The sequence below is a fragment of the Telopea speciosissima genome, chromosome 11 (genome assembly GCF_018873765.1).
Source record: "Telopea speciosissima isolate NSW1024214 ecotype Mountain lineage chromosome 11, Tspe_v1, whole genome shotgun sequence".
Classification (NCBI taxonomy): domain Eukaryota; kingdom Viridiplantae; phylum Streptophyta; class Magnoliopsida; order Proteales; family Proteaceae; genus Telopea; species Telopea speciosissima.
This window is the reverse complement of record NC_057926.1, coordinates 1550407-1622495: the sequence shown is the minus strand read 5'-3', so window position 1 is coordinate 1622495 and position 72089 is coordinate 1550407. Positions and strand designations below refer to the sequence as shown.

Sequence of the window (72089 nt, the reverse complement as noted above, 5' to 3'; positions counted from 1 at the left end):
TATAGGGTTTGGAAATTAAATGGATATTCGGTTCGGTTTCGGTTCAAACCGACGGTTTTGGACATGAAATCGAAACCGAACAGAATTAATTCGTTTCGGCTCGGTTCGATTAATTCGGCTCGATTTTGGGTTCGGTTTTCGGCTTCGGTTTGATTTTGACACCCTTAAAACCAACACATTTATCGGTATAAACCAACACTAGCTAACTTTTTTTCTTTTTTTTTTGGTGCTGCATTGGTTTTTGGATGAAACGACGGAGTGTTATATCTGGTTGTTTGAAACATTTTTAAAAGCTATATCAAGGCGGGCACTAAAGATAATTCTTATAGACTAGCATGCTGCTATAGAAAAAGCTATTGTTATTGCAATGCCAAAGACATATCACCATCTTTGTTTATGGCATATATACCTTAATACCGTTAAAAACCTGACTGCTGCTTATACAGTGCACTTCAAGCAAAGGTTCAAGAATGTTATGTATGGTACTGAAACTGAAGAACTTTTTTTTTCTTTCAAATAGGAATGGATTGCTAAAGGAATTTAATCTTGCAGGAAACAAATAAAAGGGATTCTTTTTGTGCAGACATGACAACAACTCAACGAAGTGAGAGTACCAATAGCTTCCTAAAGAGATGCTTGACAAGAAAATAAAATCTTTGGAGATAAGCGATTCGAGCAAGCAATGGAACGGCGGCACTTAAAATAATTAACTGAAGATTATAACACCAATCATCCCTCTATTATGGGCCGATATGGAGATGCTAAAGGAAGCAGACATGGCGACAATGTATGCCATGTTTGAAGAAGAGTACAAAAGGTGGATTGCCTGTGATTGCGATATTTTTAAGGAGCTAAGATCAACTTGCATTGATAAAATTACCGGAGAAAGGAAAAATGGCGAAAGATTGGTCACATTTGACTCTTCTAAATTCGATATCATGCCAATTACCTTCTAGTGGTCCTATGCAATTTGGGCATTCCCTCGCATCTCTTGATTCCCATTATAGCACTCATTTTGCGCTTACTATTAAGGTAGCACTACACAACACTGCCAGATTAGAGAATTGGAGAGGATTTTTATCCCAGTAACTATGGTCCATGTGCTTGAACCTGATCTGAACTTGGGCAGAATCAAGATGTGCTTGGAATAATATATGATTGAATTTGACATTACATTTTTGTACGAGACTAATCCATTGAGATTAAAATCCTTTCCAAAGCTAAAAGCTCGAAAGCACTAAAGTAAGCTATGGGTGGAGATAAAAGCCATAAATCATACGAGCTAAGCGAGACAATCACACAAGGAAAGCGGACAAAGCAAGTGAGATCAGAACCATATTTAATCAATTGATCGATCAAGAGGCATTAATCTCTTTTGTTTGGGCCAGTAGCTAAAGGAAAGTCCTCGCTTTCTCTTGAACAAGGGCATAGCATTAGCTTTAATTGAACAAGCTCAACCCTGAAAAAGAAAGGTGGTAGACCCACTTCAAGAATGCAAAATCGACCTAGAATGTATTCCAAGAATGCATACCAAATGCAGCCTAAATTGTGGAATACTTGGACTGATTGGAGACAATTGGTTCTCAAATTTTTTTTTTTAATTTTTTTTCATATTAAAGTTTTGCAGTTTCACGAGAACAATTTAAAGGGATACACATAAGCTAAACTCCAGTAAGAAACCATAATATATAAAGAATGACAAACACATCAAGCAGCTTTGGTCATTGTTTTAGCTCTGTAGGTGTTGTAGCCACTATGGGCTTGCATGATAACACTTTTGTTTCTGGGACATGATTCTATTCTAGAAATGACTTTTTGTACTTCTATTACTGGGCCATATTTCTGGGCCAAAAAACATGTTTGGTAATGTATAATAATTTCTATTTCTTGGTCAGAAAAGAACAGAAACGCGTTTGTTATGCATAATCATTTCTGTTTTTAGAATTTCTATAAAATTTCAAAAATGTCATTAAATACCCAAAAAGTTTGGTGGAGGTTGACGTGGTGGCGGAGAAGGAGGAGGAGGTGGTAGTGGAGGTGGTGGTGGCGGTGGCGATGGTGGAGGTGGTGGAGGTGATGGCGATGGAGGTGGCGACAGTGGTGGAGGTGGTGGCGGGGGTGGTAGTGGTGGCGGTAGAGGAGGAGGCAGTGGTGGAGGTGGAGGTGGTAGAGATGGCAGTAGTAGTGGAGGTGGTGATGACGTCAATGGTGGTGGTGGTAGTGGTGGCGGTGGCAGAGGGGTTGGTGGCGGTGGCAAAGGTGCGATGGCGGTGGAGGTGGTGGCAGAGGTGGAGGAGGTGGCGGCGGTGGAGGTAGTGGTGGTGGTGGCAAAGGTGGTAGCGAGGGTGGTGGCAGTGGTGGAGGTGGAGGTGGAGGTGGCAGTAGTGGTGGAGGTTGTGGCAGCATCGATGGTGGTGGTGGTGGTTGAAGTTGCATTGATGGGGGTATTTTATTTTGAACATGAAATTACTGCTTTGCCCATCAAATTAAGCATGTGCTCATTAAAGAGCAACTCCCCCCCCCCCTTATTTCTACCTTTTATTCTTGGGATAGAGAAGCTTCAAATTGGAGCTTCTTTTTTTCTATTTCTCAACAACTTTTTTGTCCCGGTTCATTTGCAGGAACAAAAAAATGAACCGGTGTTAACAAACGGATTTCTCTTATTTTTTTGTTCCCAAGAACAAAAAAATAGAGAAATAGAGAAACATAAGTGTTATCATGCATGCCCTATATTGTCAGTTTCCATGTTCTTTCACATAGCCTTACGTCTCATGATTTATCACTCTGATAGACAACCTGCCATAACCTACCAAATTCACATAAGAAGAGAAGTTCATAAGAATAGAATACATTGAATTGGAAGCATTTTTGGTGAGGCATCTCCTCATAATATAAAACAATGAAAAGAATGAATCTTTCAGGAACAAATTTTCATGAATAGCATCTTCCCATCTTGATAGTGGGGGAGCCTTGGCGCAACGATTAAGTTGCCATATTGCAATCTGTTGGTTGCGGGTTCAAAACTTGGAAACAGCCTCTCCTGCAAAGCAGCGGGTAAGGCTGCGTACATTTGCCCCTCCCAAACCCTGCCATATCAGGAGCCTTGTGCACTGGGACATTCTTTTAGCATCTTCCCATCTGGGTGTCACTCTAAGCCAAATAAGAAATGAATCTTTCCATCGACAAAAACAGGGTGTTTTTCTTCAGAAAGATGTTATAACGATATTTGTTTCTGTTAGTCTTCTAGTATAGAAGTATCACACTTCCAAGCTCATGAGTGTATACAAGGGACTCAGCATAGCTCGAGTCCCCCCCCCCCTCTTTTGGGTGGTTGGGGGGAGGGGGGTTGGGATGCTCTACTCTATCTCCGCCAAACCTTTTTACCTTTTATCTTTATTAATATAAGGGAGAATGAGGAGAGGGTACCTCAGAAGAGTGTGCAACAACTTATTTAAACTTTCAAGAGAGCTATAGAATCATAACTATAAGCAAAATTTTCAAGCAACTCAAAAAGATACATAAACTAGATGACAAAAGTTAGTAGTATTCAACAGGTCTTGCCCAAAATCATTATGTTATAACCTGAAGCACTATGGATAAAAGAAGCATTCATGTTAAAATTATAGGGGCTGACAATAGGGGAATTGAGTATGCATGGTTCACAAGATACTAAAAAACTAAACATAGATTCATCTGAGGCAATTGAACCCAGATACAGCCCATAAAAAATATGGAAATGCAACAACTGAACTCAAATATTTTCTGCAGAATTTATCCCTCCCCAACCCCCCCCCCCCCCCCACAAAAAAAGAATCTCAAACAAGCCCTAGTGATCTTTTTCCAAATCTGCAGCAGCCCCTTGAACATGCATATCTCAAGCTTTAAAGTCACAAAGAGAGACCACCAAGACCTGAATCAACCCCAAAAGAAGAAACTGACTATCTCCTCATTATCCACCCTGGAACTCTCTTTTCACCTTAGCCCACCCATAAATGAATGCCTAAATAGCTTAAACAGCTGCTTCTAATATCCCTACTTTCTCCAGAAACTCTCATTCTTCCATGATATAGCAAGAGCATCTCATTCTTCAACGTAGATGGTTGAGGCTTCTACTTGGACCTTATAGATATTATAAGATTGCAAATCGCAAGAAGAGAGAGAGAGAGAAGCATTTGATTTATAACAGGTTAGGCATGGAAGCAAAAAAAGAGAATCTGTTTTTAAAAAAATTTATCTTAAATCTATACTCTTGATCAAAATCCTATGTTCAATAACAAACCTAATCAGATAAGCAATGGATTTCCTCTCCTGAGTTAGGGTTTGAAACCTAGACGCACCTTGGAGAGCTTCAATTGGCATAAAACAAAGCTATAATGGCATGAAATTGATGAACCTCAAAAGGCATAAAAAAGCATGACTGTAGGCTTAAAATGACAACCAGAATAAGAAGAGGAAGGAGTTGAAGGAGAAGACAAAAACAAGAGAGGACTGTACCTGCTCCATTCCAGCAGAAGCAAGTGATTTCGCAGCAGTGATTACGAGCTCTGTGAGAGGCATGTCATTGGTCTTGCAGCTAAATTGCAGAGATTGGAGACTCGTGACAGAATCTGGTTGATGTCATCACAGTCAAGCAAGGTATCAAGGACTCAAGTCACTATAGGTACTCCCTCCGAAATTTTCCTTGACTTTTGATCTCAGAATTTGGAGAATGGTTTTTTCTTGTGCCCAAAAATTCAGATGAACTCTTCCCAATACATTATTTATACCAAGAACATGGCAGTGCCGGGAACATGTTCCCAATACATTGCCCATCATCCCCATAGTGACTGAAATTCTCTTTTGATAATTTTATTAACAAAGAGAAAGGAAGGCCTACTATACTGTATAGGCCACACAAATGAACAAACTACCCAGACCACCTGGGAAAAATACTGAACAAAAGGAGAGCAATACTCAGGCATGCCGATCCCTACGACTTCAGGAAAAAAACCCACAAAAAAACAATAAGTTTTCTCTTTAACTGTTCTCAAGACCACAAGAAAATGGATAGCATAGTATGCCAAGAGCAGTTCAGTTTTTTATTATTAAATTAGTCCCATCCAAGCAGCCTCCTGGGTTGGGCAACTACTGAGGATTGAGCATGTGTCGGTATGTATCCACAAGCCTAATCAATTTGAAGTTATTCTTGTGGACTTTGTCATTATCAAACAAACCTGTTCAGTTTTAAGAAGTTAGGCCTCAATATGGCATGCTATCAACTTAAATCAACTTGTTCTAAGAGCAATGGCAATTGGTAGGGTTTAGGTCAGGTCTCCTACAAGTTTTGTCTGACCTAGTCCCAAACCTACCCCTGCTGTGAACACAAACTAGCTCAAACACCCTTAACAAGGGACTTGTTTGAGCATAATCCAGAGAAAATATCATGAAACAGAGGTTATTAGGACCCTTAATAAAAGTCATATTTTAGGCTCTCTCTCTCTCTCTCATTTCTCTGCAACATCGCCCCATCCCCTTCACTAAAACCGCCTTTGCCAGCTTGCACCACAAGAGCATTGGCCTTGAAGGTCGCAGAACAAGAATCCATTATCACAGTAGCTTCTTTGTTACTATGACCCTGGGAAACAAGAAGCATGGAGGAGGGAATCTAAGTGCTAAGAATAAAAGGCAAGAACAGAGAACCTTAAACACAGGCCACGAAGAAGTCAAAATGAAACACCAAAGTTGGATTTCGATTTCTACCCCCACCCCCTTCAATCCCAACCCAACAAAGTAGAATCCTTAAACACAGGCCATGGTGAAGTTTCAAAATGAAAAAACCAGAGTTCCAGCTATCACTTGGAATGATAAAGAAAACAAAACAGAAACCTGAAAATAGAAAAGGTGCAATAAAGGAAAAAAAAAACTGAAACTAAGTTCCAAACTATAGAGAGAAGGGGGGGGGGGGGGGGAAGCAATCCTTAAAAACCAAAATAGACTCAGGTAACACTCCTCAACTGCTGCAACCCTGCCCCACCACCCCCACCCCACCCCCTTCTTTTCGCAATCCCCGCCCCATCTTCTCTCCTTCCTTCTCCATGGCTAGAATGGTAGGCGTCATTCTACTGTTCTCCCTGCTTGGAAGAGCTATAACTGTTCTATCAAATATGAGAAAGATGCAACCAAACAATTTCATCTTGTTTGACCTAAAAACTTTTCGTTGACTTATTTTAAGAAATCAATCTGAAACCGAAATTGAAATCCAATCAAAGAGAGCTTTAGTGTAACCTGAACACCTTAGGTACTCCAAATGAAAACTGATACCTTTGTTTTCCTTTTTTTAAATGAAAACCTGAGACCTGGTGAAGCCTTAGTAAACCAACCCCTCATTGTCCTTTTCTAGGAGAGCAACCATGGCACAAATGGACATAAAATCCCAAACATCGATCTAGGATGAGGTGTTTTGTTTTGTTCATCTAGTGCTCTAGACAAGCTAAAACCCAAGATAGTTCGCAAAAATGTCATATGTCCTGCCAATAGCATCTCTCGTCACATAAGCTTAGCTACATTAAACCATCTATTATTTTCTTGCACTATGCTAGCCAGATTCAGATGCTATTCTCAATTGTCACCAGTAAATGGGCAACCTTGTGCTTGAAACAATGAACTTACCTAGATTTAGGATTAATTCCTATACCAACATTTGATTGGTGATATCAAAAGTATTATGACTAGTTGATTAGATAACAATATATTCCATCCCTTTAAGCTTTCAATTCAAGCATTTTCCTGAAACCCAGAATCAAAGCTGCCTCTCCTTGACCACTACAACAATTAAGTTTTAGTACTGAGTGATGCTAGAGATCATGAGATTCAACTACCACACATTGGTTACCAGAGGAGACACAACAGGCTACTAAAGATGAAGACCACTTCTATGGAATTCAAACTATAACACGATGCCAAATCAACAAGAAAATCAGTCGTGCACAGGACTGATACCTATGATTGGAGGTTAGGAATCCAATAGTCAGCAACTCAGAGATGGCTCAAGTACAACACTGCTATATCAACTAGGCCAGTGGCCCAGAATCAGATGGCAGAGATGGATAAGACCAGAAAATTCTGTAGGATAGTTATCTAATTTGTTCTCTCATATGTCTTCAAGGTTCATAACTCCAATGATCAGCAGCTCCTACAAGCCCTTAGGCAAGCAATCCCACCATGCATACAGCTAGGAACAACGGATCATTCGAAAATACGAGTTTTTTAAGGTCCAAAATCTCAACTGGTTTTGGATTCGAACTTTTACCAATGAAGGAATGATAACAAGCTATAAGGTACATATTTTATTTCAGTAGTAAGTCCCATCATCAGAATTAATAATTCATTAATCAGTAGTCAAAGCTGGTATTATGTAATGGGTAGTCTGCTTGTATAGTGTGAGAGAGAACTAAGAACAAGCACAAGCAGTAGGAGAAGGCATCACTTGCTTTCAACTTTCTTGCAGGTAATGAGGATGTTTATGCCTAGTTAAGACTCTACCTTTAAGAGAGCTATACAATAGGTCTTATACTAAACTTGCACCAAAGTGCCTGCTTCAAATTACATTGATATCTGTAGCCTTCATAAATTACTAGATAAGTGTGGAAACTCATCCCATTCAGAAATACAAGATAGCAACTCCAGATTTAAAAATGTAAAAATATTTTTATAGGGACCATTAAATTACCAAATATCTCTTCTTCGCACTAATTTGGGATAGGTAGAGTAGAAAGGCCTGTTACTGCTTTAGTAGTACTGTTCCAATTTTTTTTTAAAATAAAAAAAAAGGTGTTCCAAAGATAATGTGAAGGGGTCTCTACTGACATATGGGAGCAAAAGGGTTTTCTTTTAATTAATTATTTTTTGGAGGAATTAACAACTGAGCTTTCATTAATAAGTAAAAGGATCAGTTACATAAGAAAATTCACTCAGCAGGACATTAGAAATACAATCAGGAGGATCATCCAACCTAATAAAAGAAGTCGGAGTTCAAACTGCAAATTTGTATAACTAGGAAATTTATACCAACAAGGGATGAAGGAGGCTAGGTTAGCCAAAAGATGGTTATCAGTTCAAGGACGCAACGTGACCTTGCTTTTTCAGGGTAAGAAGGGGTAGAGAAAATGGCTCAAGCCAATGCCCCGGTAATACGCGCTACGGCGCTGAAATAACCCATGCCATACTTCCAGGAAAAGCTCAAACGACCTTCAACAAAGGGTACCTGTACCCGAAACCGACACCGGTGGGTTAGTAGAGAATACCTAGGGGCGTGAGATAACTCTCTCTAAGGAACTAGGCAAAATAGCCCCATAACTTCGGGAGAAGGGGTGTCTCCTCACAAAGGGGGTCACAGTGACCAGGCCCGGGCGACTGTTTACCAAAAACACAAGTCTCTGCAAAGTCGTAAGACCATGTATGGGGGCTGAGGCCTGCCCAGTGCCAGAAGGTCAAGGAAGTTGGTGACCTGATGACAGGGGAGCCAGCGAAGTTCAGTCTACGGAACGTAGACTTCATTCACACCGGAACTTTCTTATAGAATAAATATAGGATAAAGAAGGATTATAGAATAGGAATGTAAAGTTTAATTATAAAAATAGAGGAGAAGAGCTCCGTATTCAGTATTCTCATTTCTGAGTTGCCAAGGAAGATAAAAAACCGTTAACAGATGTTAGATCACATTCTATACATCTCCTTCAACTGAACTCATGACAAGACAAAAAGCCAAAAGATTCATTGCAGTTAGTTCTTTCTTCAATTCTTATCATCACCAAGGTTTTAAATTTTGGCAAAATTTTGCCCAAATATTTCGGTTTCAACAGAAATGATAGTAAATAGAATATAAAGTTTTGCCGAAATTTCTCCATATGTCATCGAAATTTTGCCCTCCCCCTTTCGCCTATATGAGAAGAGGAAGAGGAACAACATAATTTTATGTGTGGTACTTTTATGGTTCTTCCTTCCTAAAGCATGTTTCTATGTTATGTATTATACCACCTAAATTATGTGTAAAATAGGTTATGTTGAGGAAAAGGGTTGTTCAGTAAACATTCCACGAATTTAAAGGAAATAATCCATGAACTTAATGGTTTATATGTTTTGGTGATTACAATGTATTTTGTGTGTGAAAAAGATTTTTACTCATCCAAGTGCTATAATGAGTAAACAGGTTCCAAGCAATGAGAAGCATGTCCTTGAGCCCTAGGGTCAAACTGGAGATATAATGCTACTCAAGAGACTTTTTATCATGGAGTGGTGGAGCACAACTTGAAGATCAAGCTGAGCCGTCCATGAGATTCAAGCAACTCGAACCAAATCGAGACATCTGGAAGACGTTCCAAGTTTGCTTGAATGTGTCCCTAGGATAAAGTGTCGATATCGTGATTATATAGATGATCCTAGGATATAAAAACCCCTTGTGCTCAAATCTCATTTAATCACCTAAAGACCTAAATTGGAATACCTAAAATAGGTGGTGATTAATGTAGACTGACTAAGTCAAAATGGACCTAACGGTTGACATTCATCATGAACCATGACTTAGCCCTTGGGTAACCTTTATGGAACTTATTTTGGTTCACTTGGCAAAATTTTTTAATTAACTAGAAGATTTATCCAAGTGATTTGAGCAAATACTGGTAAAAGGCTATAATTTGCACCGATAGTCGATGGAGCTGCCGACCAGTCTGAATGAGTGTGAGCTACTAGTAAGCATATAGCAACCGACCGGGACAAGCACCGTTGGTTACCGAGAGCACCATTATGCAGACAGTCGATGAAGTGGCCAATTGGACTATCGACCAGCAAAGTGTGTAAGGTGTTTCAAATTCGGTCTACATGATAGCAACTGACCAGCCATGTTTAGCGGTCGACCGGTGTGTTTGAAAATAAAGCTGTTAAAGAGCTAAACGGCTAGAAATTTGACTATTGGAATCCTCCTCTATAAATAGGGGATAGCTGAGTTTTCAAAAAAAGGCTTTTAGGCAAAAAGTGGGGAAACTCTATTGGACTACAACTGGAATATTCCACAGTCAATCTGATCTGAAACCGAAAAATCATATGAGCTATTGAAAGGAGCTTTTGAGCCAAGGAAATCGATTGAGCTTCATCTTGTATATCTGCCAACAAAAGAGGTAATTTGTTTAGCCAATTAGGTTTATTACTTTTTAGTGATTGTGGTTAGATCACGGTGGTGATCATTGTGAGGTGTTTTCCCTACTTGGCAAGGAGAGTGTGGTTTGATCACGGTGGTGATCATTGTGAAGGTTTATAGATCCTGGATAACTATCATTGGTTGATCATAGGTTGATCACTGTGTGAGGGTGTTTCTCCTACCTTGATACGGAGAGAAGTTTAGTGGATTCCAAGCCAGGACTTGAAGAGTGGACATAGGACAGTATTGAGGCCGTACAGAACCACTATAAAGTTGGTGTGTGCACTCTCTCTCTCCTTCTCTATCGCCTCAGTTTGATTAAGCTTTGATCTTTTCAACAAATGATTCAAAAATGTGTATTTATGTTTAAATAGGCACATCCTAGATTTTCATGAAAATCTACTGAGTAGGGAACCAAAGGGCATTTATGTACTTTTCAGCAAAATTACCAGATTACGCCCCCATTTTCGGCCATTTCGCTATAATTTTGGTTTCGACAGAGGGCAAAATAGCCTTCCTCACTGAAATTTTGACCTGAATCATCATTTAAACTGGATTGATTCTTGGGACGTAAATTCTATATGCAATCCAAATCAATGTATGGACTAGTTACACTGCTATAACTGTAATTAGAACCTCTTGACTGCTACCACTACTAACCCATACAAGGTACTTGAGATTCCAACATAGAGCCACTTGGGCTTGAGCACATGAACATGAGGCTAAGATGACAGAACTTAGAAGCCAACACAGCAGCAGAGAAACAAACACAGTACACATGCAGGCTAACAATTTAGATTGAACCCTTAATTCGACCATAACTAAACTCAACAAAGTTTCTTCAGATGGATTCTAAAATCCCTAGCATTCTCAACATCTCATCCCTGAAGATCAAAGCAATTGATTTAGTGGGAAGCCAATTCTTTAGAGGTTAAAAAAATGTGTAGCATGCATAAAATGACAAACTTGCAGTTTCCAATAAAAAAAATTCAACAGGATAAAATCATCTAAATTGTATTTAACAGAGAGCATTCATGTCAATCAAATCATACATTCATATACAAATCAAAATTTCCAATGCTCATACCCAGATTCAAATGAGGGAGAGAGGTAGGACAAGAAATCTACAATCTTTGTAATTGATGTAGGTACAGCCCCTTATATGGACTTCATTATCTACTCTAAAGAATGATGCAAGTACAGTCCCTTATATGGACTTCATTATCCACTCTAAACCATGATGTAAGTACAGCCCCTTATGTGAACTTGTAAGTAAAATGGACTTCTACTGGAGCTATGATGCGACCACGGGTTTAGTAACCCGAAAGTTTGGTTCTCTATGGGCCCACCCCAAGGTTCATATAAATCAACTATAAAAGGCAGTGGCAAATCTGTAATTAAATTGAAGTGCAGAACCCAATTTTAAGAAGCGGTGGATTCTGCAAATATTGTGAACAGTGGAAGGTATTTTTGGAAGATAAACAAACTCCGGACTAAATTTGAAAGAAATGTTCAAGTCATAGTTGTCAAGGCATCACCTAGGCAGTGTTTAGGCGTCCAGGCTCTTTTTTGGGTCCAAGGCGACAGCTCGCCTTACTGACACTTCAGGAGTGTTCGTTAATTTATGTTTATTGCTTTGTTTTCTTGATGAATTTGCTTATATTATATCCTTTGCTTTGTTTATTATATTTTGGCAGTTTTCTCATATTAAGCCATTACTAGCATAGTTATATCATATTCCAATGATATGGTTTCTATGTTGTATATAAACATAATTATATAACACTGAATACTACATATAGTCATTAACACACAACTAGGGTGCCTAGGCGCAACTAAGTGCCCCTCCAACGTCTTGGGTCGCCTGTCGCTTTGACAACTATGGTTTAAGTAAGAGGGTAATAATGGGAATTAAAGCAAGAGGGGACAAAATAGAACCAACTTTAGAAGGTAGGGGCTTTTCTATAATTTCAGAGGTCTGTCCTGATTGAATGTCTTTATCTTCCACTCAATAAGAAAGAGGGAGGCCAAAAACAAGCAAGGTTTTAAAACTCGGAATCGGATACAGAATCGGTCAGGGAGGATTCCGATTCGAATCAGATCGAAATCGGACTGAATCAGTTCAGGAATCGGGAATCTAAGCTATTTTATGGTGAAAATCGAATCGGTTTAGGAATCAGGAATTGGCCCATGAATCGGTACGATTTGAGATGGTTTATAAAGAAAGCGACTAAGATTCGGCCAAAATTGTAGGGGAAGATTCTGCATTAAAAAATCTTTTAGGAACAATCAACAACAGGCCAGCAGATAAGAAAAAGAGAAAATGAAAAATTCTAGAGTAAACTTCTTATACACCCCTGAGGTTTGTCCCGTATACTTGTACACCCCCCTTGTTTTTAAAACCTTACTTATAGACCCCCTAGGACTTACTGTGTTAGTCAGGTGTTAGTTTTATAATGTAAAAGACCAAAATAGCCTTTGTACATCTTCTTCCAAAATAGCCAAACTAAAATGACCATTGTACTGTTATTCCATCTCCAACCTTGAAATAACAATTTAGGGCTTGAAATTAGAAAGGAACTTTGGAAAGAAGAACGCTGCAACTTAGTGGCGATGAAGCTCCTGCACCTCAATGGCGATTTTTCTCCCAAAGTGGTCTCATCTTCTCTCTATCACTAAATCTTCTTCACTCCATTTAAAACCTAATATTATTTGTAAATTAGCAGTTAGTAAGATCTAGGATTCTAGCACTCTGGGTAAATAATCAATAAACTTAAACAAGGGACAAGTAACAACAATACCATTGGTTTAACAGGATTCAACTCCAATTAGAATCAAGCAAAGTATGAGAGAGGGGGGGAATCTTCAGACTTTTTTTAAAAAAAAAGTAGGATTTTAAGCTTGAATAAAAGAAGCAGTAGAACAGGGAAAATGATTATTAACCTCTTGTTCCTTCACGAAGGGCCTTGGCAACACGAAGCGGAGTCTTCTTAAGACCTTCACTAATGGAATCCTCCCCCAGACCCTGCAACAGAACCTTCACAGCGTCTTTGATTTCGAAAGTAGACTCCGATTCGTCCTTCAAATCCACCTCCAAAGACCTAACTTCACTCCATTTTCTAGCTCTCCAGAAAAATGACCCTCATCCTGAGCGCCCATTGACAGAATACAAATTCCACCAATAGAATCGGACAAAGCCGGATTGGATAACAGTAAAGCCTCGTTGAATCGTAAGGCTCGAAACTCCACTATGAAACAAGAACAAGATTGAAAATTCAAGGTACCCGGATGAAAAAACGACAGCATAAACAATAGGGTTGGACGTAGGATACAGAAAAATCAATCAACCCAGAAGAAGAATGGAGTAACAGAAGGAGCAAACCATCTTCCACCCTCTTTTCCGGTGTCTCTGCAACCGTCCTCCAATAGATTCTAATTTATCCAAAAGGGTATTATGGTAAACTCCTATCGTCATAAGGGTATTTTGACCTTTTACGAATTTATAGCTTGCTGACATCATCACTTAACAGGTTCAACCTAACGGAATGGGTATTCCGTCAGTTCCAGGGGGTCTGAAAGTAAGGTTTTAAAAACAAGGAGGTGTACAAGTAAACGGGACAAACCTCAGGGGGTGTACAAGAAGTTTACCCAAAATTCTATAACTGAACCTGGCCGAAATTACAGGTAAGGTTTCAATTGAAGGTCAGTAACTCCCAGTAGAGGAGAAATATGGGAATGAAAATCCCAGGGATTGAATCACCCAAAGGCGTATAATCTTTGCTCCAAATTTCAGGAAGAACAGAAAAGGACTGTTAGAGCTTGGTTTAGATCTGGTTAGTTGCAGGTACCACCCAGAACAAAATGTCGGCGGTAACAAACAAGGAAAATAGGAAAATAGGAAAATGAAGAGCAATTAAAAAGAATGGACGAGAAGATTATTAAAGGAGAGATTAACCTGGAATAAGGGGGAGGAACTGAGAAGAGGAAGTACAGAACTTGCACAAGCAACTTTTGGCAGCAACACCAATGAACCCATAAGCCATGCTGCTCCTCCTGCTTACAATTAATTAAAGAACATCACAAATAAAAACTCCTAATAGGAAACAAATTATAATCAACCCGATGCGTAATTATTACCAGAAAGAAAAAACCTTGGAACCACAAGAAAAAATAGAAATTAAACTACTCACTAACTACTCTGAATCTTGACACAACCAATTCACCCACATTTTAATACCAAAGAAACACTGTGACATTAACACAACTACGGAAAGAACTCTGAAAATGTAATTTCACATTGAAGGGCTTAATTCAGGTGTAAGATAAACATTAGTTTCCACATAATTGCAAAACTTAGCCTAGTCAACTTACTGGGCTCCAAGCAGCTAGGATTGATCAGCACAGAAAGATCATGAATTCACAATAAGTTGGGTATCGATGTGAGAAGAATTTATTTCGATTTGAATCTTACGACAGAGAAGGGAAAATTTATTTCACTTTCATACTGCCAACAGCCCAATACAAATTTGTGGAATCAATGTCTACATTGTTATTAGGGTGGATCTTGGCGCAACGGTAAGGTTGTTCCATTGTGACATAGTGGTCGCAGATTCAAGTCAGGAAACAGCCTCTATGAAGCAGGGGTAAGGCTGCGTACATTATGACCCTCCCCAAACCCTGCAATGGCGGGAGCCTTGTGCACTGGGTATGCATAAAAAGCATTTTTTGTTTTTCCATTTCAAGCAGATACCAAAAAAAAAACATACAAAGATTAATATCCAGCTAGTAACAACCTGATACTGAAAGAAATACAAAAATTATTTAGAAAGGGGGTGGGGGGCCATTATCCATACCTGGTTCAGATTCTATTACACGGATAGGCAACCTGACTTCTACCTCTTTCCCACACACTAACACCATACCTGGTTCAGAGTCTATTACACAGATAGGCAACCTGACTTCTTCCTCTTCCCCTCCCCCCCAATACTCACACACCACAGAGAGAGAGCTCATCCTTGTGTGCACCAGTTAAGAAAATGCCAGAACATTGGAACATACACAGAGAACTCATCCCTGTGTGCACCAGTTAAGAAAATGTCAGAACATTGGAACACACACACACACAGAGAGCTCATCCTTGTGTGCACCAGTTAAGAAAATCGCAGAACATTAGAATTGGGGACAAAGCAGGAAGAGGCGGGAGTGAAGGAGAGTGAGTTCTGTTCTTACCAGGAGTGGCAAGTTTTTAATTTTTCCAATTTCAATTCCTTACAAATGGAAATAGTAACACCCCCCCCCCCCCCCCCAAAAAAAAAAAAAACCCCTCTTAATGGAAACGGGGGCAAGGAGGAGGCAGTCAGTCATCAATTTGCAAAGTTAGGGGGGAGGAAGACAGTCATCAATTTAGAAAGTTCCATATCGACTATTGAGATTGTCTGTAACATTTCTGTTATTTTTAATACTGGGAACTTAATTGCTGATTAAAAAAACATAACTTAGACAGTTCAGCAATTAATTTGTTGCGATCCTTAGGCCTCAGCCGTACTTTTCAAACTGAAACATTCACAGAAAGGTTGAAATAAATGCAAATTTGTCTCCAATTGTGGAAGCATAGAGTTATGACTATGCGTATCATATGTACCTGAACATACATTTAGTGAATGAAGGATTGAGTATTGTTCATCTCAGATCTTGGTGTTGATATAAAAGATAATCAAATTCAAAACTAGAGTTTACATTTGCTGTTAGATACTCCAAAATTGCATAGATCAAGTTACAATGCGGATGTGTTCTATCTTCAACCGAGAATACATGAACAGCATTATTCACTTCAATCCAACTACAACCAGGATCCTTCTTCATTTCCAGACCCCGCAATCTCTTCCTCACTTTCATCACCTCCTCCCACCGCCCCACCCCTGCATATATATTAGACATGATCACATAGGCAGATATTTGTCTATGGTCCAAACAATACATTCTCTCAGCCACCCTCTCACCCACTTCCATGTCCATCCAGAACCAGCAAGCACTGAGCAAAGCTCCCCACACAACTGCATCTGCTTCAATTGGCATTGCATTGACAAAATCCTCTGCTTCTTGTAGTTTCCCTGAGCGACCAAGAAGATCCACTACACAAGCGTAGTGTTCCAAGGTGGGGGTTACTCCATAGCATTTCTCCATTGAGTAAAAAAAGCCTATCCCTTCATCAACCAGACCTGCACAGGCACAGGCAGATAGAAGCCCAACGAAAGTAACTACATTTGGCCGTACTCCTTGTTCTAACATCTGATCAAACAGGAAAAGAGCCTCAGTTCCAAACCCATGATGTGCATATCCACTAATCAGAGCTGTCCAAGAAGTCACATTGGGTGAAGAAATGTTGAGAAATGCAGTTCTAGCATCAGTAATGCTACCACATTTTGCGTACATATCCAGAAGAGACGTCCCCACATAAACATTTGATTCAAATGGTGTTTTGATCACATGCGCATGAAGTAATTTTCCTTGTTTAAGAGATCCAAGACACGAACATGCACGAAAAAGAGTAGAGAATGTGGACCTATTGCGCTCTACTGATAACTTGTACATGACCACGTATAATTTTAATCCCTTTTCAGGTTGATCATTCTGAATATAACCTGAGATCATTGAGTTCCACGTCACAGTATTTTTTAATTCCTTTGTATCTTCAAAAAATTTCAAAGCCATGCTAATTTCACCATTCCGGAAATGAACTGAGATCATAGTATTGGACGATACTATAGTTTTAAGAGGCATTTCCTCAAACAACTTCTTTGAATCCTCAAGTCGATTACTCATTGAATACCCTTTAATCATCAGATTATATGAAACTGGATTCTTTTCAACCATCCAACTGAAAATCATCTCAGCATCTTCAATCCTGCCCATCGATATGAGACATCCAATTAGTGTATTTGAAGCATTTAAACTTGGGCTAGCCAATTGAACATAAACCCGCTTTGCGTCTTCAACAGCATCACAGTTGCAGTAAAAATCAATAAGAGCACCACCAATTGAGTGGTCAGATTCAAAGCCATATCCAATTGCAAGTCCATGAGCAACCTTACCACTATCCAGAACTCCCAATCTACCACAAGCTCTTATGATACTATCTAATGTAAACTCATTCGGGCTAGCTTCCCCACTCATTCTCATCAATAGAAACAACTCTAAAGCCTTCTCACATTCATTTTCGCTCCTCGAATAAACAGAAATCAATGTGGTCCAGACTGTGACATCTCGGATCGGCATTTTGTTAAAAATGTGCAAGGCATCCTCCATTAAATTACACTTAGCATAACCCACAAGCATTAAACTCCACAACAAGACATTCCCCTCTTGGAGCACATCAAACACCCGCCTCGCATCCTTTATTTCAAAACAATTAGCATAGAAATACAATAAAGAGCTCCCTACAAGGTCAAAATTCTCCGATCCAGATTTCAGAACCAGCCCATGAATCTGTTTCCCATCATGTAGTGACTTTAAACGAGCACAAGCACTTAGAACAGAAGAAAAAGTGGTCTCATTGAGATTCATCCCAGTTCTATGCATCTGTGAAACTAAATTCATAGCTTCTTCAAACCTTCCCCACTGTGAGTACCCAGAAATCATGGTATTCCAAGAGACGACTGTTCTTGTCGGCATTTCATCGAACATCTTTCTAGCAATCTCCAAATTGCCTTCTCTGGCAAACCCATTGATGGAAATGTTCAAAGAAATCACATGAGGGATGGGTTTCACAGGACTACACTGGAAGGTCGAGTAGAGCTTGAGATTCCCCCATTGCCTTCTGAGAAGTGAGGATCTTAAAAGCATTAGATTTGACAATGCCTAAGTTAAAGGGCGAAGAAAGGTGAGCGTAGTACACGGCATGCGCATGTTGGAAACTCAAAAATACCCCACGAGGACAGAGTGGATGGTTCTATATCACTTTTTCAGGGTAAAATGATCCCCTTCTGGACCTTTTGATGCATTTTTTGACCCAAAACTTCGCCAAACTAAATTTAAAGAGAGAGAAAATAAAAAAAAAGGATGAATTTGGAATTGGGATTTGGGACCCTTGGCTTTTATTTTCCAAGCATTCAAATTTCTAAACATTGTCTGGGGAACATCTTTAGTGGGCCTGTGCTTAAAATCTGGTCTTGTCACTTGTGTCTATGATTTCTTGCCCAATTGAGTTTCCAGATGTCTCTGAGCTTAATGGGCCATCATGTTAGACCTACTCGTCTAAACTCTAGGCCCAACTTGATGACCCACATGTCACACATACATATCTGATATATTACTTTTTAGGAAAAAGAACTCTGTTCGAGAGTGCGTCCAGACACAGAGAAGGGCAAAATGACTGCCCTGCTTCACCCACCCATCATGGAAGGCAGAATGCCGTCCCTGTTGATGCATCCTCACGTGATCCCATTGGCCCCCACACATACATAGGGACCACACTCCTATACAACAAACACTTCCCCTTACTTTTTATGGGATAAAGAAGGCTGTCGGGTTACGTGGTTGCATGAAGGATGAAATGATCACTCCAGCCCCCGTGAAATGAAAAATCCCACCCCTATTGAATACTCCCACGTGCATTCTCATTGACGCCTGCACTGGCATTGGGGCCATGCAACCTAGCAGCAATCCCCCTCCCTATTTTTTATTGATGAAACCTGATGTATAAGTTGGAGATATATAATATGAATAATGGAAGAAAAATTTCCATCTTAACATTTATGAGGATGGATAAGCAAAAATATCAGCCTCATATTTTGTCTGTCATGTGTTGGCTTATAAATATGGAGCATTGAAATTTTCATACTTTCGTACCTTATGCTAGCACGATCCATAACTCTCTAATCTAATAATGCAACAATTACGATTTACCAAAAAAAAAAAATGCAACAGTTACGATAATATTTTTAAAAAGGAAAATGTTCTCTACACCAGGGGCGCAAATTGCGTCCAGATATATGGGGGTGGGCGAAATGACCGCCACACCCTGTCCCTCCCATGTGTTTGGGTGCAGCCTGCGCTCCTGTGTGCTGAAGTGCAGAGAACATTGCCCCTTTTAAAAATATGTTAGATATTGAATCACTGAGGGGGTTGGTTAATGATTTGGTCTAATTCACCAAATAAATTTACTGATAATAAAGGATTTTCAATGGCACCTTCTCACTCCCACCCAATTCAAACCTGTTTGATCTGTTGATCTAGACCAGTTCTCAAAACCATGACTACAATGTTAGCTTATTAAAAGTAAATAATGGTATAAACATGTCACCTCCAAGAGAAAATCGTGAACCACCTTATGAATTTTTTTTTTTTTTCCCCATTTCGTAAGTGACCTGGTGGTGAAGAAACTTTTCTTAATGGAGAATAGAAAGAATTAAACAATTGAGTAATGCCAATATTTAATTGTGTAAGGTTTCTTGGCCTAAACTAGACAATTGCCTAAACCTATACGACTAAGTAATATTGACTTTTAACAAATACTTGGTGGGACTACTAAATTGGGATAGATAAGTCTATAGATTGTAGGTGATTATAGTTGGGGTAAAAAAAATAGGAAAGAATGTTCTCTGTGCTGCAGCGTAGCTTGCGTCCAAGCACATGGGCAGCCTGTGTATGGAGGTAGGGTGATCATTACGCTCACCCCCATGTGCCTGGGTGCAGCCTGCGCTGCAACACAGAGAACAGTGCCCCAAAACAAAAAGAGGAAAAGAAAAACCTTGCAAATCCTCTTATAATCAATATTTCACAAAACAAACAACATTGTATAGCTAATGACATTCTGAGTAACCATGTAGGTATTCAATTCATTACAATTAATCTATCTAATAATTTCCCACAATAAATAAAAATTTTCATATAGCATGACTAGTAGTGTTAAGAAGGCCCACTTATGATGAAATCACAAGCATTCCAAGAGTTCAACAAATTAGAAAATGGTAGATTACCAACTTATTTTGGTTCATCATACCTTATTGCCGTTTCTCCCAACTTTGAAAAATAATTTTCTGAATGTGTTAGGTTTTATGCTCGCAAGATTTGGGAGGGTTTTCTAGAAAATGTATTCACAAATTTACAAATATTGAACTTATTTGAGGTCAATTGCTAGCACAACTAGCTTGAGGCTAATGTAGTAGAGTCTAGCCCTCAAGAGGTTGAGTTTGAGACCTCTTTTTCCTCATTTAGTCTAGGACCTTCACCCCCACCCTACAAACAGATTAAAATAAAAACGAACTCATTTTGAGATATTTATTTGTTGAAAGTTATCCAACGAACAAATATCGACGACCCCTATGAAATCATTAATGTTGTAAGGGAGCATATATCAGCAAAAATGGTAGGAAACAACTTTTTCTTGGACAAACTATTATTATGGGTTTTCCTACTTGAAACCATATGATTGATCATCACCGCTAACAAAGTTGCTGGAGGCCTTGTGATCAAACCTTCGTCGTTGCATAATTTCTTGGGGCCACCCGCCTGAGGCTTACTAGGGTCCAGAAGCTCCCGGTTCGTGCGTGGCGCGGGGGTCATGTACGAGCCCAAGGGGGGATTTAGTTGGCCTAAAGTCGGATACCCCTCCTGTCTCCAAAAAAAAAAAAAAAAATGTTGTTGGAGGCAAGTTTTATTATTAACCCCTTTTTTCTTGGAAAACCTATTATTAGTTTGTCTAGGATACATTCGCCCTTTGTTTTTCCACTTTTTTTTGGAGGGGAGAAGGAAGCTATGGGGTGTCGTAGAAGTTAAGTGCTATTGATGATGAAATGCTTAATTTTATTTACATCTTTAGTCCAAATAAAGGGGGGTCATTACCCAGTAAAAGAAAATTTTTCAATGTTTGATCAATAAAAAGAGAGAAAAAAAAAAAAAAAAAAGAGGAAAAGGAGAAGAGACTTATTATTTGTGATCAATTATAGCGAAAAAATCATTAACACTATAGAACATCCATCATGTCATTTGACCTACGATCAATAGTTGAACATTAAGATTTTCATATATTAGAGTGAATCAAACAATATTTTCAATGACATGGGAAAAAAAGAGACGGTTTTGTAATTGGGACTTTACCATTTTTTTCCCCTTAGGATAGGAAAGATATATATTTTAACCCTAAGTCCCACAAACCCCATGGGGAATGAGGGATTTTTACATTTTTACTCTTATAAAAAAAAAAAAAAAACAAAAGGAAGAATGTTCTCTGTGCCACAGCACAGGCTACGTCCAGGCACATGGGCTTGTCACTCAGGGGGCAGGGTGGTTATTGCTCCCAACCCCATGTGCTTGGGCGCACCTTGCTTTGCAGCACAGAGAACAGTGCCCTAAAAAAGAATGAGGGATTTTTATTATTTATGTTTATTTTAGAACTTTCCAATAATATCTCTTCTTATAACACTTTTCATTTTAAATCTCTCTCTCTCATATATGCTTGATATTACCCTTCATTTGTTAGAGAGATACAACAGACAAATCCTCTAGGGCTTACATTCCATCTACCATGTGTTCCATGCTAAGATGATCAAAAGTTGATCATTGAAATGGTTGTCTTTGGTTTTTATTGTGTTTATGAAATAGTTAATAAGACATTTTAGAAGGCCCAAAAGTATATCACATACAAATTAGAAAAAATAAGAAGAAAATCTCAAAGATGGGGCCCATATCCATGACCCTGTGAGACACTTTTGCCAATATCTTGGCACAAGGATTAGGGATCATGCTTTACAAGTAAAGCACATCTGCCCACAACAATCAATCACCTCATAGGCTCATAGTGTGTCCAAAATTAAATTAAAAGAACAATAAATTTCAGAATGATATTGACTTGTGGGTAGATGGTTTTGCTTTCTAATTACAACTACAAAGACTTTAAGAGTGATCATAAAATAGAAGAACACTAGTGCATATGTAGAGGTTGGTCCTTCTATGCTTAAGGTTAATTTCTTTGGTTAAAAGTCGAGTTAGTTGAATGATATTAAAATCCGATCTATAGCATTTCGTAAGGCATATGCTAGTTAGTTGCATCCTAATACAATTGCATATGATTTTCAAATGAAAAAAACATAAAAATTCATAACGTTTCGTAGATCGGTAATAAATGATTGAATTTAATGTGATTAATCAATGATCTGTAAATAAAAAAATTGAATTTCGTAGGTTAATGGATGAAAAACAAATTGCCCAAAAAAAGGTTACAAAATTTTATCAAGAATGCATTCATTATGATGGATTTAGTAAGATTTTGGTAATTTTTTATGAATTTGAACTCACTTTTAATACAGTATAAAATTTTTTGTTGGTAGAAATACAAATTTCACAACATTTATATTGAATTTGGTAGCGAGATAAATGTGTGGTACTCCATCACTAATATCTACATGAATATTTAGTCATGATGGATTTCCACTTGTCATGAGTGAAGTTGCCCCCACCCCTCCCCAACCCCAACCCCAACCCCAACCCCCACCCCCCCCCCGCCCAAAAAAAAAGTGAAGTTGCATAACGACCCGTTATATTTAATGACACGTGTATAAGGAGGTAGTCATTTTCAACAAGGACAGCTTATGTTTCACTTGGCAATATTTGTTGGTATTCAGATTTTATGTCGTTAGTCATTCATCATTTTATTTAATCATGAGTTAATTTTGTAAATATTATTATTTCTCTATTTGTCCAAAAAATTCTCTCCACAAATAATATTGAAGATTTTCTCGCATAGACATCTTGTTTTGTCACTTGGAAAAATACTTTATCTTTTTTTTTGTGGTAAAGATGGAGAAATACTTTGTCATTTTAACTACAAAATGGATGAAATTTCTCGAATAAACCATTGTCAAATTTGGTGCCTTATCGTAATTGTTTGATCCCTTGTGTTTAGCATTTATTTTTTATTTTTCAAAAAGTAATTGTGTTTTTTAAACAAATTCACCTCTTTTTAAGCAATCCTCATAACATATGTTCATTATTACCAAAAAAATAAAATAAAATATGTTCATGAAAAATTCAAATGACTTGAAATTAAATCTGCACATTGTTTAGGCCGCCAACTAGATGGTTCTACATGGCCAAAAGACTATTTGTGTGTGAATTGAATGAAAATTCCCCAATATAGCAAAAAAGGACAAGGGATCTCTACTCTTTGCCCAATAGCTAATTCTATCTACTCGGCACACATATTCGTATTATGTGGCAAACTAGATGCAACTGAAATGTCATGGACAAGTAAACTCTAAGGTCCTTGCCACATCACATGCACCCTTCTATTTGGTAGAAATAGGTGTGTAGAGTAAATAATTGTTTATTTTATAAAGAGTATAAAATATGGGAAAAAGAACTTGGTCAGGGAGTGTGGCCTACGCTAGCACATCCATGAGTCTATCTTTCTCCTCCCCATATGAAAAAACACCTCTACCCCATTGTTTTGAGGAGGTGAGATATAGACACATGGGAGTGTTATCGTAGGCCACACTCTTGGACAGAAAATTGCTTCTCATGAAATATTTTGCCAATAAAAATAGGAAACATGATGGCAACACTGACGACAGTGTTGATACTGATATCATGCATCTTCTCAATCTTTTGTTCTTTTTCGTAATAGTAGGCTCCCTTGTATAGAATCGTGCAACACCTCCTCCTCCTATGTTCCCATTGACTTGACTTGATATAGAAGATTTCGTTGATACCAACTACATGGTAATCCCTTACACTACGAAAAATATTTGAAGATATTTTTTTAGAAAGATAAATATTTCAAGACTTGGATTCTGTATGACTTTTTTTTTGAGCAACCATTTGAACAAATAAAACTATGGCAGGGGAGCTGGAGAAACCCATCATTTTAAGTTGAACCATCAAATTTAACACTTTGACCTAAATAATTTCTCATCAATCGCTACAATGATTAAAAAATGATTTTGGGGAAAGAATGCAACATGGTTGCATGGCTCTTGTACTTATACACTGGCACATAAAAACACATAAAAGTAATACAAAAATACAAAAAAAAAAGAGGAAAAAAGATCTCTACTTGGTAGTGTTTTCTATGCCCTTTGACAGGGTACCATGAGATGATGTCTTTGCCCCCTGGGTAGATACTCAAGCGTGCTCACCCATTGACCAAGACGCTTGTGTAGAGATTATGCGACAAAATAGAGATCTCTTGCCCAAAAAAAAAAAAAAGGAAAAAAAAAGTCAACCATCTCTGTAGCCCTTGTACCTAAACTCATAGGGATGACAAATGACCACCTTACCCCCATGAAAAAATGAAAATCCCGTCCCCCATGATACTTTCATGCACATTCTCTTTGGCATGTGCATGCCCTAGAGGGACTGTTAGCATAATCTATCCGAAAATTTTAATATCAAAATTGTGGGATCCCACGCTCCGCAATTTTGTGTAGCCGTAGATCAAATGGCTAAACCTAACCCAATCAAATATGATCCAAAATGAAAAATGTTATTACCGGAGTGGGACCCACCATGTGGACAATTTTAATGGTCCTATGGTACGCACGTGGAAGACAGCGTTCCTTAGAATCATCCACCGTCTGGTCAAAGTTGGAGTGGTCCCCCACACCAACAAAAGCTTCTGGGGACCACCGGGAGTCTCACTCCCAAGTCTCACCTTCCAATATCTTTCTCTCTCTCTTTCCTAACATTGAAATTTTAAAAAGTAGAAAGAGAAAGTGAAATCCGGATTTCGGAGCGTCTCTCGCTCTCTCTCTCTCTCTTCTCTGCAACTCAACTTTGTCCTCTTCGGCTCTTCCCTACAATACAATGCAATCCATACCCAAATGGCATTATTCACCGATCTCCAACCTCAAGAGGAAAGAAAGAAAGAAAAAAGGTAAAACAAATTCGAATTCAAAGTTTCAAACTAATCCTTTTTTTTTATTTAAAAAATCCCATGTATCTCCGGTACTTTCATAGTATTATTATTTTTTTCCTAATATTTTTCAATCTTAAAATAAAAAGCTTCTGTAAATCTGGATCGAGTTCCACTACTTGTGCATTTCATTAATTACTCTAGTTTTCTTTAATTCCAGCCTGGTTCTTCTCTTTGCAAGCGATGCCTGTTTTTTGTTCTCTTGCAGAGGATCTAATAAGCTGGACATCGTTTTCATTTAATTTTATACATATGTATTTTTTTTGAATAGCTTTTCAGTGATGAGAATTGGATTTTTTTTTTTGGTGGTACCAGAGCAGCATTTTTTGAGTAAGATGTGAAGATTCGGTGTGGTGGTTATGGGGTCCAGCAGTAGCAAAGATTCGTCATCGTCGTCGTCGTTGGCGGTGCCTCCGGAGGCTTCGGTGCTTCGGAGGACGAGGTCAAAGGGAGCTAGGGTTTTCCAGGCTTCGTGTCTCGGCAGGTCGTTTGGACCTTATGATAGCGACAATGACGAACAGGTGAGCTTTTTATTCTTTTATGAAATATTTTGGATCTCGTTTCTGTATATTTTGTTATGGTTTACTGAAGTTCCTCTTTGATTAGTATGATTCTATCTGGAACTGTTTTGTTGAGAGGTTGATAAAAATGTACAAGAAGTTTGGAATTCTAAGCGGGGCAGTATTTTGCATTTTATGGCAATTTTATGTCCGTTATTGAATTTTTTTGTTAGCAGAAAAAATGGATTTTTAAGATTTGAATTGCATAAGATGTAGGGATACGGATCAAGGTAGAACTTGAAGTGATTTATAAGTATATCTCAATGACTAATCCAATAATGAGTTTGGGCTTAAACATTAGGACTATTTATTTAATCTTAATTTGAAGTTCTTTTTCTTTTTGGTTGGTTTTTTGTTCTCTTAGAATGTTGCATTAGCATCTGTGATTTGTGATTTTTAGTTTCCTTTGTTTATTATCAATTATTTATTTTAAGGGCTGAAGTTTTCAATGGACTTAATTTATATCAACTCATGGTTCAGGGTTCGCATCACCGGAACAAAGAAAATGGGAGGTTGATTAAGGAAGCATGTACAGACCAAACCACAATGGAGTCTAATCCAGTGGATCATGAGTTCTATAGAAAGTTTAAAGCTCAACAACAACAGCCACCTAACGGAGTCCCTTGCATCTCTTCTGATAGTGAGCTTGATGAATGGGGTCAAGAGATTGTCACTGATACTGTTTCTAGAGCCGGTAGCAGCTCAAGCCGAGTTGCTTCAAGTCGATCCTTGAATTCTTCAAGTTGCTTCCGTTCCCGCTTTAATTTCTTTCCTGGTAATTTAAGCTTTAGACTGAGCAGAGCGGCTAGCTTGGGGTCATCAAGGTCCTATCCTCTTTTCTCCACAAGTCTAACAATGTCAAACACTGAAGAAGGGTTTCACATAAATACTGGTCCCAGCAATAGTTCAGTTAACAGAAATGAAACTCGACAAGGGAGTGACTTGCTTACTGCATGCAGCATTAATAGATCTCCCACACCACACTATGAAGATAATTCTGGTGTATTAAGATTAGACTCTTCAGCTTCCGGTCGTTCGGTTCATTTGCAGGATGATGAAGTTGTTCCTACTCAAGATGTGATCAGAAATAATGACAATACGGGAATTCAGACTGAAGTGAATTTGGTGTCTCCTAGGAACCGTACTGACTTTGAGAATATTGAAACTAGACCTCCTGAAAGGAGGATTGGGGCTCGAGAACCTGTTGAAAGAAGTGTCCGGTTTAGCCGAACTTTAAGTGTTGGAAGACTTCGTGATAGGGTTCTGCGGAGATCCTCATTATCTGATGGATTGTTTGGCCGTCTGCAAGAAGAGAGGGTAGGGACAGATTCTAGTCAGGGAAGTGGAAGACAGGTGTGGGGTGGTGCAACCAGAACAATATCAACTGACGGAAATGTTGAAACAACATCGACTTCATCCACTAGTCTTCAATCCAGTATGTCAAGCTCTAGGCTCAGAAGCCAAGATCGTGAGGTGGACAACTCGAGACCAAGAGAAGCTCGGTATCACGATAATCTGGACCATAGAACAGATTTTCTTGAGAGGAGAAGAAGAATAAGATCACAGGTTTTTGAACTTTGTGCATTTAGCAAACACGATATAGCTGTTGTCTAGTGATGGTGTGCACAGTCTATACAGGGCTTGTGCTGGTTTTGCATTTATCAAACATGATTTACCTGTCGGCTAGTGATGATGTTCAAAGTCCATAAAGGGCTTCTGCAGGGACTGGTCCATACTGTTTGACAGTCCCAACAAGGACATCTGTTAAGTCAAAGTTGACTGATGGTTGTGGATCCTGATTGCGGGATCTATGGCATTTTCTCTTACAAACAGTAAAACAAGACCAAGTGTTTTGTAAGAATTGAACAGACTGGATGCATAAGATCACCTGATCAGGTTATTATCAGCCTTGAAAATTTACCATGCCACTCTAGTTGTCTAACCTACACCCTTCTTGTGTGCTACTTGTGCCCCTTTGTTGTGTCGTTACTTGTCAGGAAATCCTTAGGTTTTAACTTGGATATACTCCAGTTTCTTTTCATCATGCCTTTACATGCTATCTGAGAGATGTAAAAGACTGAATTCTATTCTGCCACCATGCAGGTTCGCGCACTTCAGCGATTGGGAAGCCGCTTTGAGAACTTATCTGGACATGAGAGGTCGTGTATTCTGTCTGGACAACATCGAACAGGACATTGTTCATGTAGAATGAGCAATCGGGCTGCTAATCCTGATGATGACTCCAGTGCTAGAGCAAGCATATCAAGAATTGTTATGCTAGCAGAAGCTTTATTTGAGGTAATGCTATTATTTTTGAACCCTCTCATGTCTTGGATGATTACTTCCTTCCCTTCTTTCCTTCTTGGGCTATCTTTTGACAAAATTTCTCAGGCCTTTATGAAAATTAGTTGATTTTCTGTACCTATTTTAATTAGGTTCTGGATGAAATTCACCAGCAATCAGTGGTTTTGTCCTCCCGATCTTCTGTGTCTTCCATCGGATCTGTTCCTGCACCAAAGGAAGTGGTGGAATCCATACCTGTGAAGATATACATGAAATCGCAAAAACAGCACAACGAAGAGGCTGCACAGTAAGCATTATTTTTTTTTCTTTCATTTTCAGTTTAATGAAAAGCATTTGATTTTACTAGCTTATATTTTTTATTAACCCAACAAGGGTATTTTATCTACTTGAAGCGAATTATTTGCTTTCCCTGTGTTTTCATTTTTTAACTAAAATATTCTGTCTAACTCATGGATTTCATAGTTTATTTTCTTGAAATACCAAGTTGAGCAGTATCTGTACTGATTAATAATGTAAAAGTTCCCTTGGTTGAGCTCATTGCCTACATTATATTTCAAGTAATCATTATCACCATTCAAGTTCTTCCGAAATGTTTCAGAGCTTTTGATTCTTCATATCTTGCTATTGATGGGGGTCCTAATTTTGATTTATTTTGAATATCCATTATTTCTGACAAGTTTTGATGGAACACTTGGTCTTAACTCTAAGCCATCTATACCAAGTTTCTTTGTAATATAAAAAACTTCAAATCCATCCTGTTATTCATTAGTCCATTTTTTTCCTTCTTTTTGTTTTGTAAATTTAACCCGAACATGTGATTTAATGGTTAAAAAGCAGTATTCCCAATTGAAGCACGGTTTAATCTTACCTTCCCCCCCCCCCCCCCACCCAAAAAAAAAAAAAAAACCATAAAAAAGGAACAACTGCTTCCTTGCTATTTAACAGCAATTCAGTATGGCAATATACTGACCTTCAATCTAGTTCTTCACTTCTGATTTATTCCAAATGGGCCAGCAATGTTTGAACCTATGAAGGCTGTTATGTTCTTGTCTCTTTGATATGTACCTCCAGTTCCTCTGTACATCTCTCTCACTCATGCAAAGTTTCAACAAGTCTCTCCCAAGATATCTTGTATTGGCTACCAGATGTCAGAATTGTGATTTTTCTTTTGTTAGTTGCTGCTGCCCCCAATTTTATACTTCTAGTATGCCCTACAACCTCTTCACAAATGTGATCATCTTCAGATAAACTTTGATTTGATTGAATTTCCACTGCCTATATTTCATTTTATCATTCTCAATTTTTGATATTTATGTTTGAATTTTAAACGTGTAGAATAAATGCCATTATCTTCTATTATTAACTGACCATGTAAAGAAAGGTTGCTTCATACCTCCTACATAAGTAATTCGGCTCATTTCTACCCTGTTTCCCACATTCCAAAACTAACTGTTTTGTAACTAAGGGCTGAATTTTTTGTTTTTTACACTGAGTTGGTTGTGCAGGCAAAAGAGGCAGCCCAACTTGATTGGGACAAAATATGCTTAATTAGAGCGTCCATTGGGTTATTGGTTGTTGGGCTTTTAAACAATGGGTTTATATTGTAAATGGGCCAACTTTATGTTCCCAAATATGAGGGATTTGGGTTCTACATGTGATTTAGGTGTTATTTTTTCTTTCTATTTAGGAATTAAGGCTGGATTTTAGTCTATGTTGATTTTCTATTTTGTAAAAGAAATATTGAATCTGGTTAGAAACTCTAGAAGCTTTAGAAAGTTTGTTTTTTTAGGTTCCTCTGTTCTCAAGACTAGGAAATTTAGGAAATTTATAGGATATTGTCTTTTTTAAAAATTGAACCTTAGCAAGTTTTTAATTAATAAATATGCCCACTGATCAGCCATGTAATGAGTGAGCTTTGATTAATTGAGTGTTATTTTGAAGGATTGCAATTGGTTGAATGGTTTGTGGTTAGATTCCCAGGGTCACGGCCTGGTTGATTTGTGTGACAAACCTCAACAACCAGAACCTATTTCTAATGGACCACGATAGGATTCAGTAGGCTCCCTATCGTGGTCAGTCATCAATATATATGACAAAAGGTAATTGACTCTTAGTAGGAGACCTACAAAGAGTATATGTCTAATTACAAGAGGAAAGTAAATAACTAGACTTAGGAAATAACCAATACAATTTAAACACAACTCTACAACTAAACATAAAACACGATAGGGACACCCCCTATTGTAAGTAACCTTTAACACTTATCTTAACACTCCCCCTCAAGCTGGAGTGTGTGTTTGTGTGTGTGTTTTGTTGTATATATATACAATAGAACCAGTCTTGGACAGACTTAACAATCGTAGACGCCAGTGGTCACAAATAGAACTTCTTTTTGTTAGCAATGCCAACTCAAGCACACCAAACATCAACAACAATAATACAGAAAAATCTTCGTGTCAAATAAATCCTTACAGCAACGAACTAAATAAGTGGCCGCGAATACCGACTGTAATCCTAAATATATAGCATCAACAACAACATAATAAGCCCTTCTCAAGGAAGGCAAGAAGTAATCTTCATAATGAAGATAGATGAAATTGCAGCATAGGTTGCTGCGAACCATTGGTAAAAGTGCAACATAGGTTATTGCGAACCACTGATAACAACATAAGGTAGCTGCGAACCACAAGTCACAATATAAGGTTGCTTGGAACCACATAAAAGAATCTTGTTGCTGAAAACCACAAGTATAAATGTACAATCACCTTCGTAAGAAATGTTGTTGATGATGAGAAGCAGATGACACGAATTGATAATAATAATAATCTTCAAATATCGGATGATAACTTCGATCTCCCCCCCACGTGTAGCCATAGTACTAAATCTCTGTGGAATTTCGCTAATTTTGGTAGTTTCGACACTACTGAAACGAAATAGGAGGTGAAACATAAAAATGTACATATTTCAGTCAAAATTTCGCCGAAATTATGGTTTGTCTCAGCTAGAGATTTTCGGCGGGCATGGGTGAGGAGTAGGGCAAACACAGACTCTAGGGGAGGAGCTGGCCCAGGAGTTGAGGGGTCCACCACATACAAGCAAGGTTTGAAAACTCGGGTCTCGGTCCCTTGGAAAACCGAGACGAGTCATCGTCGTCGAGATTGTGCATTTTTTTTTTTAGACTCGGACCCCCAACTCGGTGGGTTTTACATGTATTTTGGGTCTGAAACTTGGTATTCAGCCTATTTCAGGCCATTTAAACACAAATGCATGCCCGGATTTGCCAAAAAACAAGTCCAAATATGGGTTTTTACTTTGGACCTTAGGTTCGTAGGCGATGAGTCATACTAAAACACCCTACTCTACACTTAATTTAGTAATACATAGCAACAAAGCCTTCAATTTAGTACATAGCAATCAAAACATTCAAATAAAGAGTACATTATATCAATCTTCTTTGAATTTGTTATATAAAATGTGATTGAGTAATGAAATCTTCCCCATATTGATCCACATAGAATTCCCATGTCATAGAATTGTTGTAGTGTTGCAATGGGAAGACATTTTATAGTATGACATGGGAATTCTATGTGGATCAATATGGGGAAGAATTCATTACTCGATCACATTTTATTTAACAAATTCAGAGAAGATTGATGTAATGTACTCTTTATTTGAATGTTTTGATTGCTATGTACTAAATTGAATGTTTTGATTGCTATGTATTACTAAATTATGTGTAGAGTAGGGTGTTTTAGTACGACTCGTCGCCTACCAACCTATGGTCAAAAGTGAAACTCATATTTGGACTTTTTTTTTGGGAAATCTGGGCATGCCATTGTGTTTAAATGGCCTGAAATAAACTGAATACCAAGTTTCAGACCCAAAATATGTGTAAAACCCACCGAGTTGGGGGTCCGAGTCGAAAAGAAAAAATGCACAATCTCGACGAGATCTTGACTCATCTTGGTTTTCCAAGGGACCGAGATCCCACTGAGACCCGAGTTTTCGAACCTTGCCGCCTAGGCGACCAAGGCGCCGTTCGAGCAAAGTGAGCCTGGACACCTAGTTAGGTAATATGGATATCCCTGCTCCCCCTAGTCCCTAGGTAGGGTACCTTTGTGATGTGAACATCTTGGTTCATTCTCTTCTGATGTGTGTTTACCTTTTGTCATCAAAGAATTTTATTGCCTTTTGCTTACCATCACCGATGATAAACTTGTGCAATTGACAATTATGAAAAGTCCACATAAGAGAATGATGTGCTTATTCTGGTTCACCTCTAAGTACATCAAACAACCTAAGTCTTTTAATATTCATGATTGTCAAAAGAGAAGATTTGGTCAAGAACATTTTTTACCTTTTTTTTTGTTTGTTGTGCGGTATGTCTGTTCATACTTTTCAGCCTCTTGTTGGCTGTTGCTCTTTTATGCCAAAAATTTCTCTCTTGATTTATCTATTCTCTCGATAGATTGTTTGTTGATTTCCATCCCTCCCACCAAGAAGACAAAAAAAAAATTAGTAGGATTTAGCCTTTTCTTTTTCTATTGGATAAATAAAGTATGTGTAGTCTTTATATATGTTTTTCTTATTTATATCTTTTTATGTACCTCATTTGATTCACAGATGTTATATATGCCTTGTGGAGTATGAGGAGGGAGATTGCATGCGGATTTTGCCATGTCACCATGAATTTCACAGCACATGTATAGATAAGTGGCTTAAGGAGATTCACAGGTATGCCTTGTGGATTATTGTATGTAGAATTTTTTTCCCTCTTCTAGGAAATGTAATACTCTTAAAGAAGATTGAATGAGAGAAAGCACTAAAAAAAAAAACCACTCAGGTTACTAGCCTGTATGATGTGTTCCCCTGTGTGAAATTCCTTTAGTAGTCTAGCGGAAGAGGCCTGGAACACTCTTGGGTAGGGATATTTGTACATCCTCATTTTTAGAGGATTGTTTATGATGTAAAGCTAATTTGCTACTATACAACTATGAATATAGCCCCAATACTTCAACAGTTTAGTGTTTCACCAATGTCCAGAATAAGAAAACACAACACCTGACAGCAAATAACAGTAGTGTATCCCAATCCTTAAGGTTCCCAACAATCTATAACAGTGACTAGGAATGAGACTCAACCATGAGAAACAGCCCACACAAGTTCTGGTGTATTGCAGAATGTAAGAAACAAATAACCAGAAACTGCTAATTATCTGAATTTGAAACCAACACTGTGGATGGGGATTATACTCCAGTCGAAAGTAAGACTCTTAAGTAGGGTTAAGTCTTCAAAATCTTAGCCTATTTTAATGGCTAGATGTTGAGTTATAAAGGATTTCTCGAATTAGAAACTGAAGTCCGAATTAGAAGCTCACTGGTTTAGACCAACTTAGCCAATGGATCAGCCTCAGATTGCAAGTGAAGCGTGGCCCTATGAAAGTTATTACACATTACACAACCAAAAGATGGACTTGAGATAATGGCTTGATCTGGAGCTACAAGTCCTCGAAGTTCTCTGCAAAAATCTCCTGTACTATGGGGCCACAAAGATAGAATTTTTGTTCTCAGGTTTTTTTCTCAACTGGAACTCGATTACCTGATCTTCAAAGGTCTGAACAGCAGTTCCAGCAATATTTCCAGGACTTCAAATGCTATTCAGCAATTGGTTGTCCACAGACCAATAAAATAGAAGATGAAGAAATCGATTGAAAGGAAAGAGGACGAAGGGAAGAAGAAGGGATAGGGAAGGGCCTCTCACCAGAGCTCTCTCATGGAGCCATTGACTCACACTCACTCAGCAAAAAGCATAGCTTTCTTTTTACTCAAATTGTTCCCTTTCTCTAGCCATTCTATTTATTAAATAACAGAGCATCTATTACAAGATTGGAAACTTTAGGGCCTCTTTGGTATCATTATTCATTTTCATTTTCTGACAATTTTTCATTTTTTCATGTGTTTGGTATCACTTTTGAAACTTGTTTTTATTTAAAATAAATGAAAACACCCCCAAAACGATATCTCTAGAGTCTATTATGGATTATGGCCAAAATCTATTTTTCCTTCATTTTTGTCACTCTTTAATGAGCACGTGCTCATAAGACCCAAATATGAGGGGTAAAATAGACATTTGGCGTTAAAATAGAAAGTCAAGTCCCTCCTCCACCTTTTCTTCTTTTCGTGAACCAGGAATCACTAAATCCAGTGGAAGACCAACATGCTTCAGTCGATCAAACTCCCTCTTTCACGCATGGTTCAGCCTGAAATTTCGGGTGCTCTTTCGTAACACCAGGACCTATCGATTCCTACCAAGCACCACCATAGTTGTTAAGGTGCCCAGGCGAACCAAGGCGATTTTGGGGGTTAAAAATCAAGGCGACTCCAAGAAGGCGTCGCCTAGGCCACACCAGAAGTCAAGGTGAGAGCAAGCCGCCTAGACGCCAAGGCGTCATCTAGGCGATACCTTGACAACTATGAGCACCACTTCAAACCGAGGTCGAAGCTCAAAGGATATTTACTGCAACTCAGATCTAGCACAATGACAGAACCAGATTTGAAGTTCTGGTTAGAACTTCCAGTGGTGATAAATCTCGACTCGAATCTGTGTTGAGTGAGTCGTTTCTATCACAGGATTGACTCCTTAAAATCTCTATCAGTAGAGATCAATGCCAGTGATTGGGGCTGTAAATCACATTAGAAAAGAGTGGGGGCTGGGTATGAACATAGCAGCAGCAAGGTAGGGAGAAAATAAGAGAAGAGATGAGATGAGAGAGGGATTTCAGAGGAGTGAAAGATACGCAGCTCTTGGTAGCAAAGTTATTAACCCAATTTCATTCAACTTTCTAAAATTCAGATCTGTCCTAAGTCTATTCTGAAACTGAAAGTAAGTATCAAAGTTAATCTATCCTTGTTTGAGTTCGACTATTTGATCACTGTAGCCAAACTGAAGAGAGAATCGAGGAGCAGAGAGGAAGAGAGATCGAGAATGAAGAAGAGAAAAGAGAGGAAAACTGGAACTTAATTATTCAGCCTCTCACAACCTGTTTATATAATAAAAGAGTTACATAGGTGAGAGGTTAGTTTCCTAGAACAAGTAGGAAAGCAAACCTCAGAATTAAAAAAAAAGAGAAGGAAACGAAAACATAGAAGGAAAAGGAAACAAAACTAAAAGAATAACACCCTTATAACGTGTAGGGTCTATGGAGAACCATAGACCCTCACACCCATGGCATCTAACACCCCCCCTCAAGCTGGAGCATATATATTGCCCATGCCCAGCTTGGTACAACCACGAACAAAGGCCGGCCGAAACAGAGCTTTGGTAAAGAGATCGCCAAGTTGATTAGCCGACGAAACAAACAGAGTAGAGATCAGCTTTTGTAACACAACAGTCCGAACGAAGTGACAATCAACCTCAACATGCTTGGTTCGTTCATGAAACACTGGATTACAGGCAATGTAAATGGTGGCTTGATCATCACAATACATCTCCATTGGTGATGACACGACAACTCCCAATTCTAAGTTCAGAAGTTGTATGAGCCATAGCTCGATATTCTGCCTCAACACTAGATCTGGCAATTGTAGTTTGTTTTTTACTACGTCAAGAAACAAGGTTACCCTCAACAAACGTGCAATAACCAGTCATCGAATAATGATCACTAGCAGAGCCTGCCCAATTAGCATCTGAATATCCAGTAATGCAAGTATGCCCTTTTTTTGATAAATAAGCCCCTTGGAAGAACGAACAACTTCAATACCCAAGAAATATCTGAGTTCCCCTAAGTCTTTCATCTGAAAGTGGCAGTGAAGGTAAGCTTTAACATCACTAATGCCTTGGGAATCATTTCCAGCGACAATAATGTCATCAACATAAACAACCAAGACCACAATCTTCTCCTGACGATGACGAACAAAAACAGAATGATTTGAAAAACATTATACAAACTACAAACCTAAAGTCACCAACCACTTTGCTAAATTTGTCGAACCAGGCTCGAGGTGATTGCTTCAACCCATAAATAGCCTTGTGAAGACTACATGCCTTAGTGGAAGCCTCCCCCTGAGCAACATAACTTGGAGGTTGCTCCATGTAGACTTCCTCATCCAAGTTCCCATATAGAAAAGCATTTTTGATGTCAAGTTGAAACAACGGCCAATCCAGATTAGTGGCCAAGGAAATAACCACACGAACAGAAGTGAGACGTGCCACGGGAGAATGTCTCAAAATAATTGACCCCATAGGTCTGAGTAAAACCCTTAGCAACTAAGTGGGCCTTAAGCCTCTCAATCGAACCATCAGATAGATACTTAATAGTGTAGACCCAACGACACCGAACAACCTCCTTGCCAAAGGGCAAATCAAGAGAGACCAAGTCTTGCGATCCACTAAAGCATCCATCTCAGTATCTATGGCCTGTTTCCACCTGGGGTGAAGTAAAGCGTTTTGATACCTGGTAGGAATATCAGGAGAAGCAATAGACAAGGCATACTGGCGGATAGCAAGAGGAAGATGGGAAACAGTAACAAATTGAGAAATAGGATATAGGACAGAAGCAGACCGAGTACAGGAGCGGATAGCTTTGCGGAGAGCAATGGACCGGTCAGAGGACGGAAGAGGAGGATTAGCAGGCGCAACAGTCGAGGTGGGGGGCGGTAGCAAAGATGGTCCCGGTACAACTGGAGAATCATTCACCTGGCGTCGCTGATAGACCTGCAAAGGGAAAGGATAAATAGGAATAGGTAAAGGTACACGGAAAATATCGGTGTCGACAGGACTAGCAGAAGGACCAAAGTAAGGGGTTGTTTCAAAAAAGGTAATGTCGGCACTAACAAAATACTGATAGGCTACCGAATCAAAACACCGGTAACCCTTTTGTGTGCGAGGTTACCCCAAAAACACACACTTAGTAGCACGAGGAGATAATTTGTCCAATCCTGGGCGAAGGTTATGGACAAAACAAACACAACCAAAAGTATGAGGAGATATATGAAATAAATGATCATCAAGAAATAAAATGGAAAAGGGGGAAACACCATCCAAAATATCAGAGGGCATACGGTTAATTAAACAGCAAGCTGTAAGAATAGCATCACCCCACAGATATTTAGGAACATGCACATGGATCATAAATGAACGAGCTATATCGAGGAGATGACAGTTTTTGCGTTCGGCAACCCAATTTTGTTGCGGGGTATAGGAACAACTAGTCTGATGAATCATCCTACGATCAACGCAGAAAGAAGAAAGTTCACTTTGAACATATTCTAAAGCATTATCGGATCTAAAATTTTTAATAGAAGTACCATATTGAGTTTGTATTTCAGAATAAAATTGTTTGAATACAGATAGAAATTCTGACCTGTCCTTTAACGAATATAACCAAGTAAGATGAGAAAAATCGTTCACAGATGTAACAAAGTAAGAAAAACCACATTGGCTCGTAATACGAAAAGGCCCAGATATCAGAGTGAACTAACGAAAAAAAGGAGGAAGTATGATTGACAGTCCGAAGAGGAAAAGAAGTCCGATGATGGTTGCCCAATTCACTCGCATCACACTCAATGTGAGATAGAGATTTACAGCTGGGAGCGATTTTGTGAAGTTTAGAAATAGAGACATGTCCTAATCGGTAATGCCATAACAAGGGAGAAACAATAGATGACGTAGCAGCAACAACTGGAGATGAAGATTCTTCAAAATAGTTGAGACCATCCTTCTCACGCCCTCCACCAATCGTCTGCTTTGTCTGGAGATTCTGAAAAACACAATAAGAAGGGAAGAAAGTAACATAACAATTTAAAGACTTGGTGAGGGCACTAACAGACATAAGACTTAAAGGAAAATGTGGAACATGTAAGACGGACTGTAAAGAAGGAAAAGAAGAAAAATGAACGGTCCCAAAGAGGTCACATCCGTAGAGGAGCCATCTGCAAGAATAACTTTAGTTGGATGGGTGCTCTTGTGGGAGTTATCAATTAGGTAGGATTTACCTGTCATATGAGTAGAGGCTCCAGAATCGATAATACAAGGAGCAGATGTAGTAGAAAGAAGAGTAGATGTACCTGTATGGGCTACTGCAGAAGATGGAGCACTAGTGTGAGAAGGTGGTTCAAGTTGTTGTAGACGCTTTAGTAATTGAAGATACTCATCTCAAGAAACAGGAGCAGATACTGAAGTGGATGCAGTTAATGGCTCATTCGATATGGCCTTTTCAGAAGATCCCTCAGAATGTGCAGTATTGGCAAAGTCAGGTTTGCCATGTTTGTTCCAACATTGGTCAACAGTATGATAAGAGGCGTCCACAAAACGTACACTTTGGTGGTGGTCTGTCACCTTGCTGTCCATGACCTCCACCACCACGTTCACGATTGCTTGGACCACCACGACTCCGATTAGAACCACGTCCACAGCTAGTAGTGAAGAGGGCAGACGTGCGTTTAGGAGGTGGGTCAGATCGTGATGGAGTAATGATCCTTTGAAGTCTGGAATAAGCCTCATCAGGAGAAGGGATTGCTTCCCCAATAAGGAGCTGTCCACGAGCAGATTGATAAGTAGAGTTTAAACCTGCTATAAACTTGGACACATAGAAATCCTCCTCGCGTTGCTGAAGGAGATCAAGATCAAGAGTCGACGGTTGATGCACACAAATTTCATCACGGATACCTTGTAAGGTATTAAATACTCGCTAAGAGATTTGTCATCTTGTTGAAGAGTGAATAACGTGGAATACAACTCATAGACTCGAGTTAAATTCTGTTCAGATGAAAAACGTCGCTTCAAAGCATCCCAGACCCCCTTAGCAGTGGGTTGAAACATAACATTGGTAGAGGGTTCCATGCTATTCCATGACCAAGTAAGTACTGTGTCATTTTCTCGCATCCGATCTTCAAACTCCCTGATAGTTGTAGGATCCTTAGAATCACCAATGTCAGGAGGATCATTCAGAAGATACTTTAACTGGCCACGGGCATTGATATACACACGGACAGCTTGTGCCCATAAGAGATAATTTCCAGCACCATTAAGTTTAATGGTAGTAATTTGAATATGAAAGTTGTCCTTAGCCATGTCAACACTAGAAGTACTAAGACTGTAGAAGATGAATAACAGAGAATACCTTGAAGGAGAATAGAGCGAGAAAACCAAGAAGTCTGATTCAATATTGAAGCAGAAGGCAACACACCAACCGAGAGCCTGGAGGAGCAGTAAACACACAAACCGAGAACTTGAAGGAGCAGATTGAGTTGAAATCAATCTGGCAAACACACAATAATTCTCTGATCTTCAAAAATTAGAATCGCAGATGCAGAGAAATCATAATTGTACATCAAAAACCAGAATCACAGAAGCAGAGAAACCAGAATTGCAGATCAGATTCCATGCGAACCATAATTGTAGATCAAAAAACCAGAATCGCAGAAGCAGAGAAACTAAAATTGCAGGTCAAACTCCATGCGTGAAGGAGAGACACCCTACTTGTCCTTACGTTTGTATCAAACTAGGGTTTAATCACACACAAGCAGCATAGGGTGCTGCACCCAACACGTGAAGCCTGTAATATCCTTCAACCTGAATCGCAGGATACCAAATCTTCTCAAAAGAGAAGCTCTGATACCATTTAGCCAAACTGAAGAGAGAATCGAGCAGCAGGGAGGAAGAGAGATCGAGAATGAAGAAGAGAAAAGAGAGGAAAACTGGAACTTAATTATCCAGCCTCTCACAACCTGTTTATATAATAAAAGAGTTACATAGATGAGAGGTTAGTTTCCTAGAACAAGTAGGAAAGCAAACCTCAGAATCGGAAACAAAGAAGGAAACGAAAACATATAAGGAAAAGGAAACAAAACTAAAAGCATAACACCCTTATAAACCCTTATAACGTGTAACCATAGACCCTCACACCCACATCATCTAACAATCATCAAGAAGAAGAAAAAAAAAGCGTCTCATGTTTTTCCCTCCATGTTAGGTTTTATTCTCCAGAACTCTCTTCATTTTTACTGTTTAGAGTTGATTTGGGAAAAAAGATAGGTGATGAGAGAACTTCTTCACCCATTTGTTCAAAAATGTAATAAAAATTATTTACACATAGGTAGTTACCAAACTTATTTTTCATTCTACAATCTATTATGTTTAGTAGTTACCAAACAGTTTTTCATTTTTGATCAAAATGGTTTTTAGTAATGATTTTTTTAAAATAGGCCAAAATGAAAATGAAAAATGATACCAACAAGAGCCTTAGAAATACAATCTGCTAGCCTACTCTAAGATCTATCTTCTGGAAACATTACAAATTAGAAACCAAGACTCCACTATTGCTAATACATAGAATGGAAAGAATGAAATTAGAAACTCCTAGGATGCTATTACAAATCTAAAAAAGAAAACTGAAAATAGAAACTCCGATAATATCTTCTTAGCTATTACGAGGAAATATGGAAATAAAAACTAGATAAATCAAAGATGTCCTAAGATCTTGAAACTCTTAAACTTCTCCCACACAAGCAGTCCATGGGGTCCACACCACTGTTCATGGAAAAAGTAACCTCCATGAACTGCATCACTTTAACTCAGAAATTTAGTTGTTTCTCCTTCTAAAGAGATCAGCAAATCACAAAGAAATAAGGTTAGCCAGATAAAGGGACAAGATCCAATATAATTCAGATTTCAGAGAGAAGTTCAACCAGATTTTTCTTGGGTAGGAGGAACAGTGGCAAAAAGAAAATGATATATTGTCTTTGCATCTTTGTTACATATGAATGAGATGGTTGAACTGTCAGAATTTTCTTTTCAATGACTGTCCAAATAAAGACCTGCACTCTGATTGGCTCCTTTTATTTTTATGTAGTCTTCGCTGAGATATTTAAGGGGCCAGGATATAGTACTTGACAAGAGAAAGGATTTTTTGCATAAATTGTAGTCCTTGGGACATTTAGTAGTGGTAATAGTGTCTGTATGTTCAGCTTATTTTCTATTATCTTCTATTAAAACTTTGTTAGTTATTCGGAGAAAAAGTTTGACTGAATTTCCTACCTCTGGAATGGTCTAACTTGCCAATCTTCTTCTTGAGATTGTTCTTGACCCTGCTAAGACTGGATAGAAAATCAGCTAATTTTGGAGTTTGCCAATCATTTAGATTGTCTAGAAGACTGGGTGCCCACAAGACAGAACCAGTGACCACTTCAGAGATATATTTCGCATTCCTCCTTCCAGTGACAATTCTGAACAGTTAAGAGAGTATTGGTTCATGCTTCTCCCCAAAACATCAAGCATCGTCCTGCAATTTCACCTTGTTTCCCTTACCAACGTTGAGATTTGAATTCAGCGAATTCTCTCCAAGTTTTTCGAGGACATTTTGATCATTTTTAGGAATTAGGATAATAATGTTCCTTTTGATGTGTGTGCTAAACTCCACCTGGGGAAAACAATCTTGATCTGCTCCTGATTTGACTCTCATTTAATAATGAATATGTTAAAGGAATCTTAATCATTTTAGAGGGAAGCTTTATCTTGATCAGTTCCTGGTGCCATGGGACTTGCACAACTTCCATTGCCTGCAGTCATCAATCTCCATATCACTTAATTGTTGCTGTTGGTGTAAGTCATTAGGATAACCTGATCAGTTCCACTAACCTGTTAGGACAGATTTGGGCACCTAACTCATCGGACAAAATTGAAGTGACTCAGAGTTAGAGAACAGTAGGGCAGAAATAAAGAAGATCAATAACTAAATATCCAGCCAAACGATGAAACTGAAAGAGTAGTAAAAGTCTGGCCTATATCTGCTGTACTTGGGGCTAAAATTTCATAGGAAACCAACGGTTAGATGGTGAGCAATGACTTGGTGGAAATAGAAACTAAAGCAAAACAGAAAACAAGGATGACTCCCAAGTTCCCTGTCTCGATGAACCTGCAATTTTGGACAAGTTTAGTCCCAATAAGGAGGAACAACATATCAAAATTTGGCTTGAACCAGCGGCTGGATTGGTTAGAATCCTTGATGGAAGTATGAGATCACGAGTTGACTGAAACTACTGTTGCAGGGACTGGAACTGAGAAATAGAGGTAGCAGAAGATGGAGTGTGTAATTACTGAACTAAGTCAATAGGAATGGAAGTAATAATGGTAGAATCCAACCCATGAAATTAGAGTTTCAGAATACCTTGGTAGTCACCCACACAGCCACATACTCCTTGACTCCTTGTATAGCTTGAAACTTAGAATAAGTGGAAGGGAAGCAAGGGGATATGACCTAATTTCATGACCTTGGCTTATCAGAGGCTTCACCACCTTGGGTTTGCTGTTGAATCATCACAGTAGCTGCATCTCATGAGGAAACACGATGTTTATGCCTAAATTATGGGGCATGGTTCCCCGTACTTGTATTTATAAATTTTTGAAGCATGAATACATATTTAGTAACTCTTTGTGTGTAGGAGAGATTTTACTAACAAACAAATGAAAAAATTAGTAATTTTTCTAGAAAAGAAATCTACTATCTACTACTATATAGAAAGAGAACAAAAAATTGTAACTCTTAGAAGCTATTGATTATCCACCAAGTAGCTAACATAGAAATAGAAACTAACTGTTTAATCCCATAGGACTTAAATCCCTAATATTGGGGCTTATAAAATTGGCTCATTACAATAAAGAACTCAAAATTACTAAGCTCATGGCGGTCAAATTAAGCCTAACTTAAACAAACCTGAATGATGGGTTCAGTTGGACCCAAAAAACTAAATCAAACCCATTTTCTCTTCTTGCTGAAATTCTAAATCAACTCTTCCCAACTTGAAGAAACTAGTTCTCGAGTTTTGGTAAGTCGAGGAATCAACTGATATGGTGAATGTCCAATTTTTACCACAAGACATACCCTGGTAGCTCATGGTAGCTAGGGATGAAGTCCTCAAGACGCGGTCCTTTCTCCTCAAAGAACTTGGGTGGAATCACGAAGTCGATGGGCACCTCAAAATCAATTTCAGCTGTAAAGGGCGTTTACATAGAATCCTCCGGTACGTTTGTGTCAACTTTCACATCGACCATGGTAGTAGAGAGAAGCTCCTTGCCCTCGTTAGTATCGCTTTCTTCCTCAGTTTCAGTGGTGGAGTCAAGACATATAAGGTTGACACCTTGAGTGTCCTCGCCATCCTCATAGCCATAATCAACATTATCATCAAATGGGTATGGCTTGGTCACCTCTGCTTCTTCATCCTCCTTAATAGTTGTTAGTAACCACTGCATTCAGCTTTTGTCGTATAGGGCAGAATTTCGCGACATTTCCCTACTGGCAACTGAAACATTTAGTATTGGGGCTGGCTGAGTCTGACGTGTCACAGCCTCTGTCTACTTCATTTACTTTGTTTTCGATGAACGGCTGTGATAGTCCCCCCAATAAAGGGTTGGTTCCAAACACGAATGTTGCACAATCCTATACAATAAACGTGTTACTACACTTTTTCCTTTCTAATTAACATCTTTTTCTTGGTAGTTGGGTGACAGCAGGTATTGGCAAGCATGTTGGGTCCTACCCAATGTGTTCTCTATTTTCAGTTGATATCTGTTTGAAGAACTTGGGATTTTAGAAGAAAGATAGGGAAATAGTCTGACCATATCATTTTTTTTGTGACAGAACAAATTTTCATGACCAGGAGTTTTCAGGTTTTTGTTAGTTATTTTTGAGCTAAACATATTGGGTCGTACCCATGTTGTTTGGTATACAGTCACAAGTGTTTCCTCTTCTTACTCCTAGTGCAGGTGTAGTTACTCAACAATGCATTATCTTAACTACTAGTTCTGGCATTGTAGCAATTTTAGTTCCTTTCTGAACCTTGATCTTGAATCGGAGCTCTTTAAGTATGAAAATTTGGTTGTCTATGACTGCAGGGTATGTCCACTTTGTCGCGGTGATGTCTGCAGATCTGATTCACAGCCTTTGCCTGTGGATAATTGAAGTGATGGCATGTGCCTAATTTTTACCCAAGGCGTCTCAAGTTATGGGGTTGGAGAATAGAACCAGCCCAAAGTGAAAACTGGACCAAAACTATCACTCCTTGATATGGTCCCTCATCACACCTAAGGAGCTAAGAAATTCCCAGTGGAGAGAGAGATTTGCCTTTACCAAAAAAAGAAAAAAAGAAAAAAAGAGAATTGCTTTTCTTTTGGACTAGGGAAATCTGTTTGTTTTTGAAACATGTTAAATGTAAAAAAGCCTTAGCTTTTTCAGATATGTCATATAATCCTGGTCTCCAATGTGAATGTTCTCCTAGTTGGCTGAGTGAGATTTCCCCTGGAAATAGCCAGCTCAAGTTCATGCTTCGAGAGTGAGATTTAATCAAAGGATGTGTACTCAATAGAATATAGTTCATTCTTTGAGAATCAAGATTTTACATATAACATTGAATCTTAGTGGGAAGCCAAATTTTAATTGAAAATTTAAGATGCATTTATCCATGTTGTAAGTTGTAACTACTCAAGGCACTCCTTAGACCATATCTATTTCTGTTCAGCATCAAGATGAAGTTTATTACTTGTTTATTTAGAAGAGTGGAAAATCAAGCATCCACAGAATATGAAGGGAAAATTGGAACATTGCAGATAAGTTTTGCTAAAGTAGGAGGAAACACAGAGAAAGCCAGATTGACATTCCACTTATGATTCAAACTGGAGGTGAGTAATTTTAGGGGTTCCCTTGCCAATCTTAATCCCCTTGAAGAGATCCAGCTCTCTATGGGTCTTTAAAAGACAAGACAACCCTTCCATGGCTAAAAGAAAAAGATAAGGATTGAGAGAGCATCATTGAGGAATGCCACGAGAGGGTTTAATAAACCCAGAAGTACTCCAACGAAGTTTGATAGAGTAGGTATAGGTGGCCAGGATCCATTGCAATACCGGCGGGGTGGCAGTGCACATCTGACGGCACAGTAGAGGCCAGGTGGCACACATGGCACACATGGCCTCTGCTGTGTTGTCGGATGTGCACCACCGCCCCTCCAATACTGCAGAGGATTTTAATTCGATCATGTCACACTACTAAGATCGAAACCCAAAAAATTAAAAAATAGCTCTCAAGAATCCCCATTCAACCTGGTCATAAATTTTTGACATATCAAGTTTGAGAGCTGAGAGCCATCCAACCCCTCTTCCTTTTATATTTCCCAAGAAAAGCAAAAACCTTATGTGCAATGACAATATTACTAGTGAGTTGCCGACCTTTAAGAAAAGACCATTTGGAAAGGGGGAATGCATTTCTGAAGAAGGGGTTTGAGCCTATAAGCTAAAATTTGGTAATAATTTTAAATGTAACTATAAAGGCTAATAGGGTGGAATTTCCCAAATCACTCAGCATTTTCTTTTTTTGGGATAAGGGATAAAAGAGAATTATGTACAAAGAAAGGAAGAGAATTATGTACAAAGAAATTATGATCATAATTAATTGCTGACGCTGGAATGTCGTTGGATGACGTGGAGACCTGTAAAAGGAAGAGGACACTGAACAAGCCCGGAGTGGACTTCGAGGGGGGGGGGACTCTCCGATACCAAAGTCAGTCCGGCATAACAATAACAGAAGGGTACTGAAAGAGTCAGAGTCAGAAAAGTGATTGTCCCTCTCAGTGGTCTCCCTTCCTCTTTATATAGGGCTCACAGTTACCGAGGCGGTGAAGACTTATATTTTCGTACGCCTCTCACCTGGCTCTTTGGTTGGGTTTCGTGTTCCCCAAGTCTAGGGATTGTTCCCGATGCGATCACGTCAGTGATCAGAGTCCCACTAGGAATGTGGTATGTTGCGTTGGGAGTTGTGCGGCTCAAGTTGCCTTCCACATGTCCGTTTCCTATTAGCCGGCTGTTATTTGGTATAACACTAATTACATTAGTTTTCACAAACTCCCAGACCCTTGAGGGTCCCAATACTAAAAACAATTTCTCTAATCTCAAACTCATTCGTAAGGGTAGTAAGAGTAAGATTGGCTATAAAATGTAAGTCAAAAACTTTTTCACCATCATTAGTACTAATTTTCACAAACTCTTAGTAATTTTTAAAGAAGATGACTGGGATGACAAAGAGATTGGCTAGAAAAGAAGAGAATTATATACAAAGGACAGGCTGATGTTCTCTGTGTCGCAACGCGGCTTGCTCCCAGACACAAGGGCCCGCCATTCAAGGGGTCAGGGTGATCATTTCACCCACCCCCATGCGTCTGGGCGCAGCCCGGCACAGAAAACATTTGGCCATAAAAAAATTATGATCATAACTAATTACTTCCATTGTCACAAACTCCCGGTAGTTTGAAGAGATGGCTGGGATAGAATCATAACCAAGACCCTTGAGGGCCCCAATACTAAAACAATATCTCTAATCTCAAACTCATTCGAAAGAATAGTAAGAGTAAGATTGTCTTTGCTAGAAATAATCGGATCGAAGAATCATTCAATAAAGGAGGGATCGAGCAAGATAGATGTGGAAAAATTATTTGAAAAAACTGTTGACAAAGAGTTGGCTATAAAATGTAAGCCAAAAGCTTTTTCACCATCATTATTAGGAACAAAAGAAATTTGACGCCGATGGAGATTACGAGAGGCCATAGCATGAAAAAAATGAGTGTTTCTGTCCCCTTCATTTAGAAAGGAAACTCTGGACTTTTGCAATCATAACCATGGTATAAAATCTCGTGATATTTCGGCGATGTATCGCCACATTTCGTATATCTCGACATGTCCGAGATACGAAACACATCCGAAACAAAAAAATACAATATCTCGTCGATATATCGTGAGATATTGACGAAATATCGTGGATCTCACGATATATCGCGAGATATTGAAAAAGTGACAAATAGTATCACACTAGGGCCCCTTGTATACCATATTTCGCAGCTCTTGGTCGATATTTCGACCGAGAGCTGCTGAAACCCTATTTTTCTCTCTTCTTCCTCATTTTTTGCTTTTCTTCTTCCCTTCCAAGCCTCATCCAAGCATTGTTGAAGCTCCTTGTCGTCGGGAAGACGTCGGAGGGTCATCTAAGCTCATCATCCAAGCCTATTTTCATTATTTAAGGTAAATTCTATTTCTCTAAAACTATTTTTTTAAAAAATACTTTGTACAAATGTTGTTGGATGTTGATGATATTAATATATGTTAGACACCGGAGGCCGATCTACAGCCTCACGGTGTCGAAATTTTTTTTCTATATGTATTTTTTTTATTTTTTTTCTGGTTTTAAAAATTCATTTTCCTACAACTAAAATAGGAAATAATTAGGGATAATATGACTTAGATGGTAATGAATTAAATATATGTTAGACACCAATGGCCGATCTACGGCTTCACAGTGTCGGATTTATTTTTCTGCTCTTAAATAATTCTTTTAATTTTTAGAAATTAAGAAAAATATATAAAAAATTAAAAAAATAGAAATAAATAAGGAAAAATATGAGTTTTAAGTTTAAAAAATAATGAAAAAATATGAAAGTTATTTCTATATGTTTTGAGATGCATTACATGTATATTATGTTTACTAATTTTTGGTTTTGTTGTGTTAGGTCAATACTTATATTAACATTATATATAAAAAATTGGTTTTAATTATGTGAAAAATATAAGGGTTAGAGGAAAAATATTAAATAACTATACAAGTGTATTAGTAATCTAAAAGTGCCAATTGAAGTGCATCTACATTAAGTTTTTTAATTATTTGTGTTACTTACATTGCAGTAAACAAGTATCATTATGGCGGATCGTGATAGACAACGTGCGAAGGGCAAGCAAAAGGTGGGGGAAAGTAGTCAACAAAGGGGGCGGAGGGAATAAAGAGAACAGAGGGAACAAGAGAGACCAGCCAGCCAGCATAGGGGTGACATTGCATGGTTACATGGTACTCCCATTGATGGGGATAAGAGAAAATCTATATGTAACTATTGTCACATGCAATTTATGGGAGGTGGGTCCAGTAGACTTAAACAACATTTGACTGGAGGATCTAAAGATGTTGTAGGTTGTCATATGGTCCCTACTGAAGTAGCCAGGGAGATTGGTGATAGTTTGAGGGGAAGAAAGAAGAGGAAGGCTGACAAGCAAAGGTTAAGAGAACAACTTGAGGATACAGTGAGGCGTTCGATGGGAGGAGGAAGACGATACAATGATGATGATGACTCCTCCTCCTCCTCCTCCTCTGATGATGACATTGCAGTACCTGATGACATACAAACAACAGAGGAGGCTAGGGATTTTAGGCGGACTGTTTCAAGGAGTAGAGTAAAATTTCAAGATGATCAGCAGAGACAAAAAGTAGGGGGGGTAGTGGAGGAGCCGGCCGGAGGTCCTAGAATTTTGAATCCTTTTAAAAGATCACAAAGTGTGAGGGCAGCCCCAACACCTCTACCAGATGCATCCACCATCAACATCCGATCCTAAATTACATAAGAAGAAAGGAAGCAATCAACCCGAATCAAAGGAGCATGGAAGGGGATGAAGGGATTGGTTAAAGAATCAATAGCTAAGTGGATGCTATACCATACCATCCTAGCAAACACTGCACAAGGCGCCCATTATGATACCATGATAGATACCATTGCAGAGGCTGGCCCAGGATTCAAGGGCCCCATCCCATATGAGATAATGAATGTTTATCTACCTCAACAAAAGAGTGAGATTGATGAGTACATTAGTGAGATGAGGAATATGTGGGAGACATATGGGGTGACTATAATGGCAAATGGATGGACTGGGCCTACAAGAAAGTCCATCATCAATTTCATGGTTTATTGTAATGGGAGGATAGTGTTCCTCAAATCTGTGGATGCATCCAAAGAGATAAAGGATGCAAAATATATTTACAGATTGTTAAAGGAAGTAGTGGAAAAAGATGTGGGTATTGAGAATGTTGTCCAGATTGTAACGGACAATGGAAGTAACTTCAAGCTGGACGGTGAGAAGATGATGAAAAATAGTAAGTACCGGCTCTTCTGGACTCCTTGTGCAGCCCATTGCATTGACTTAATGCTAAAATATATGGGAAAGTTAAGGTTGGTGAAAACTGTGGTTGAAAGTGCAAGACAAGTCACCAACTTTGTATACAACCACTCCTATGCACTCAATCTATTGAGGGAAAAATGTTGGGGTGACTTGGTTAGGCCTGACATCACAAGATTTGCCACCAACTACATTGCCCTCAAAAGCATTGAGACAAAGAAGGCCAGGCTGAGAAACATGTTTGCTTCTGAGGAGTGGTTTGAATAGAAGGGTTCCAAGACTGCAAATGGGAGGGAAGCACAAGCAACGATGTCATCTGAGGACTTCTGGACCAAACTAAGCAAAGTGGTGAAAGTTTTGGAGCCAGTAGTTAAAGTTCTACATGTTGCTGACTCCGCTCTGAAGGGCCCAACCATGCCAGTCCTATATGCTGCAATAGACTTGATGAAAGATAGTGTCTATAGTATGGCTCCTCGCAGTAGCAAACACTTCTTAGATATCATAAATGCTCGCTGGGAGAATCAACTTATGCATCCACTGCATAAGGCTGGTGAGTAAATTTGTTTTATGTTTGCTAATTCATAGTATTATTATTTACTAATTACCTATGCATTTGACAATACCTCTATTTTATATGTCATATTTCAGCATACTACTTGAACCCTAAGTATCAATATAACAATAGGCTTGGGTTGGAAACTCAACTTATTGATGCTGTGAAACAAGTAGTGAAGAAGTTGGAGCCAGATGGTGCATTACAAGCAATTTGCAACAATAATGTGAGTTCATTTGAAAACTCAACTTATTGATGCTTTCAAATAAGTAGTGAAGAAGTACTTACTAATTTTCCACATGGGTGTAGATCAAGGTATTTAGGGATGCATTGGAAAGTTTTGGAACCGAGGTCAGATACAAGGCAGAGCACGTGGTGATGCTGGTAATTCTTTTAAGTTTTAAATTATATATGTATTGAAATTTGAAAATTGAAAGTTGAAACAACATTTGACACATGTCTTTTTTGTTGTAAACTTGTAATGCAGCTGAATGGTGGGTGTCGTATGGGGAATTGGCTGAAAACTTAAGAAGAATAGCAATTAAAGTCCTTGCCCAAACATGTTCTGCATCTGGTTGTGAGAGGAACTGGAATACCTTTGCACTCATCCACTCCAAGAGACGCAACAGATTGGGGTCTCAACGTTTATCTGACATGGTGTATGTGCACTACAACTTGAGGCTGAAACTGCAACACATACGCATGGGACATGAGGGACAGAGGGGCACCATTGATCTAGCTGACATCTTTCAAGTTGACTCAGACGATGAGGACCCTATTGTGGATTGGGTGAGGGATAGAGGTGAGCCAGTGTTGGATGAGGAGGGAGGTAGGCCCGACCCCATGATAGCTTCTGAGATTGGTGCTGATGTGGACGAGCATATGGCTGACGAGGGTCAGACACATGCAAGGGAAGCCTTACCCATACCATTCCAGCCCACTGATGGCAATGTTGCTAATGATGAAGACTGGTCTAAGTCCTCAAATGATGATGATGGTGATGATGGTGATGATGGTGATGCTGGTGGTGGTGATGGTGATGCTGGTGGTGGTAATGCTGGTGGTGGTGATGTTGGTGGTGGTGATGCTAGTGAAGAATTTGACGACATGCGAGAGCGTTATGTGGTAGGCCAGGAGGCCCAGGATACGGCACCTGTAGAGCCACTCTGATTCACTGGAGAGACACAGTTTGATCATGCCACACAAGATACGGACCACGGAGCACGTGCCCCCGCACCCCCACCCTCAAGAGGCCCCCTACATACATACAATAGGAAGCGTAGGGGTCGACAAACACAGTTGCAACCTGATCACATGGACATTGATAACCTATCTAGCTCTGTTGGTGGTTTGAGTATGGGTGATAGGGAGGGAGGACCGACTGGACATTGGCGTGCCCCATCTTTTGACGCACATACCACTCCATTGGCATCGGATTATGGTGCATCACAACCTTACGGTGGATATGGATATGGATCATCATCATATGGGCATTTAGTGGGGTAGGGACTATGACTACACCCCAGTCCCGGGATATACTTGGATCATCTTTTGTAGATAACATCTTTGCATACCCTAGCGGACCTAGCTACCAACCTCACCAGCCAATACATGCAGCCAATGCCATCGCCTCTTGCGCCGGCGCTAACATCATATCACAGTGGATCATCTTCTTCACGGACTGGATCGATTGGTAACCCTAATTTATATCCTAGGATAGGTTACCTACAGTATGTTGATGATTCCATTTACGTGACACTTGTGGATGACTACACTCGTTTCTTCTCTGATTCTATACCGTGGTCCACATATGTCCTTCAAACAGAGAGCAATGGACGTCGACTCCAGTGAGGCATGAGTGGGATTGATCCAGGGAGGCACATCAACTACTATTAGCAGTTTAGCACTTGTAATTTGTAACTTAAGTTGTGATTTCATTGATCTATGAACTTGTGAGTTGTGACTTGCGAGTTGCGAGTCTTGTGACTTACTAACTTTGACACTTAGTGTATTGCCATTAAGGCTTTAAGCGAGTTATTGAATATTATGGAGTTTATGAGAATCATGGTACTCATCAATGTGTATTGGCTTTAACTTGATACGTGATGAAGTTAAATACTATTATTAAATATTAACTGCCTAATCTATGTGTATTTAACTATTTATACATTAGGGTCGGCGACCGTATGTCAATCAAGGGTACAAGCCCAAAACACCAATTTGAATTCACATTTTTACAATTTTATGGTTTAAATGTGTTTATTAAGCTTAAATAAGGCTGTCCATGAAGTTTCAGGCCTAGATATGGCCAAATACCCCCCGAGATGGACCCCCGAAATATTACAAAAAAAATGCAATATTTCGATTATATTTCGCGATATTTCGGGTATCTCGGATATCTCGGTAGGCCCGAGATACCGAGATATCACGAAATATTAAACCTTGTTCATAACAACTCTTTAGCTTCAAGAAAGCCAAAAAAATTTGTTTGGACAAATCTAAAAGTTGAGAGAGGGTCTCGGCTGTTGGAATAGGCATTTAAGAGAGTGACAATTTTCAAAGATTTTTCAATTGAAAAAGATTTCCAAAAACATTCTACATTTCATACTTTTTCCCTTATATTTTTAGCCATTAACTATCCTGTTAATTTCTCAATTAATTATTCAATGATTTAACCATCGAACATAAAGACCTTGGATTGTTATGGGCATGGTTTTAGTGTACGGTATTGAAACGGTTATCAACAATATAGAAAATCGATACAATATCGATATGGTATCGCCCTGGATCGACTGTATCAAATAAAATTATCCCTTGATTTCCTTAAAAAATGAGTTTTCGAACCATTTTACCCCTTGTCCGTATCGTGTTACCGATATGGTATCGATATTGGTGACTAGTAAAATCGGTACATATCACCCGATACGGGCGATGCAATACCAATATTTAGAACCATGGTTATGAGGGGCGGGTCTTGGGATTGAATTCTGCATTCACATCTTTTTCTTCTTCTAATCTTCCAAATTGGAGTGTTAGACATTTTCCCAAATGACAATTATAACCTGCTGCCTATTATTATAGAGGTCTGGTATGATGACATTGGACAGCCACTCTTACCAAACATATTCTTTGGAGGGATTACTTAGGCACTAAGTTTGGCCCCAACTGCTAAGCAAGGGAAGATTTTTGTTTTTTATTGTTTTTTTATGAAAGTGTAATCACACAAATCACTCATCAATCTCTAAAGATTAATCGACTTTTAGGATCGTAGAATGACAGATATACACAACACATACCACAATACTTACTATTTTTTTCAATTTTTTTTAAAAAGAAAAGAAAATAAATAAGGAAAAGAACTTTATTTTCTACTTATAGAAAATTTTTCTTAGAACGTAAGGAGAAAGCACAGTGAAAAGAAAGAAACACAAACTTAAAAGTTGGTGGGAGGGGGGGGGGGGGTTGTTGGAGATTATGAGTCATTCGACTTCCTTTTTCGATACATAAAAGTTTTAAAATTGTAAAGGCAAAAGTTTTCATGTACGGCTGGTATTACATGCAGTTAGATTGACATAAATGCTCATCTGAAATGATATAAACACCCCTACCTCTTATTTGATGGAATTGATGGAAGAATTTCCTGTATACGAATACCTTTCCTAGTTGTAAACTGTTATGTATGTCTCGAATTCTTGGACCCATTTCGAAGAATGACCGGCTCCGACATTTTTGGCGGCGACATGAATGGAATTTTTTTTTTTCTGAGATCAGTGATGGTAGTGGAGGGCATGGACCGGAGCCTATCACTGATCTCGTTGGGGGTGCGGGGGTGAAGACCCCGAGGTACGGTTCGACCCGGCCCGATGGATTGACCCGGATCCGATGGAGGAGTATTTATGTTCTTTACGCGCTTTATTGTAAAGAGAGGAAGATTTGGGGGGTTTTCATTTTAGGGTTTCAGGGAGAGAGCAGCAACACCGTTTTGGGTGTTCTTGAGAGTTTTCCATTGTAAGTTTCTGCGATTTACATAATGAAACAGCTTTGCCTTCGCCCGTGGAAGTAGCACACCATACTGGTGTGTGAACCATATTATATCTCTGTGTCATCTTACTTTGTTCTTGTTTCTTTTCGTGCTTTGGTTGGTGTTTTGCTCTAACATAAACTAAGACAACAATCATATTCTTTGTAATGTTAATAATAATGTCTTGGCCCTATCATGAATCTTCGAGTCAAAAGATGCAGGTTCAAGTGTTGAACCATCACACCATGTTCTTGGAACTATTTGTTACCATTCTTTTTCTAACATGAAATTTTGCTTCTTAATTGGTCGAACTTTTTTTTCCCCTCTTATCATTTTAATATTTTATAAATAAAGTATTATAAATTAGCAAGAAATGGTAGGCAAGGATTTAGATTTTGAACTAGTGGATTGTATTGGGGATATCATCTAAGTTGACTGATACTTAAATCAATGATACTTAAACTATTCATGTATTTATTTATTTACATTTTCCACGAGGTTATAACACTAGAGTTTTTTAAGTGAATTAGTCTTGATTAATTAAGAAGGTAGGGTAGTTAAGAGGTGGTCCAGAACTGAAGGGTGGTCTCCATAACATTGCTTGTTTCTTTAATGATGGCTAAGAGATCAAAAGAAGAACTTGCTTGTATTAGAAACTCCTAAAGTAGTGTAGTTGTCTAAGACAAAACAAAATGGGGATTGATTTATCATTTTATGAAATGGCTGATGTTCTCTATGCCGCAGCGTAGTCTGCGCCCACACATATGGGTTTGCCAGTCAAGGGGCAAGGTGGTCATTTCATCCACCCCCATGTGACTGGGTGCAGCCTACACCCTCGGCACAGAGAACATTTGGCCTTTATGAAAAAACTACTGTCATCTTACCTAGTGTTGTTCAGTTCTTCACTACAAAATACATGGTGGGAGGATAATGTGATAGAAATTATGTCTAGATCATTGACAAAATTTCAGCCAAAATGAGTAGGAAAGTGTCTAAAATGCAAATAATGTTATTCCATAAATTTTTGGCGAAAAATTTCTCTCTAGTAGAAATTTTTATAATTTATGAGAAGGAGAGGATACTCTGAGCAAGCGGCATCGAAAGCAGATCAATGAGGAGCAATGAAACAGTTTAACCCATAAGTAGGGCTGTAAACGGATCGGATTCGGCTCGAATAGTGCTATATCCGCATCCGCATCTGATTAGCTATCAGACGGATTCGGACAGTGCTAAATGGATACGGATACGAATACGGATCGAATATTTTATTCGTTTACATGTAAATATAGCTTTTCAGATAGCTATAGCCTATCCATATCCGCATCTGTTTAGCTTTCAGACAGATTCGAAGAGTGCTAAATAGATACAAACACGGATACGAATATGGATTTTGACTATTCATTTACACCTCTACCCACAAGGGTATAGAAATCAAAGAAAGAGAGAGAGAGGTTGCTATTGGACCCTCCGCAATTGGTGGCTTAGAGGACCTTTTCTCTTTTTGAAAATATTAATTAAACTTTTTTTTTTTAGATGAATAACAACAATTAAACTTTGGTAACCCTTAAACTTTGAACCACTTTTACTTTTTGTTTTTTTAAACTTATTTTGGACTAAAATTTATAGAGTGAATGGTAGTTGAGTTTCTTATAATATGGACCAACCATGTTTTGGCAAGAAACGTGATGGTTATATGTTAGAATATGCCATTATTATTTGGAATGTAGTGAAAAGATTTATTTTACAATAATATCAATATGACGCGTCAATTAATATAATAATAATAATAAGAGATTCGATATTTGGAACAATACTCTGATCTATACCGCTTCTCAAAGAACTCCTCTGACGCACTTTTGTCTCGTTTGTCGGTCTTGTTTGTTCTTTTCTATGCACAACTTGTCAGCGATAGCAATTAATGGATATTGCAACCTTTTTATAGACATGAAACAGAGATCAATCATGAAATAAGAGTAATTGAATCTCTCCCTAATAAAGCTCAATCACTAATGGCCCACATGATACTTTACAGTGGTTAACTGAAACCCATAATACCTATTAAAGAGATCACCTTAAATTGAGCTTCATACATCCAGACGTGCCAATCAAGATCCATCTACTAATCTGAACCACACAATGACTCTGCATAGTCCATTCATGTAGAAAAAATTATACCTAAGGCATAAAGTGGAGTATATCAGTTGCCCAATATTAAGGGTGTTAAAGTTAGGGCTGCAAATGGATACTAGAAAATCCGAATTTGATCTGCATCTGTATCCGTTTAGGGATATTCGAATTCGTTTAGAGATATTCGAAAAAAAATTCGAATACTTCGATAAAAATTCGAATCCGAATACTTAATTATAAAAAATTAAGTAAATAATGATCTTGAGGGTTTTTGAAGATTCAACAGGTTTTAGAATATGAGGAAAAGAAAATCATGATCTAAAACTATGGATTGAGAGTAAATTGTATCCACTAGGGGGAGAAAAGTTTGGGTTACATAAGGCAGAGGTGTAAATGGATGGTTGAAAATCCAAATTCGATCCGCATCCGAATCCATCCGAATCCGTTTAGAGGTATCCGTATTCGACCAAGGAATATCCAGATTTGATTACATCCGTATCCGAGCCAAATCCGATCCGTTTACAGGCCTAGTTAAAACGGCACAGTTTCGATTAAACAATTTGGTTCGATTCGATTTTGACTACTTGAGGGTAGAAACCGTAACCGGACTGTTTAATTAAACAGTCTCATAATCAAAACCTGGACCGTTTGGTAAACGATTTTGGTTAAACAAATTTTAAATGATTTTTAAACGGTTTCGATTAGATGACTACTAGATGGTTTCATAATCCATTTACTAAGTCTAATTTACACTGATTACCTGCTGCATTTTTTAATAGAAAATGGGGGCCTTTGGCAGTGCACATAACCATTAAGGAAGACGCATATAAAAATTAAGAATGAAATAGGAATAACGGAAACCATGGTTAGAGCTTCAACATACAGAGACCCAGAAGCACATAACTGTCCGAATCAATAACTTCCATGAAACTGAGGTTTTTAAACGGTTAGACGGTTTGATTATAATCAATTTTAATTGGAATACATAGTTTGAAATCGTTGGATTAATTGATCGAAATCGAACCGAACTGATTAAATAAACGATATTATTTCTAAATCCATATCTGGACCATTTAACTAAACGGCCTGTCGGTTTTGATTTAAACGGTTCGATTCAATTTCGGTAAACGGTTTCGATTTGTTTTTGATACCCTTATCTAATATTTAATAGAACCAACATCAATTTAAATTGGATTTGGATTTCAAAATGAGTTTTTTTCAATTCAGTTGGTTAAAAGTTAGACCAATTAGAACCAATAAACAAGTTCTTAGCCCCTCAATCAATTTTACATAATCTTTGTAATTTATAGTACCACAAGGTTCTTAGTATGAGATTCCTTGATCTCTCACTATTTCCATTTCATCATTTGCTCTTCAACAACAGAAAGTTTTATTTTTCTATCTTACCCTTTTGCCCTTCTTCATTTTAAATTTTCTTTAATTATTAATTAACTGTGACCCGTCATCCTTCTAGTGGATTTTCTATGAGTTGAATTTATGATCTTTAATTATGAGACACGGCACTTACCAACTGAAATATCTACTTTAGGATTTTTTTTTTCTTCCCTTGTTTGAATTTAGATTTTGAATGGTTTGGTGGTTGGGATCTTATTTTATCATAATTAAATTATGTTTCTAGAAAGACCAACAATGTGATTGGAATCTATTGACCCAAGAAAAAAAGACTGGTTAAGGTTGTTTTTTTTTTTGGAGTAAAGTATGGACTTATTTATTTAGGCGTGTCTAGCGCAAGGAATCCGAATTACATAAATCCGAAATCTGAAAATGGACCATACTGTCTCACAGGCTAACGACAGAGCCCTCCGAGCAAGAGAGTCAGCTACGCTATTAATCTCTCGGACTGATTAAGTTAACTTAATATACTAGTATAGTATATGTAACATAACATAACATTACATAATTAAGGGAAAAAGATCTCTACTTGGCATGGTGATGTTTCTTAAGTCCTCTCACAAGGTATCGTGAAATGATGCTTTTGCCTCCTGGATAGATACTTAGACTTGCTCACCCATTGGCCTAGACGCTTATATAAAGACCATACGACCAAATAGAGATCTCTTGCTCTATAATTAAATCCTATCCATTTTATAACCCTTTTTAAAGTCTTCAGTCTTCACATAATTGAAAACCTTTAAAATTGTTTTTTAACCCAAAAACAGAAAACAATTAAAAGAGAAGAGAAATAGAGTATGTGTCAAAGGCTCAAAGCAGTACTTACACACTTAATGTTCAAACGAATTTTAATGAAACTCAACTCAAGGGGGGCCCACAACAGAAAAATGGTATTCTTGAACTAGTGTGGACGTGAACCATGTTCTAATGGTCAATTACGGCTGGCTGGTCAAGGCTTTTGGAGGTTGATTAATTAATTAGTACCTAATTCAACCATGTACAAGCCATTAATGTTTCTTAACCTCTTGAAAGTGCAATACTGTATCATAAAATTAAATTTACATGCATTTAATGATGGAAGACAATTGATAAGAGATTTTTATAAAAAAAAAAAGACAATTGATAAGAGAGCTCTTAATAAGTACAATTTGGATCCTCTACTGCCAAGCTGTTGGGTAGGACATTATTGTCAAGACATGGTGAGACATGCAATGACCGTCTTACTCTTACCCGAGTGCCTTGCCTGAGTGGGGTAAGGCAGTTATTGCGCACCTTACCGTGTCTTGGTAGCATGGTCTTGCTGGGCAGCAGAGGATCTGAATCCTAATAAGTACATCTGAAAATGTGTATATATTTTTGGGTTGAAACGGAATTTCCTGATGAGGATAACCATGTGTATTGCTTATAGCTTTAGACGAATAAAGTCTTGAAAGCCTAGGAATAGAATGCGATCATTTTGTCCTACGCATGATGAACATAGCCTTCCTAGCTAGGATATTTGCTAAACAATTTGCAGTCCTTGAAATACAAAAGAAAGAGATAAATTGGAATGATGACAATAGGTGTCTAATATCCTATAAAGCCTTCCAAAGGAGGGAGTCTTGAAGGGTCATTGATCAAATCAACAATCTCCTAGTTATCTCTTTTGACTTCTAAGCAAATGAAACCCAACTCCAATGCTTGGTAGATAGCAGATCTAATTGCAAGACATTCTCCTTGGAGTAGAGAAGCAAAATGATGTGACATTATATATCTTGTTTGAACCTTGTTTTGGTGTCAAGTATATATTTATGCGAGGGGTTGGTACAACAATGTTTTGGAGGCATTTCTCTAAAACTCTATTAAAATAAGTACCAACAAAGAAGAGCTACATGGCATTTCAAATTGATATATGATATGGTTTCTTCTAGATGATTCTTTTGAGATGGTTACATGTAATATATGTATATTTTTAATCTTTTAAATGTAATTAATTGATTAATGTCATTAATTAACTTTTTACCTATTTATTTTTTCCCAATGCTTAATATGGTAGATAGCTAATAAGTTTAGTAATTGCTTCAAAATTTGAAAGACAACCACTCTCTTCAAACCTAACTCGTGTTGACTTGACCTAACTTTTTTGGACTTAATATGCATAAGATTGAATTTAATTGGAATATATTGGAGTCTAGATCCTCTACTTTCGCCTGCCTCTATTTTCGTGTGTGCCCTACACACAATGGGACGTGCAAAGATCGCCTTACCCCTGCCCAAGCATAAGGCGGTCTTTGCACGCCTCATTGCGTGTAGGGCGCACATGAAAGTAGGGGCAGGTGAAAGTAGAGGATGTCAATTCAATCCATTGGGGGTCGATTCTGGATGAATAGGATGATTCTACCAATTCTAATTTAATTTTTAAAATCAGGCCTTAGATAATGTCATCGTGATATTTGAGGAACCGAATTTTACTTTGGCTGGATGTGGAACTGTGGAAGTGATGTTTAGTCATATGGTGGTTAAAGATTCATTTAAACGCTAGAAAATTGATGACTCATGAAACTATTTTGGAGACTGGAGATAAATGTGAGACATTCATGTGAACTAAGAAGTGAAATCATAAATATTTGGCTTCATTTTGCAACACTTGAAGATAAATCACCATTTTTTCAACAGAGTGATGATCTTCTATGTGTCCTCATGGTTGACTTGAATGATGCGAAAAGCCATGGTTCATACTTTGAATGTTTGTTCTTTGAAGGAATTTTTCTCAAGGATCTATGGGCCTAGTGGAATGTTTGTAAAAGGTTGTGTTGGTTTGAAACTAATGGCGTAGCGAAACGGATCGTAGAACATTTTTTTTGCATAGAAATTACGATAACAAAAAATTATACGGGAAAAGTTCGATTATCTTAGAGCCACAATTGAAGTTCCACTTCTAAATAGTAGTTCTTCTACACTCGAGTAAAAGATGGATCAACTTGTTCAACGCTTTGAGTACTCTGATCTATTGCAACAAGAAGCAACACAATTCATAACCATACTGGATTTTCACAAAAATCCCAACAACACTCACACCTCACACAAGAGAGAGGAGGGAGAGAAAACGTGGGAGAGAGGAGAGAGACCCAAAACCATGGGATACCCTCTTCTATCTTTTTTTTTTTTTTTTTTTATATTTATAAATCCCCTTGTGGGGTTGACATGTGCAAGTAAGTTTCTAAAATCAAAACTTGTTTTTTGCCTTTTCCAACTAAAGTTTCCGAAAACAATAACTTGTCAATTTTGGTGAGATTGTTTACCTGCTATATTGCATAACATCTTTGCTTCTATAATGGGCAGAGGTAGAATCTACTAGAGATTACTTTCTCTTCAAGTATGACAACAACAATAAGGCAAGGATGTGCATCCTACTTACCATATTAGGAAAGATAATTAACCAACTAATATTTCCAATAATTGTCATGTAAATTAAACACTTTAATCTACATATATGACCTTCCACATTTTCCAATATCTCATAATGAGTTACAGGGCATGTATTTAAATACTGTCATACCCCAACTTATCGTACATGCACGTTCTAGAGATTTTGTGATTAAGATCGACCACCATAAAACGTTTGAAATAAATTTTAATAAATAATATATTATAATTTATATTATAAAATAAATTTTGTAAACAATTTATAAAAACGCCATTGGTATCAGATTGTTGTCTGATCAATCACAGACTTTCTCTCTCCTTGATATTCTCAAATTAACAGTAGTGGATTCCAGATTGAACATCTCTTTCATTAACAATGCGTGATCATCTGTCCAATGCACCGATATATAGTCCCTAGTATGTCAACCATTGGTTTACCAAAACAAGTGACCTGGCATTGCAACGAATATGATCTCTCAGGTCAAAGGTCAAATGACAGGTACGAATCTCACTCTCACACGACTGACAGTAGCACATGCGAGATTCTTATCGGATTCTTTTCTATACACACACAATATGTGTACTTAAGGGTGTTAAACGGTTCGATGCAAGGATTTTTAGGTGAACAAAAACCGAACCGTTTATTAAACGGTTTTACTTATTGAAACCAAAACCATTTACTAAAAGGTTTCGGTTTCTCGATTTTTAAACGGTTTCGGTTTATCGACCCAAAATGGTTTTGGTCACAGTTTTATTAAACATTTTGCTTGTTTTACACCAAATTTAATGCTTGTTGGATGTATTCAACAAGCCACATTGAAAAGGATATGATTCTCATTTATAGAAAAACCAAAATATTCATAGAAACATTGAATACTATTATATTAATATATTTGAATAAATTCAACCCAATTATTTTATTATAAATTTCACGTATACACTTCTACCAATCCATGTTTGACTCTCATTGTTTTCCAATTTAGCAATAACCTATTATATTAAGGCACTAATGGTTAATTATTGTCATTACATATTACTAATATTTGCTTAAGTTTAAACGCTTTACCAACGGTTTAAATGGTTCAATTCGGTTTAAACCATTTAACTAAACGGTCCCATTTTTTAAAATCAAAATTGAACCATTTAATAAACGGTTTCACGGTTTCGATGTAAACGGCTCGGTTCAGTTTTGGTTTGATTTTGACACCCTTATGTGCTCACATTTATGCAAAGCGTTTAAGAATCAAGTATCTAAAACCATTTATGCAAAGCGTTTAAGAATCAAGTAATAGCCATCATGCAGAATAACTAGTGCAACTCAGACTGATTTAGGTTCATAGAATCAGATAAACAAAGTATTAAAATATAATAGATGGAATATCGATCGTTATCTTGGTAGCGTGATATCCACAACATAGTGGAAGATGGATCGCGACGTTCTTGATCAACAAACGAACGATTACGTCGTGAGCAGTGAGAGAGCGAACAATCTCCTTCGCAGTAGTGTTCTCGTCAAGAGAGAGAGAGAGAGAGAGAGAGAGAGAGAGAGAAGCGGCAATTCACTTGTGTTGTTGTTTTCTTCTCCCTTTCATTCAATATGTATATATGGGGGGACCACCATGTGCCCCCCTTCCTCTAACCCTAACCCTAGTGGGCCCTTTTGACCCACAGCTGCCCCAAGTGGGAGCGGGTATGGGCCTCGGGTCCAAACCCGATTTCGTTACATCTCCCACTCGCCCACGTACACAGGGTGGATCTACTCAATCTCTCATCTAAGTCTCTCTCCTACGTGTGTCCCCTCGTACAGGAAATGGAGCGTGCGACCTAACGAGATAGAAGAAAGGTAGGAGTGCTATATCAAGCTTTCATCTAACCAACATAGCACATCACTCACAAACTATTTAGGGTACCCTAAACAATCCAATTATACCGGATCCAACACTCTCGATCCCTCATGACGAGTAGTGCTGACCCCAAAACATGTAATATGCTCATGACTAAGTCGAAACATAAATAAAACAAGTCGCCTGGGCAATGAATCACATAACATGGGTGTAATTCGGAATAGTTTTTCCTAAGCCTCATATGTCAGTCTGACTATTTCCAATAGCTTTCCCAATCGTGTCCCGCTGGACCGTATCATCCATGGTCCTAAGGGGCACTTCAAAGTAGCGTCATTCATTGTCCTTTTCGTGACATGGTCTCAGGTAGAGGGTATCCGTAGGATCAACTCAATTTGATCCATGTGGCTCACACAGTGACGAAGTAAGGATCCATTCAGTCACTCTTACAAATGGTCGGAATAAAGCAAATAAAGTATGAAATGTATGCTATGGTGCTTCTCCCACTAAGTTGGGCATGCCACTTATAAAAGAACACCATATGAGTTTGGGTCTAGTCGCACTGTCAAGAGCCTGACCTGAGTCTTTCATTCCAGTTGCCTCCACGATGCTTCCTAAAAGTCTCACACTCGACTATAAATAGGTTACACTGACATGAGAAAACTTTGTGTTCGATCATATAAAGGTTTCATCTTAGCTTTAACTAAGGCGCCACTTAGCTTAAAAGCTGTCTGTTCATCTTGCTCGTTATCTCTAAGCGTCAAGGTGAGTTTGGCTCATCTTGCTCACTATCTCAACCGCCACGGTGAATCACCCGTGTGATTGGATCTAGTCAAGCCTGGTGACATATTTATTATTAAATGGATGTGTACAAAATTAATTACTCAAAGCATAACTTGAAGAAAAAAGAAGTAATTTATTTGATTAATGTTCAAATAAAATGTCCATACAAGTAGCAATAACTCAAATACGGCGGAGTCCCAAGTTCCTAATATGAACAAGGAAGACGTCCCTAGCAATAGGCTTGGTAAGAGGATCAACCACCATGTTGCTAGTAGAGATATGCTTCAGGACCACCTCACCTTTCACAACCATGTCTCGAATATAGTGATAATGAATGTCAATATGTTTGGCCAAATGGCCTCCTGAATTGCTGCCGAACAAGCATCGCACTTTGACTCAATCGTAGACAAGGCAATGTAGGTCTATTTCTTGTTGCACCAGGATACAACCCCTCCACCAAAGAAAAATGCATATCCAAAGTGGATTTGCACTTGTCTCTATCACTGGCCTAATCCGTGACTAGAAGACCTTGGGGTCTACTTATCCACAAAGTTTTAGTTGCATATGACTTGTCATGTGAAAGAAAGTTTCTGTACAAGTAGATAATTATGTACTTGCTTGTATTAGAGATCCTCCATCCAAACTATTTTTTGAACTTTATTCTTTTTTTTTATTTTTATCCCGAATATTATCTGGGACTCGGGCTGGCCCCTAGGATTTTATTAGATAAAATCAAATCAAAGTACAAGGGGGGGACGTAGCCCGCCTTACCCCAAACTCAAAAGGACACAACCACTCACTAGACCTCTCCAGCAAGAAAAAAGCCTCACCCGTACAACTGAACCGGGAGAACTGAAGCGCCCTAAAACCGAAACACTGGAAGACCTGCCTTGTCCTCTCTAACAATGCTAGATAGTTTAGGCGGGAGCTCCCCTTGCGACATAAAAACACTATTTACTTGGGTGCCACAGGCCCAATTAGCCAAGAAATCTGCCGCACGATTACTCTCCCTAAAGGAGAAAGCCACATAAGCCTCTAAGGCCTCTACTAGATGTAAGACCTCTTCAAACCAGTACCAACACTTCCACACCTCACACCTCTTCGCACAAATGTACTGCACAATAGTCTTCGAATCCGAGCTCACATGGCAGCCCACGAGACCCAGCCTTTCACAATGGAGCAAGCCATCTAACATCGCCCTCAATTCAGCTTCAGTGTTGGAGCAATGGCCATAAAAATTAGAAAAGGCCATGATCAGGTTACCCTCTTGGTTGCGTCTAATCCCACCCCCACCGCTAAGGCCTGGGTTACCTTTACTAGCGCCATCCACATTCACTTTCACTTTTTGAATTTTATTCTTATTCTTTATGTTTTTATTATTTCTTTCCTTTTTTTCTAAAAAAAGTGAGTAGGATCCCCTACATGTTTGTCAAGAGGATTGATGTTGAGTTTGTGACTACTATGGGATACGTCTTTTACATCCAAGAGAATAATATTTTGAAATTAGAAGATTGCTATTTTACTGTTCTGAAATCTAGTGGCAATTTCTTAAGTTTTTGCCACTTTAGAAGATTGTTATTTTACTGTGCTGAAATCTAGTGGCTAATTTTATAAGTTTTTGCCACTTTGAACTCCCTTCTTAAGTACTTCTCTTGCTTGTTCTGACTTGAAACTTGACTACTTGGGATGGTTATTTATAGATTCCTTTGCCACTCATAAACCCATGCATAAGACAAATTTGAAGACCATAATGTCTATTCCAAATTGACTTTTAAATCATCTCCCAAACAGTTATATGTACCAAAATAGCAAGATGTGTTGGGGTTAAAATTTAGCAAATATTGATCATATGGTGAGGTGGATATGTGAGTCAAGTCAAATTTGAGCACCAATTAACCTGTTTGGTGAGAAATTATTATTGTGCTTTAAGTATCATTTCACATCTGGTTGAACTCATTTGGAGCAGAGGACTAAATTGATAACTATGATTGAAGTGTGAATGTTAATTTTATAATTTTAATTTTTCACTCTGCTTATCTAGCAGGTCAAAGAGCAATATTTGATATCTAATGCACCTATTAACACTACATGGTTATATAGTTTATTTAATCTAGGATAATCTCTAATGCACCAAATCTCTCTTGTTTTTTAGCTGAGAACTCAATAGTGGAGATGAGTACATAAAAAAGGGGTCCACTGTCACAAGGTCCCTTTCACTTTTGCAGCTAGAGGATAAAACCCAGAGACAATTTAATTGATCTTTTCAATCCTCTCACATGCTCTTCATGCCTACCCAAAATAGCAAAGTTCATTGAGGCTTTTTCTCATTCAATTAATAGACGAAAAGATGGTGAAGTACACTGTACACAGATGAGAAAAGAGTGCAACCACATCTGTCAGTTTATTTCTCTTGACCAGGGAGCCCAGCGTCCAGGGTGTTGTCAGGGGACATCCAGTGGCTGAATTGTATCGCACATATCTTGACACATATCTAGAGATATGTACGGCACAGCCCAACGGCTGGCAGCACCTATGCTGGGCTCTCTGGAGATGAACTAAATTCCCAGGACTTCAATTACATTGCACATAGTTTGACAAGGAAGGTGTTTGTCAATTTCGTGTAAGACAGAGCGGTCACATGTCAATCTTTGGCTTCATGTATTTGTTTTTTGGTGAATTAAGCTTCATGTATTTGTTGTTCAGGAAGCTTTGTACAGTTCACGTTTTCTCATGAATGAATATTCTATTCACTGGAAATGGAAAAAAAATAGGAGAGCACAGATGTGAAAAGGAAAAAAATAAAAAAAATTTAAGTACTAACTAAGACTCTATTAATGCATTAAAAAAAATACTAATTACTTACTGGGTTTGAAGTTTTTTAGTTGGATTATTATATGTATGTTTCTGGGTTTGGGGAAGAGGTGGTGATTAATGCCGCTGCTAAAGGGATTTGTTTTTAAAACCCCCAAATGCCCCCATCTTGTGTATTAGATAGACGTCTCCGTGGTGCCAATCTGCTTTGGGGGTTGGTTTACCACATGCACGCCTCTGAGCTTCAGTAGCAGTTTTTGTCTCCTCCACTGATAAACCCACTTCATCGCTACACCAAATTGCCGATCACTTCTTCGCTCACCACCTTAGGTACTCTGTGTGTGTGTGTGTGTGTGTGTGTGTGTGTATGTGTTTTAGGAGGGGGGTTGGAATCAAAGCTTCAATCTTCCCAATTGTTCAGGTTTGACAACTGGGTTTCCTACTCTCCTTGTTTTCTTCCTCTCCAAAGTTCCAATTCTCTCTCTCTCTCTCTCTCTCTCTCTGTCTCTTGTGTGTGTGTGTCTATGAATCCAAGCTTCAACTCCCTGGTTTGACGACTAGGTCTCCCTGTTCTTTCTTTCTCTCTCTATGTATCAATTTGGGTCAATGGAATTCAAACCGTTTCTCGCCATTTAATTGAAATTGTCCATACTTACAATGTTTTCGAACCTTGATAAGTTTGTTTGCAAATTTATCCGAGAGAGGTATTCATGGGATAAGCGAAATCTTTTCCACTTCCAAGCACAACGAGTCAACTACCCAGATTCCAGTTTCTTACTTCCTTGAACATGGAAAGAATTTCTCCATGATATGGTCCTTCTGTTTACTTGCCCGTTGTGTATTGTTAAACTTCCATTACTGAAGCTTTATTTGAGAAAAAACCATAATTTAAATCTTTTAGGAATCGTTAGTGGGCTCAGCGAAAAACTTTCTCTATTTCAGTTTCAAAGGTATTCACTATATAAGACATTCTTTTAATTTAGTTTTAACATAAATTGAACTTCAGAAGACCTATTTGGTGGTGTTCTGCAGTCTTTGATATGATTGAATTGTTTTGATTCTCTGCAGTCAAACACTGCTCACATTTTGTTGTAGCTGTGAGTTGTTTTCATAAATGTCGGAGAAGATGGAGGAATTCGATCAGGAGAAGGTGATAGAGGAATTTGAAGAATTGACAAAAAATACAGAGAGTGTTCAGAGAGAAACCCTCCAGAAGATTCTGAATGATAATTGTGAAGCAGAGTACCTAAAGAATTGGGGTCTCAATGGAAAAACCGACCCTGAGACTTACAGGTCTTGTGTTCCACTGGTTACACATAAAGATTTGGAACCTTACATTCAGAGAATTACAGATGGAGATGCTTCTTCTATTCTCACTGGAGAACCAATTACAACTATCTCTCTAAGGTGTTGATTGGATCCTTCTTTTATTTTCTTTGCTTACTTCAATATGTGAGGTATATCTTTCTAAGTTATAACCTTCAGAAAATTGGATCTCCTGCAGTTCAGGAACTACACAAGGGAAACCCAAGTGTGTCCCCTTCAATGAAGAATTGATGAATAACACATTGCAGATATATCGGATATCATTTGCTTTCAGAAATAGGTAAAACAGTTCTCCACTTTCCCCAGAGTTTCATTTCCTCCCATCCCCGCAGCCGCAAACCACAACCTTCATGTACAGATCCCTCTGTCTTATTGTTGGCTAGATTTGTTAAAATTTATTCTATTGTCTTCTAAAAGATATTCTTGTTCTTAAGTTGTCCAATAACCAGACATGCCATCTTTACTGGACCATTCAATTGATGATTTAACTCCAGTTGATTAATTTTGTAGGATAATTTGCCATTATCTTTGAGGCCATCGATTGGGTTGTTTATAGGGTCTGTTGCTTGGAGTTATGGTAAAAGCTTGGGCTGCCAGCATGAAAATGCAATTTTGAGTCTGAGAGCAGCCACTTCCACTCCTCCTTGGGGCCCTTTGAGTGCTAGATTTGCACCAAGTTATGGCCTTTTTTTCAATTGGGTGATTTATATCATTATTTCACTGTGATTTGGAGGTTATGTTTTGGATTAGTTGTATGGTTCCTGGAGAACATTATGTCTTTAAGAATTTCGGTTTAGTCCAAACCATTTGCTAATGTATGTATAATAGGTCCTGCTATCAATGTTACCCTGAAAAATCCTAGTCAGTAGACACTTGTTCTTGTGATTTTAGTCTTACAAAACATGTGTACTTGGATTCCATAATGTTTGTGGATTTTGTTGTCTTGATTTATTCTACTTCTGATTGAATTAACATATTTCCTGACCTATCCTTATTCAACAGGAGAGATCCTCTCCTCCTTGCCCACCAAGTTGTTGCCATTCTGTTATTATGCTATAAATTTATGTACTGTTGAAGATTTTTGTCACTGTCTGGAAGAATACCATAGCACAGGTTGTTAGACTTGGGATCCTACTGAATCGATTCTGGTGCATCACTATCCTTAGAACTTATTCAATGTGAATTCCAACCACCCTTTAGGGATAACCCATGACTATTTATTAATATTTTGGTCATTGAAAACACCTCCCATCTAAGTTTCATGGTGATTTCCTTCTGATTATCATCATGAACATTGCACTATCACAACTTTTTTTTGGGCTATCTGATCATGTTCTATAAATTATATGATCCCAAGTTTATCTTTCAAAAGCATTTGGTTTTTCTTACTGACGGGGAAGGGAAAAAAAAAACTCTTGTTGCAGAGAGTTCCCTGTCGTGAATGGAAAAGCTTTACAGTTCATCTACAGCAGCAAGCAATTCAAGACAAAGGGGGGTTTGGCAGCAGGCACTGCTACTACAAATGTCTTCCGTGGCTCAAATTTCAAGAATACAATGAAATCAATCAAATCACTGTCTTGCAGCCCAGATGAAGTAGTATTTGGTCCCGACTTCCACCAATCCTTGTATTGCCATCTCCTATGTGGGCTCATCTTCTGTGATGAGGTTCAGACTGTGTCTTCTACATTTGCCTACAGCATAATCTATGCATTCCGGACTTTTGAACGAGTCTGGGAGGAACTCTGTACTGATATCCGAGAAGGAGTCGTCAGTAGTCGAGTCACTGTTCTTTCCATTCGAACGGCAATGTCGAAACTTCTCAAGCCTAACCCTGAACTGGCGGATTTGATTAATAAGAAAATTTCTGGTTTGAATAATTGGTATGGCGTAATACCAGAACTTTTTCCTCATGTTAAATACATATATGGAATAATGACTGGCTCTATGGAGCCTTATTTGAAGAAATTGAGACATTATGCTGGTGGGCTACCACTGTTGAGTGCAGACTACGGGGCTTCTGAAGGATGGATTGCTGCAAATGTGAATCCAAATTTGCCTCCTGAGCTGGCCACTTTTGCAGTGGTTCCTGATATTGGCTATTTTGAATTTATCCCCATTCAGGATAAGTTTGAGGATCAGGGGTTGGAAAAAACTGCTTCTACCTTCATTTATAGAGAATCAGATCCGGTTGGTCTCACTGAAGTTAAGATCGGGAAAGAGTATGAGATGATCGTCACCAATTTTGCAGGTACCAAAACTAACTTCATGATAAAAGAACAAGGGGTTTTCTCCTTGTCTTTTTCTTGTTTCAGTTCGAATTCTTACCATCCAATAGGTTCAGAAAGATATATATGGGGCTAAATATTGGACTGATGAGATGGTTCTAACTATTATATACTTACATTATAACCCTCCCCAGACCCTGTAGTGGTGGGAGCCTCGTGCACTGGGTATGCCCCTTAAGTGCCAAAATTGGTGAATAGTCCTGAAAAAGATTTTGGATGAGACTTTTAGGGCTTAGGATCAGTGAACCAAGGAAACTTTTAACTTTGTGGCTGTTAGGACCTAAATTCACTGAACGATAGAAGCTTTTAACCTAATGTATTCCTTACTGGGAGCCTTCAAGTTGGAAGCTTCTAATTCACCCTTCCAAAAATTGTATGCCCTTTGGGAGAGGACAGTTTCTGCCCTCATTCAAGTTTTTCCTCTTTGTTTTTGTTCAATTATTATTCGGTCTCTGTTTCATTCTCTTAGCTATGATTTATCATTTCCTGTTGACAATATCAACCAGGTGGATAAGATGGAACTAAAATTATTTGGCTAACTATAACCATCAAAATGAATGCTCTCAAGTGCATCCAGGGGGGGGGGTGTTGGTTTCTCAACTGGGAAGTTCCTTTGTCATTATTCATGACCCATTTATGAACTGTTGCCTGTACCGTCTTTGTGCCAAATGTAAGGCATAAGGGTGTGAAAGGCTTGATTTCCTCAGATGAACACCTTGTTTTCTACAATACCTTTTAATTGAAGCTTCATATGATCCATGCAGTGATGGATCTTGAAAGAATTTGATATGGTCTTTGATTGTTAAGACTTAAACTTCTTTTGCCCGAGTTTCCTGTGAATAATTCTATTATATGTTGGAATAGAAGGTTCATCTCTATTTCTAGATCTTTAGATACATTCTATCTCATGTTGTAGTTTATTTGGTTCGTTTTGTTTGTTTGTGCAAGTCTTACTCCTTGATTTCTTGAAGTATGAACATAGGAACTGTTTTTATATTCTCTTAAACATTATCTGGCAGGATTTTTGCTTGCTTAATTAGTTTACTACGTAAAACCATGCATTTTCTTCTTTTTTCTCCCCTGAAATATTTGTTTTGAAAGATTTGGGTAGAATTTGGGAACTAGATAATTGACAGGCAATGCTCTCCAACTTGCTGTGATAATACTATAATAGGGGCAATGCAAGCTTCACCCTCTGACTTTTCTTTCAATATATAAGCTAGCGACTGTCATCCTGCAATAATTCTTATTGTTAATTATTGTAACACAGTATAGGGGGTTTTCCCTCCTATCGTGACTTGGTGTCTTGGAGTCCTAGTATGTTTAGGAGTAAGTAGGGTTAGTCTTTGAATTATTTAGTTATTTCTTATTCCTATTACAAATAGGAGTCTAGAGTTATGTAATCTGACGAGTATAAATAAAGACATTGGGGGAGACTGCTAGTATCGATAATTGCTGTGTACTCAACCCCCCCTTTCCACCATTCTCTTCTCTGTTTTTTCAGATTCTGGTTAGTATTATATTTCGTCACACTTATGTCATTGAAAATTCTAAAGACTCATTAACACTTGCCAAGTGGCGTACGTGAATCACGTAGATATGGGTGAGTCCATGTGATAGGGGACCTAACATCCATCTTACTGGTCAAATTTCAGCTTGAAACAAACAGGTAGAAGTTTTGGCAAGTGAGTTCAAAGTTCAATAAATTACAAGAATCCCATTTAACTGTGATGGAACTGAATGGCACTGCGTAATGGCATTTTTTTATGTTTTCTTCACTTCAAACTCCATTTTTTGGGAACTTCCTGGGTTGTTATGGGGTTGAAACTTGATCACTGAAGTGGATGTGGTGTTGTCTTTAATATGGACCCATTTAGTTATGCTGCATTGCAAGTAGTGACAAGTCTTCACTATGGCTGGGGACACTTCAAAGGTGGTCAAATGCTTTTTTTTTGGGGTACCATATGCTGCGTATATGGGTTTGGTCTGCTATATTTTCCACTCTATTTCCATTGTGGATTTGAAGTATGCTTGTAGATTCGTTTTCAAAATTATTCTTTTTGGGAGATTTAGGTGGCCAAGCTTTTTACTAACATTTTTGATACTGTCTTTGTATGATGTCAAGAGATGAAACTTGTACTGGGCTATCCGAAGAACTGATCAATCTAGCACTATATTTGGCCTGATCAGCTCATCCAACTTGGCCCAATAGATATTTCTGCTGGTCAGAATAGCTGAAGATAAGTGTGGACTGGGTTCGTTGGACACTGCCACAGCCAGAGTAGCTGGTAGGCATCTGCCAGGCCCAAACTATGTAGTGTCGGCATGGCCTGCCCTGGCTGATTGCAGTTCAATTTCATACCTGAAGTGCTATGTGAGCCTAACTAAAATCATCTGCATGATCGGTTCTAGCAGCTTGGGCTGGGCTGTGGTTTTTCCTTACTTCGATGTGCTTGGCTAGGCCTTTGTATGCCGTGCCACTTGTGCCCTTAGTAGTTCCCCTGTAGTTACTCAATTATTGGTAGGAATGGCAATGGGGTGGGTTAGAGCAATGCCCATGCACCTGTATGACCCTTCCAGGTTAAGGTCAGGTTTGGTATCTGAAAAAACA

The 72089-nt window shown here is 38.4% G+C and overlaps 3 protein-coding genes across 5 annotated transcripts in view; 2 read left to right on the top strand and 1 right to left on the bottom strand.

The window, feature by feature from the left end:
* Positions 1 to 15771: 15771 nt before the first annotated feature.
* On the bottom strand, positions 15772 to 18091 carry LOC122644687 (pentatricopeptide repeat-containing protein At2g13600-like). The gene has a single exon (XM_043838082.1). It carries the CDS (start codon positions 18011 to 18013, stop codon positions 15851 to 15853), a length of 2163 nt encoding a protein of 720 aa, XP_043694017.1. The 5' UTR covers positions 18014 to 18091; the 3' UTR covers positions 15772 to 15850.
* Positions 18092 to 24847: 6756 nt separating this feature from the next.
* Positions 24848 to 44053, top strand: LOC122646488 (E3 ubiquitin-protein ligase RLIM). Of its 3 annotated transcripts, XM_043840052.1 has the most exons (7): positions 24848 to 25040; positions 25395 to 25600; positions 26120 to 27205; positions 27743 to 27937; positions 28075 to 28229; positions 32567 to 32677; positions 43832 to 44053. In XM_043840052.1, exons 2-7 carry the CDS (start codon positions 25439 to 25441, stop codon positions 43896 to 43898), a joined length of 1776 nt encoding a protein of 591 aa, XP_043695987.1. In that variant the 5' UTR covers positions 24848 to 25040; positions 25395 to 25438; the 3' UTR covers positions 43899 to 44053. The 3 variants fall into 3 exon arrangements, with proteins under 3 accessions (XP_043695987.1, XP_043695988.1, XP_043695986.1); XM_043840053.1 differs by lacking the exon at positions 24848 to 25040 and having other exon boundaries at positions 25206 to 25600; positions 28096 to 28229; XM_043840051.1 differs by lacking the exon at positions 24848 to 25040 and having other exon boundaries at positions 25210 to 25600.
* A 22839-nt stretch (positions 44054 to 66892) lies between these two features.
* Positions 66893 to 72089, top strand: part of LOC122645437 (jasmonoyl--L-amino acid synthetase JAR4-like) — a 6222-nt gene continuing 1025 nt past the window's right edge. Inside the window, exons 1-3 of the mRNA XM_043838738.1 lie at positions 66893 to 67274; positions 67372 to 67473; positions 68618 to 69441. Coding sequence (XP_043694673.1) covers positions 66982 to 67274; positions 67372 to 67473; positions 68618 to 69441 — 1219 coding nt within the window. The 5' untranslated portion in view covers positions 66893 to 66981. The remainder of the gene's footprint in view (positions 67275 to 67371; positions 67474 to 68617; positions 69442 to 72089) is intronic.

What these genes read in the sequence shown, in the direction of transcription:
- LOC122644687 (XM_043838082.1), bottom strand. Translation starts at nt 18,013, where the DNA reads ATGCTTTTAAGATCCTCACTTCTCAGAAGGCAATGGGGGAATCTCAAG.
- LOC122646488 (XM_043840052.1), top strand. Translation starts at nt 25,439, where the DNA reads ATGGGGTCCAGCAGTAGCAAAGATTCGTCATCGTCGTCGTCGTTGGCG. An exon ending in TAGCAGAAGCTTTATTTGAG is followed by an intron (nt 27,938 to 28,074) that starts GTAATGCTATTA and finishes TATTTTAATTAG; the next exon opens with GTTCTGGATGAAATTCACCA. An exon ending in TGGCTTAAGGAGATTCACAG is followed by an intron (nt 32,678 to 43,831) that starts GTATGCCTTGTG and finishes CTATGACTGCAG; the next exon opens with GGTATGTCCACTTTGTCGCG.